At 35.5% G+C, this 72,089-nt stretch overlaps 5 protein-coding genes across 8 annotated transcripts; 2 read left to right on the forward strand and 3 right to left on the reverse strand.

The window, feature by feature from the left end:
- The first annotated feature begins 21,563 nt into the window (after positions 1-21,563).
- On the forward strand, positions 21,564-22,550 carry LOC132644376 (uncharacterized). Its single transcript, XM_060360965.1, has 2 exons — positions 21,564-21,987; positions 22,080-22,550. Exons 1-2 carry the CDS (start codon positions 21,682-21,684, stop codon positions 22,548-22,550), a joined length of 777 nt encoding a protein of 258 aa, XP_060216948.1. The 5' UTR covers positions 21,564-21,681.
- A 1,295-nt stretch (positions 22,551-23,845) lies between these two features.
- Positions 23,846-24,962, reverse strand: LOC132599966 (uncharacterized protein At4g04775-like). The gene is made up of 2 exons (XM_060313110.1): positions 24,318-24,962; positions 23,846-24,223 (listed from the first exon to the last, which is right to left on the reverse strand). Exons 1-2 carry the CDS (start codon positions 24,576-24,578, stop codon positions 23,930-23,932), a joined length of 555 nt encoding a protein of 184 aa, XP_060169093.1. The 5' UTR covers positions 24,579-24,962; the 3' UTR covers positions 23,846-23,929.
- A 15,830-nt stretch (positions 24,963-40,792) lies between these two features.
- LOC132645445 (wax ester synthase/diacylglycerol acyltransferase 11-like) lies at positions 40,793-43,879 on the reverse strand. Of its 2 annotated transcripts, none has more exons than XM_060362426.1 (7): positions 43,538-43,879; positions 42,803-43,414; positions 42,532-42,598; positions 41,994-42,079; positions 41,617-41,826; positions 41,353-41,490; positions 40,793-41,203 (listed from the first exon to the last, which is right to left on the reverse strand). In XM_060362426.1, exons 1-7 carry the CDS (start codon positions 43,862-43,864, stop codon positions 41,039-41,041), a joined length of 1,605 nt encoding a protein of 534 aa, XP_060218409.1. In that variant the 5' UTR covers positions 43,865-43,879; the 3' UTR covers positions 40,793-41,038. The 2 variants fall into 2 exon arrangements, with proteins under 2 accessions (XP_060218409.1, XP_060218408.1); XM_060362425.1 differs by having other exon boundaries at positions 41,994-42,082.
- A 7,559-nt stretch (positions 43,880-51,438) lies between these two features.
- On the reverse strand, positions 51,439-55,252 carry LOC132645446 (wax ester synthase/diacylglycerol acyltransferase 11-like). 3 transcript variants are annotated; one of them, XM_060362430.1, is made up of 7 exons: positions 54,940-55,252; positions 53,148-53,783; positions 52,918-52,984; positions 52,559-52,647; positions 52,157-52,366; positions 51,890-52,027; positions 51,439-51,724 (listed from the first exon to the last, which is right to left on the reverse strand). In XM_060362430.1, exons 1-7 carry the CDS (start codon positions 55,177-55,179, stop codon positions 51,686-51,688), a joined length of 1,419 nt encoding a protein of 472 aa, XP_060218413.1. In that variant the 5' UTR covers positions 55,180-55,252; the 3' UTR covers positions 51,439-51,685. The 3 variants fall into 3 exon arrangements, with proteins under 3 accessions (XP_060218413.1, XP_060218412.1, XP_060218410.1); XM_060362429.1 differs by having other exon boundaries at positions 51,439-51,747; positions 52,559-52,644; positions 54,940-55,250; XM_060362427.1 differs by having other exon boundaries at positions 51,439-51,747; positions 54,940-55,250.
- Positions 55,253-67,920: 12,668 nt separating this feature from the next.
- Positions 67,921-69,847, forward strand: LOC132599967 (uncharacterized). The gene is made up of 2 exons (XM_060313111.1): positions 67,921-68,959; positions 69,442-69,847. The coding sequence occupies exons 1-2, from the start codon at positions 68,582-68,584 to the stop codon at positions 69,466-69,468; spliced, it is 405 nt and encodes a 134-aa protein (XP_060169094.1). The 5' UTR covers positions 67,921-68,581; the 3' UTR covers positions 69,469-69,847.
- Positions 69,848-72,089: the final 2,242 nt, after the last annotated feature.

Raw genomic sequence — 72,089 nt, forward strand, 5'->3', positions numbered from 1 at the left:
TAGGAGTTCGGGATCAAATATTACAAGTTATACCAACAAAGGGAATGGCTAAAGATGTGGCTACGAACAAAATAGGCAAAAGGCTCAAAGGGGTTAACGAAGGATATCACATATGGATAGGTAATAGATGGTCAAAAATTATGGCTAACAAAGAAATGCCTATATCCTCTCCTAGCTTAACACACCTAGTTTCACTTTGTAGACATACCGGGCAAGTTCTAGACACCAATACGATACATGGAGTATATACAAGAACACTCACCACACATGGCACACTCATGGTTCAAGATGGATCCACATTGACCTTCTACTTAGCAAACCAGGACACGAATTCAATGCAAGCATTGTTAAGCAAAAATTTAACACAAGAGTCAAGTAGAAGAGCTTAGGTGTTCTGAAACAAGCTATTATTTTTAAGCACAATTTTACTTTCAAAAGTTCAAGAATTGCTCTTGTTGTCAATAGTGTACCTAATCCCGAGCACCTAGCATTCAATTGGTTTCAAGGGCTCTCATCTCCACCTTCTCCTAAAAAAATAAAAAATTACCCGATTCAAAGGCCCCCCCCTCGGGAAAGAACCGAGGCCATAAGAAAACCCAAGGGGGCGGATGATGAATGCCACTGATGAGGGCCTTAAGAAGTTACTAAAGAAAATCAAAGAAAAAATAATCTTTTTCGAATTTTTCATTTTTTTTTTCAACACTAAGACTCAAAACTAATAATAATAATAATAAAAAAAAAATCCTAAGGCATATTAAATCATCATCCTCAACCTTACCAGGAACGTAATTCCCACTCCACACTTAAAATCATGCAATGCCCTCAGTGCATATAGATGGAAAAAAGTAAAAACAGGTAAAGCAAGAAATACTCCCCGGGGCCCTCTAAGACCTAGCTAGCAACATGATATGATCATCCATGTTCACTGTTGTGGGAACCCATCTCATTTTCCGGCTGCCATCACTCTCATCCATAACTTGTACGTAACATATTTAAAATTTTGATTTTATGCACTAAGCCAGTAATCTTGTAGTGGTTTTAGTTTTTCACACTACAAGGCTAATTATATTTAGAAAAAGGCTTAATGCATATGCAACCCCCTAAACTTGTCCCTTTTTTTCTAATTTGGCACCTGAACTAAGTGTTGTTCCTATTGAACCCCTGAACTTGTCCCCAAGTGTGTCTATCAAACCCCTAAATCTAATTTTTAGTAGAAGCAAAAATTAAATTGGGGAAATGAAGGTGGAGTAATATTTTAGACATATGGTAAGCTATTCTTTAGGTCATGATGTATCGGTTTCTGCTGGTTCTACTCTTCCACTGCCAGCTTAATTAAGAGCTACTCTTTTTCCCCCTCTCAATTGCTGTTAATCTTAGCTAAAAGATGGCATAACTAAATTAGAATATATATTAGCATGTTGCTACATTGAAGATGGAATACTATGTAAGTCGGATTGTGTTTGATAGACAAACTTAAGGACGAGGTCAGGGGTTCAATAGGAACAACACTTAGTTGAGGTGCCCAAATGAAAAAATGGGACAAGTTTAGGGGGATGCATATGCATTAAGCCTTAGAAAAATAAATGCAAGATTAAATTACATCGATATAATTTACGTTGTTGAGTATTATATAAATTAAAGTGAATTAAGTGCCAACTTAAACTACATTAGAATAGCTAGCTGTCTAAAACAACCTAGTACGCTAGTGATCAGGTGATTTCATCATTACTTAATGATAATTTCCGGGAGAGCAAATTTTTATCATTTCAAATTAAATTATGCTTAACCAAGATAAAACAACGCACCGATCGATCGAATTTTCTACTTTGTACGTACCTCACATAATTTGTCAGTTGTGTGAATCTATTTTTCCACAAATTAGCGGATTAATAATTTGTGGACACCAAAAGTACGGTGAGATTTGGGTCAATTAATTTATGTGAAACAAAATGAAACTTCACACAACTTGCATCATCCAGTTGCTATTGAGGGATGCCCGATTCTTAAGAAAGAAAGAATAAAAAGATTAAATAAAACCTTAATTTGGAACTGTATAGTATTAATCTGCCATGCAAAACCATGCAAGATTATGCTTAGTTAGACAAATATAGTTTGATGTTTCTTTGTTAAGTACCTGCAAACTGGAAAAGCGTGGGTGTTTAAACAACTTGCGTTGTATTTCAGCTTTCACGGAGTCAACCTCAATTGGTACTTTCCAACCCATGATTGCTACAATGTGAATATTGTAGTTAGGTTCATGGAACATTCGAGAAGCTGGACTTAATAATGCTGTTTCTTCTCCATTTTCTTGCTTTGATGTTCGTATAGGTCTGAGAACCATCATGTTTCCACTGAAGGACTCCATAATGCTGTTTCTTCTTCTTCTTCTTGCTTTGATGTTCGTATAGGTCTGAGAACCATCATGTTTCCACTGAAGGACTCCATATCTTAGAACAAAAATTAATTGGTCCAGATCACTTGTATAACAACGAAGCAAATATTGGTGATAATTTAAATTAAAGGGTCCAATTATTTAAACAAGAAAGGACGCTTTATTGGGTGCACATGGTAGTTGGATTTCAACCGTAAAAGGGGAAGCTTTCATTAAATTGGCACAACTGTTTGATTCTCCCTCCTGATTAAAAAGAGTGTCCACTTAGCCATTTGCACACCCATTAAAAAAATACTACCTCCCAGAAAAAAAAAATATTGAGAGAATATAATAGTTTATTTATGGGACAATTGTAATTATGGTAATATAGTAAACGGAAAAGGGCCAAAATTACCCCTGAACTTTAAAAAATAGTTCATCCATGCCCTTCGTTATACTTTAGGGCCAATTATACCCTTACCGTTATACTTTGGGCCAAATATGCCCTTGAGTATAACGGTGTGCCACGTGTCAGTCTCTCAGTGGCCAACTTATTTCCCCTCTTATTTTTTCATCCGGATTAAACAAATAGAGACCCGACCCAATCAATTTAGTACCCGACCCGTCAATAACATATCATACCCAAATAAACCTAAACCTAACCCGTCAATAACATATCTAACGCTGCTCTCTCTCTCTCTCTCTAAAAAAAAAGCAGATCGTCTTCAACCTCCATAGCTGACTTCTCTATTAGAAACCCTAGGTTTTTCATGTTCTGAATTCAGTCCATTTAAAGGCTCAAGAAGGTAGTGATTGTACATATATGCGTTCAACTGGTGGTGTTGTTATTGTTTCCTTTTCCATTTTAAATTCGGGTCCATTTCTTGGTTTGTTTGTTGATTAATATATTCCGATTTCAACTTTTTCGTTAGATTCCTTTTTGTCTTAGTTATTTTTTTGTCTTTGATGTGTTTCCCTTTTGTTGGGTTATACGGAAAGTGCAATAGAATCTTATAAGCATAGTTCTTCTCAGTTGGGTTAGAGTCCCTATGTTTTTTTTAGCTTTACTTTTTTCTGGAAAGGTGTCCTGGCAGTTATTACAAACATAAAGTTTGGTCTGTGGTGGACTCACATAGTTACTTTATGCCTCTGTGGTGGACTCACATGTTATAATTATTGTTTTCTTTTGGGGTTTTGTTTTTAGTGGTTTTAGGGTTCTTGTCTGGTCCTGATATTAACGTGGGGTTGGTGGTATAATGAAAGGTGGTACTGTTTTAGGATTTTTATTTTTAAAAAAATATTCTTTAGGGTTTGGTCTGTAGAATTTTATATTGCTTAGTTTGGTTCTGTTGTTTATTAGTTTATGGGTTGATTTATGAAAAACAAAATGCTGTCAATGTTGGGGAATTTAGTCAATAAACAATGCCATGTCAAGTGTGTGCTTTGGGATAAACAATTTCATGTTTTTTATACTTTCTCCAGAATTTTATACTGGTTAGTGTGATAAACAATTCCATTTAATATATGTTTGGTTGTGTGGTGTCTTGTAGTCTTGTTGTCTCTTAGTATTTTTTATTGTTTAACATTTATGGAAAGTTCATTTATTTATTAACTAGCTACATGGTTCTACATTTATTGAGGGGTCCCCGAAGTAGTTGAAATCTTTTTTTCATTTTTATACTATTGTGTCTTGGTTTCAGTTTGTGGTCCCTTATTTTAACTAATTTACTATTTACTTTTCTGTTTTGCTAAATGGTATTTTTTCTACTCATTTACATTAACTTTTACTTACTAATTAATTGCAGCTTAATAAGATGATAAAAGTCAATTTATTCTTCCATCATGGTGGTGATTGGATTCGAGAACCACATGTATTGTATGAAAAGAAATGGGTTCACTATTGGAGAGAGTATGATCCTGATCTCTTATCTTATATTGACATTGTAAATGAGTACACTTTCCAGTTAGGATTTGTAGGTGTCCAACAATTAATTGATGCTGGACCATCTGGAAAGTACTTTGAATTAGAAGGTGATGAAGGTATTAGGAAATTATTATCATTTATCTCCGAAGAATACCATGTCATTCATTTCTTTGCTACTGATGAATGTGAAATAGCTATGCATGTTCCAAATATTCTACAAAGTGATGAATCATTTTTCTTAGTACCTAATTTTGTTAATGAAGTTGGGACAGATGTGCATGTTCCAAATGTTCTACAAAATGATGAATCACTTTTCTTAGTACCTAATTTTGTTACTGAAGTTGGGACAGATTGTAGTGACACTGAGGATGATAATGGTATGGCATTTGATTGTCCAGAATATGATAGTGAGGAATTAGAGAGACTTGCTACCCACAAGAGAAGGGCTATCACTGAAAATTTGAATGATTTTAGGGAGTTAGTTAAGGGTATGACCTTCAATGACATACCAGAAGCAAGGAATTTCTGTAGACTTTATGCACTGGCAAACAAGAAAGAGTTGTTGAAAAAAGTGATACGCATAGGGTGAGATATTCATGTGATGATGTAGGATGCCCATTTATATGCCACATATCTGATGATGACACTACTGTTGGGGTGACTGTTAAGACTTTAATTCCTCATAGTGATTGTGGTGTAGTGTATGATAACCCACTGATCAACTCTAGTATCATAGCTCAATATTTCAAGGGAAAGTTACAAGATGACCCAAAATACAAGGTAAAAGATACGAGGGCTGACTTACATAGAGTTTTTGATTTAAATGTAAGTGAAGGAAAATGTAAAAGAGCCAAAAGAGAGGTCCTAGAAACTCTGGAAGGTAGTTTTACAGATAATTACAAAAAACTGGAGGCCTATGCAAATGAATTGAGAGAATCAAATCCAGGAAGTGATGTTGTGATTAATTTGTCCAAGGAGGCACTAGCTCAAGGTAAAAGGAAATTTCTAAGAATGTATATTTGTTTCAAGGCATTGAAAATGGATTTTAAGGAAGGTTTAAGACCATTTATTGGGTTTCTGCGGCGTATACTGGAGGGACATATTGTGCATTAGGGGTGATAAAGTGTGCCCCGTGTATATGCTGGGTTGGATAAGTTTGGGCGATGGGAGTGTTTTGGACCGGAGGTGGTGTGTTATAATTGGTGTTTATAGGTGGTTGATTTGGTGGGTTTAGAGGAGTGGTCGTGGGTAGTGGATTAGTGTTGGTGGGTAAAGGAACATAGGGAGTGTGAACTAGCGATTGATTTGGTGGGTTGACGGGTGGTGGATTAGGAGTAGTGTAGGTAGTGTAGGTGGATGGTTGATTTTGTGGAGGAGTATAGTTAGTGTAAGTGGGTGGTTGATTTTGTGGAGGAGTATAGCTAGTGTAAGTGGATGGTTGAATTTGTGGAGGAGTATAGACGGATGTTGGATTTGGTGGATTTGCGGGGGTGATCGGAGGCAAGTTGTTGTTAGTAGGTGCATTGTTTTGGGGAGGAAAATGCTCAGGAACTGGGGATTCGAGTGATGGGAAACGAGGTGGTTCTGGTGCAGTATTGCTAGGTTCGGAAGGTGAATTTTGGAGTGTGATGGATAAATTGGTCAAGTCCCTAACCCGATTTAGTTCTCCACGTAGATTCTCAATTTCTTGAGTCAGGCGGGCGATATGTTCATCCCGTTGAATAGCAGTTCCATGTTCGGAAGTTTCAGGCGGATCGCTAGCGATCACGAGGTTTTCTACACCAGTTGGAACAGATGCGGCCGGATCAGACATAGTAATTTCATTTCCTTGGACAGCCCAACTTCGTTCAGGTAATGATGACGTCTTTGACCTCGTGATGTAAGGATGGTCGGCCATCGAGCGTCAACACGAATCAACTCTCTTTCGGGAATAAGATAAAATAGACATACAGTATAAACGATGTTAATCTCATGAACATATCTAGGTAAAGTCATGGTCACGTAAAGTCGAGTAAGGCATGTAGCGAATAATTTATCAAGTAGAGTCAAACAAGTTGTCAAACAAATGTAAACGATTATATCAAAACAACTAGCACGTCCTAATATGCATGTGACCTCTTTGCGCCAGAGGTGGGCCTAACGTTGTTTAAAGGATAAAATGTGCCATAATATGTCATCCCGTTGCTTTGATTAATTAAACAAATTCTATTTCTCAAAAGTAAAAAATAATGTAATATTTATTACATGTCAAATGAATACAACATAAAGTGTTTCCTAATCTAAATAAAGTAAATAAAATTTCTATGCCTAACTTCTAGCTCCATTTGTGATGCCCTTGATCTTCGTCATTTGTTGTACTCCGATGCAAATGCATACCTGTCATAGAAATGTTAGTCATTCCCTCCTTTCCTAAAGTTTAATTAATTAGAGCGAATAGTCAATATTTAGGCACAGTTATCCTTCAAACATGCATATAAAGTATGATTGGTATCACTCGGGGTCATGAACCCGCTTGGACGTTTGGGTAAAGTCATCTAATGGATTTAACACACCAAGGGTATTAAACCTCCTAGGTCATGAAATGTATGCTCTTAATAAAGGGTGTTGGTTTAGCTCTATCTTAGGCTGACTAAGAGTTGGCTTCCTATGACACAAGGTTTTCCCAAGCGGACAACTTGGGAGTGGAAAGTCCGTGGCCGTCGACTGCACCGCTGATCGACTAAATCCACAAGATCAATCCAACTAAAGGGGTAATTTAGTAGTGAACGGGCGCGAACCGCGAAACCGTTTCAAGTGTGTGAATATGTGTGAGTTTTCCAGAAGTAGAGGAAATATGAACGGAATGACAGTTTATCAAAGCAGTAACACATAAACAGTTTATATCAAACAAACAGTTTATATCAAGCAAACAATTAATAGCATGTAAAAACAGGTAACAAACAAATAAAGTAATTAAAATAAGCACACAAAACCTATTTAAACTAAGTCCGTTATGGTTAGAACCTAAGTAATTCCCCAGCAGAGTCGCCAAGCTGTCACACCCCATTTTTACCCGCGGAGGTTAAAATTAGAAGTACGACGTATTGGAGATTCCCAGTTTTTGTTTGTGTTTTAAGGAGTCGCCACCTAATTATTTATGGTGAATTATGACACCTAAAATTTATTAAAGTTATTTTCTAAAGTTAGCTCTGTTTAAGTCTGCGAAACTTGAGATTCTAGGTAAGAGTTCAATTAGTCTAAAGGGAAGGTATTAGGCACCCTTGAAGACCCATTAACAATGGTTAACCGACCGGACTAAAATTTAGTTAGGCTAAGTGTAAATATAGTATTATAGAAAAAAGAAAGTAGTTTTGTAAATATAGCTAAAATTACAGATAAGAATGTTGTTTAAAATAGGATTTGTAGAAGATAATAATTTGTATAAAAGAATACTTCTAATGTTATTTTAAATGTTGTCAAGATTTTAAACGAAAGTATATAATAATGTTGTTTAAAATAATACTTGTAGACGAGATTCAATAAACGTGAACTTTGGATAAAAAGTTACATTGTATGAGTACTGTAATGTAGGAAAATCTATACTTATTTTTTGTAAATAGGACGCAAAAAGAAATAAGTTTTCTTTCTCTTTTGTTAGCTCTCTTTAATTAAAATATGCATGATTCTTGAAAATGTATTCACAAAATATATTTGAATTCACATTTACATCTATCGGAAGATATGTTGCATTACAACGTGAGTCTAGAAAATTGTTTGTAATTTGAACTATAGAACAAGAACGAATATAGAACATACATTTTAATTTTTTCTTTTGAAATATTATAAAGACGTAATTTTGAAAATCGATAGCAAGAAAACAAGCGAATCTTATGGGATTGATTGATCGTCCTTAAATTAATTACCCATTATTAAACTAAGCCCCACTAATTTGCTAAATTCATGTAAGTTAGAAAAATAAAATAAGGTAAGATGTTAGTCATACAAAATAAATAAAAATACACAAAATAAAATAAGGAAGAGGGTAAAAAGGGTAAATGGGTTTGGCCCATTTATTAAGGCCCAGCTGAACTGTTCACGTTTATTGGGCTTAGGCCCAATAAATTTTCTCTATATTGCTGCTGTGGGCTGTCTTGTCTATTGGACTTTGGCCCAGATTTTGTTTTCTTGTTTGGCTGCGGATTGGGATGATAGGGAGAGAATTTCATGTTGGGCTTTTAGCCCGAAACCGAATGCGGGAGATGACGAGTCGTTTGGACTCGTATGCGAGATATCATGCAAAAAAAATGAAAGGAAAAGGATTAGTATCTACTCAACGGATAAGATTAAACATGAAAAATATTAAAAAAAAAAAAAAACAAATCAGTAGATTATGTATATAATATGTATATTCAAAGTGTATCTCATGTATACATATCTATGAAGATGTATAGGCTAAAGTATACCTGTCATGTACACACATATATAATCGATACAAGTATACTTAGCATATAAAGATGAGTAGATGCAGATATATAATATGCTCAACAAAGCACAATATGAGTTGCATGAGAGTGTAGAATGTGAAAACAGATGGTGCCGACAATGAGAAAAACAATTTTGTTCCAGTTTGGTGAAAATTCATGATCCCAGAATGTCAATGAGAATCGCATTGTGTACAGAAAGAGAAGACGTTAATATGCGTTCAAATTATATGGGGGCAGCAACATATACCAAACAGGATGGCTATTTTAAACATAGGTATAGCAGGGATTATGTTCAAGACATGTTTATTTTCACATAAACATGTTAATCAGACTAAAAATGGAACTAGGCCTGATACATGGTTGCTAATAGGATTGTTCGTAGAACAGAAACCATAGACTAAATCAAATCAGTAAACAATACCGACATATCATACAACCGTTTCATCGTATCTAAACCGAGCGGATTATATTTATACACGGGGCATATTATTTGAACAAACAGAGTAAAAGAGAGATAATACCGATCTGTCTTAACCTTATACACGGTATACCTAAGATATACACACCAAGGTGTGTATATAAGAGGTATATCGCATGTATACCCACGGTATATCCTATGTATATTCGACTCTAAATATGTTTTAAATCCTGAAACTCAGTCTAAACATCCAAGCTACAGTATATGTCTTTCAAATTTGTCTATTAGCAATTGTTATTCTATCCTAACAGCTCCCAAGCGTCAAACAAACAATGTGACGACAAAGAAACTACATAACTAGCAAAATAGCAGAATCAACTAAAATTTAACTCAAGCAGGAACCAAAGGCTAGAAGCGATAAATGTATCGAGGTTTACCTTTTGTGTGTGCAGTGAACTGAGCGTCGAAGCCTCGAATCTACCCTCTCGTATGGACAGATTCAAAGCTCGAATCGAAAGTTAAAATGTCTTTGTTGTAATTAAAGTTCTTTTGCCGAGCAGCGACGAAAGTTAATTGAATTGTGAAAACTTAATTTTTTGTCACAAATCTTATGTTTTCAACAAAAGGTGTTTTTTTTTTTTTTCTGATTTTAAACAAAATCAGGACCAGGATAAAAGAAACTTGAGGCTCGGTGACAAAATACTCCGTATACAATAATCTCCCCAATCAGTGTTCAATCCCTCCTTTCGGTTGAATTTCAAGAAATGTTTCCCAAAAAAAAAAAAATAATGAAGGCTGTTCTTTTTCTGGGGAAATTGAAGGCGATTAAAACCTGTGTTTGTAGGGGGATTTTTGGGAATTTCAGATCGTGTTCAATCTGTTTTGAGGGGGGATTTTTAGGTCTGTTTTTTCTCTTTTCTTTCGCCACTGCCCGATCTTGTTTTGTTAGGTTTTTTTCTTTTGCTCATCCCAATCCCCCCCCCCCCCCCCAAAGAAGGTAGAAACGTCCTCTTTTTATGGGGAAATTTGAGGAGAGAGAGGAGCGGGTGAGGAGCAGAAAGAGAGACGTTGGGGAGGCAAACGGTAGTGGTGGTCATGATGAAAAGGAAAAAGAGAAAGAGAGGTAGGGTAGAGGAGCATGAGTGGAATGCATAAAAATAAAAAGAAGAAGCGTGCATTAAAAAAAAGAAGCCTGCGCAGTAAAAAAAAAAAGGAAGAATGGAATTCAGACGAATATGCAAATGCAAAGTTTTTTTTTTTTTTCCTTTTTTCTTCTTTCTTTCTTTTGGGGTAGATAGCTATTATCAAGAATTTACCCCTTGTAAAATAATATTTTGATGAAATAAAAATTATAATACGTTGTTTTAAAATACGAGCTTCAAAATGAGTCCAACATTGATATACTTCCGAGCAATTGCTTATGAGGTGAAAATTGTTGATTCTTCCACCTCTATTTAATTATTCTTGGATTTCTAATTTAATAACTAGTACAATATATACTATGTGAAGATGATTAATAATTAATATGCAGAAAAATAAAGATTTCACAAAGTGGTGTCTTGTAATTAATTTAACGATTCCAAACCCGAAAATGAAACGATGACGAACATTTAAAATTTGTGATAAAGTAATGTTCATAATGTTGAAAATAAAAGTAGTGATATTAATAGTAGTGGCAATAAAATATTGTGAAAAATAAAGTGTTTAGCTTGTCATAAAATTTAGAAGTCCGGGTAAATTAAATAAAGGAGGGACAAAATTGGGTGTCAACAGATGCCCCTCTTCGACCGGAGGTGATGTAAGAATCTTCGGGCGAAGAAGTTGACGTAATAACCAATTTTGTTTGGACCGACGAATATGAGTTTGTAAGAAAGTACGGTGTAGGATAATTGATGGAAACTATTATGGGGACCGAAGGAATTATGGAAAATTATGGCCGAATCTCAGTTTCGAGTTGCCTACATATCTCGGGTTGCACGAGAATCAGGCCATGTGTAGTTCGAAAGTTTTTGAGGATTCGTAATCTTGTGGGGATTGTAGACAGGTGACGCGAACGTTCAAGAATGTAACATATGCTTGTAGCCTCCTAATTATAAATGTGGCGGGCAATACACCCTTGAGTAGGACTCTACTAAGCACGATGTGTATTCTTCAAAGATGCCCCAGTGTTGAGTTATGGAGACACTGGGGGTGTAGAAAGGAATATGAGATTGTAGAAAGAGTTGATTGAAATACAGTTTTGGTGGGGAATATGAAAGAGAAATTGACCTATGTATCACGTGTTTGTGGACATAGGCGGAATTGAGTTCGAGAGTAGATTCGTGACCTTTGCTTGTGAGTTTGGTAATCCTCTTCAGCAAATTTGCCCCAGTTCACTGCGTAAGATAAAGTTCCACGTTATGCTGTGTCCCTGCAGGTTGTATTTTCTGCCAAAACTGAAATTCATGTCAAAATTAGTAATAAAGTTGAAAGTGTAAAATCATAAAGAGTGTAAATGATCGTAAATATGATATGGGCGAATGAAAAATGAAGCCGTGTGGCCAATGTTCTCTGGTTGTCTTCAGGGACTTGAATGAATGCGTGATGCGTATGCTGAGGATGTGATAATATCTCTAGTTGCATTTGAAGATGATAGTGATAAGGTCTCCGGCTGTCTTCCAGGACTCGACGATAAATGATATCTGCGAAATTTAAGGTAAATTCGTTAAAGTAGGTAAAGTAGATGATGAAATAAAGAAATGAAGTAAGGAGTAAAGTAGGTGTGTAGCCGCTTGGCTTATGCAGGTGAGGCCGCGTAGCCATGTGATGTCTCCGATGGTTGTCGGGACTCAATGATATGATATCTCCGGTTGTCTTCGGAGATTTGATGAAAGTTCCTGTAAAGTCCGGGGCAAAGTCGTCGAGTGGATGATGTCTCCGGTTGTCTTCGGAGGCTTCAATGATAATTCCATGGGATGTCTCTGGTTGTCTTCAGAGATTTGATGATGATTCCCGTAAAGTCCAGGATAAAGTTGTAAAGTGGATGATGTCTCCGGTTGTCTTCGGAGGCTCCAATGATAATTCCTGTAAAGTTCAGGGTAAAGTCGTTAAAGTTGGTAAAGTGAATGATAAAGTAGAGAGTAAAGTCATAGTGTAGCCGTCTGGCTTATGCATATGAGGCTGTATAGCCGAATGATGCCCCCGGTTGTCTTCGGAGACTTGATGATATGACATCTCCAGTTGTCTTCGGAGATTTGATAATGATTCCCGTAAAGTCCAGGGTAAAGTTGTTAAAGTTGATGATGTCTCCGGTTGTCTTCAGAGACTCGAATGAACATCTCCGGTTGTCTTCAGAGATTTGATGATGTGTCTCCGGTTGTCTTCGGAGATTTGATGATGTGTCTCCGGTTGTCTTCGGGGACTTGACAATAATTCCTGCAAAAAAATGATTAAAGCTGGTAAATTATATGATAAAATAATTAATAAAGTACGGAGTAAAGTGATGGAATAGCCGTCTGGCTCATGATGTTGATGGTATCATGACAGGCCAAATTCAGGACCCGTAATCCTGATTTAATTCGCCTTCAACCTCGTCAACCTACAAAACAGGTGTATAAAGTTATAAAATTATTTTGATAAAAATAAATTAAAAGATAAGGTTGGAAGTAAATCCGGATGGCTCTTGAGGTGAGGCACAATGGCCCTGATTGATAGACTTGACTGTTGATCTTGTGATTTTAAGTTCCTGCACTCAAAGAAAAATTCTTAGTTTGGGAGGGGGAAGTTGATTCGTGTTGACTCGAAGCTTGACGTTGTTGGCGCTCCATTCATCCTGTTTGTTTGGATCTTGTGGCCTTTGTTTAAGCCTCGGTAGATGAACAGTAGTGAAACAATTGCAAGAAAGTATTTTATTTGAAAGGTAGGTATGTAGGTATATGAATAAGGAAACGTGACTATATGTATATAAGTTGTTAAATATAAATATATATATATATATATATATATATATATATGTAAATGTATGTATCCAAGGAAAGATATATATGTATGTAATGAAAGATATATGTGTAAATATATGTATGTAAGTTGTAAAATGTTCTGTCAACTTCGGACTGTGACATTTCTAAAGCAATTGGTTTATAATATTTCCTGTCTGGTAGCCTTAATCTTGTCAATGTCCCCGTTCTTTTGTCTATATTTTTTTTTTTTCCAAAAAAATATGCCCCAGTTTTGGTTCTGAAGGGTGTACTAAATTTATGTTGCAGTGTGACCGAACCTTATATGGGTTGCCTACGTATCCGCTGAGGAATCAGGTCAGAACGTAGTTCGTAAGGGTGAATGGTCTGAAGTTGTTTTTCTAATAAAGGGACCGAACCCGATGTGGATTGCCTACGTATCCCACCAAGGGAATCAGGTCGGCGTAGTTCTACTATATCTATGGTAAAGGGTTTGTTGGATTTTATCTAGGTGTGACGGATCTGTATGTTGATAGCCTATGAATTCCTCCGGGGGAATCAGGCCCTATGTGGTTTTCTTTGTGTAAGGATTTTTTGGATTTTCTGTTATAGCGCAACCGAACCCTATGTGGGCTGCCTACGTATCTTACCATGAGAATCAGGTCAGAACGTAGTTTGTACGTATGCGAATGGCAAAAATTCTAACCTAGTATGACCGAGTCCCTGTGTGGGCTGCCTACGTATCCTTCCACGGGAATCAGGTCAAGCGTAGTTCGTACGTATGCGAATGGCAAAAATTCTAACCTAGTATGACCGAGTCCCTGTGTTGGCTGCCTACGTATCCTTCCACGGGAATCAGGTCAAGCGTAGTTCGTAGGGTTGTTTAAAGGAACGGTTGCGAGCTAGGTTGTCTTACCTAATGTCGTCCTTTGATCTCTTCTTGAATTGTTAGCTTTCAGGCTTATATTATCATCTATCGGCTACCTCATTTCTTTTGAGTGGACTCTTGTCTTGTCCCCCTAGTTTCTTTGTTACTCTCTCGGAATGTGTGTTGTCTATTCGTACATTTCATGTCACAATCGTAGAGTTGACAGTTTTGATAAATAAAGTAGAAAATAGATGATTAAGAAAAATCAGAAATGCATTCATAGTTTTGCAATTCAAGCTTCCACAAGGTGAAGCAAAACAAACAAAATTTTGAGTACGGTTCAAGCATCAATAAAAGAAAACAAGTTCACTACATGTCCATGCTAACAAGGCTCCCGACGGATCGAGGACGGAGTACAAGTCCAATTCTTCAGAGTCTTTCCTGGTTCGGCGCCCCATATTGTCAGTGCCTTGGTGTTGCGAGTAGTTGTATTGAATTGTTCCCACGAGAGCGACAAAGTTGTTGATCTGACTCTTTCCGCACTGGACTCCTCTAAATCTTGGCATTTCCGTGAGCAGGCAAAGGATTGTTGACCACATTGGGCTTAGCTTCAGCGAGCTGAATTACTCCTTCCTTAATCAGGGCTTCGATTTTGTTTTTAAGCCCATAGCAATCTTCAGTGGCATGCCCAACAACTCCAGAGTGGTATGCGCAGCTTTTGGAACCATCAAACCATTTTGGGATAGGCTCGGGAATTTTTCCTTCAATCGGTTGTATTATGCCTGCTGCTTTCATTCTTTCGAACAATTGAGCCAAGGGTTCAGCGATCTGAGTGTAATTACGGGTGTTTTTGGTGTCAGGGTTTGGACGGGCTCTAGGTATAGTATGTGGTCGATTTTGGTAAGTTGGAGCTTGGTTGGGTTGATACGGGCGTGGGTTTTGATGCGGAGGCGCTCGGGGTTGGTAGTAGTTTGCTTGGGTGTTGTAAACGGGGTAAGGAGGTAGTGGAGCTTGGTAGGGTTCAGGGTAGTGGTAAGGGTGGAAAGTTTGTTGTGGGTGGTTAAAGTATGGAATGGCTTGGCTCGGCTCATGTCCTTGAGCGTTCATGACTGCAGCGACATCTTCCTTCTTCTTTTTAATCCCGTTGATAGAACCAGATTGTATAGCTTTGTTCATTGCTTGTAAAGCAATAAGATCCTGAATTTTCCCCGATTTGATTCCTTCTTCCAGTGCTTCTCCCATTCGAACAACTTCTGTGAATTTTTGTCCCATCATACCTATCATTTTCTCGTAAAATATGCCAGCCTGACATTCAATGAAGGTAGCAGTCATTTCCCTATCATTCATCGGAGGTTGAACCCTGGCCGCTTCTGACCTCCAACGTAACGCATATTCGCGGAACGTCTCAGTTGACTTCCTGGTCAACTTAGTCATGTAAACTCTATCTGGCATGATATCGGTGTTAAAACTGAACCTGTCCATAAAGTCTTGTGCCATGTCACTCCAACCACGCCATTTACGGACATCCTGTTGTGTATACCAAGTAAGTGCTTCGCCAGATAAGCTTCTTATGAAGAGCTTCATCCTTATGCTCTGGTCTCTGCCCACTCCAACCAGTTTGTCACAATAAGCCCTTAAGTGTGTATGAGGGTCGCCTGTTCCATTAAACGTATCAAATTTTGGCGGTTTGTAGCCTATGGGTAAATCGACGTCAGGTTGAACACAAAGATCTTCGTATTCTACACTTTTGGTTCCCCTAGCAACTTGAAGGTTTCTCATTGCTTCTTTGAGACTGTGGATCTCTTTTAGCAACATGTTATCTTCCCCTGCCTTTGCATCCTTTTCCATTTCTTCGTACTGATCTACTTCGGGTTGGAACCTGACCGTTACTGGATTGGTAAAGGCTTGTGTTTCTGCGGCGTATACTGGAGGGACATATTGTGCATTAGGGGTGATAAAGTGTGCCCCGTGTATATGCTGGGTTGGATAAGTTTGGGCGATGGGAGTGTTTTGGACCGGAGGTGGTGTGTTATAATTGGTGTTTATAGGTGGTTGATTTGGTGGGTTTAGAGGAGTGGTCGTGGGTAGTGGATTAGTGTTAGTGGGTAAAGGAACTTAGGGAGTGTGAACTAGCGATTGATTTGGTGGGTTGACGGGTGGTGGATTAGGAGTAGTGTAGGTAGTGTAGGTGGATGGTTGATTTTGTGGAGGAGTATAGTTAGTGTAAGTGGGTGGTTGATTTTGTGGAGGAGTATAGCTAGTGTAAGTGGATGGTTGAATTTGTGGAGGAGTATAGACGGATGTTGGATTTGGTGGATTTGCGGGGGTGATCGGAGGCAAGTTGTTGTTAGTAGGTGCATTGTTTTGGGGAGGAAAATGCTCAGGAACTGGGGATTCGAGTGATGGGAAACGAGGTGGTTCTGGTGCAGTATTGCTAGGTTCGGAAGGTGAATTTTGGAGTGTGATGGATAAATTGGTCAAGTCCCTAACCCGATTTAGTTCTCCACGTAGATTCTCAATTTCTTGAGTCAGGCGGGCGATATGTTCATCCCGTTGAATAGCAGTTCCATGTTCGGAAGTTTCAGGCGGATCGCTAGCGATCACGAGGTTTTCTACACCAGTTGGAACAGATGCGGCCGGATCAGACATAGTAATTTCATTTCCTTGGACAGCCCAACTTCGTTCAGGTAATGATGACGTCTTTGACCTCGTGATGTAAGGATGGTCGGCCATCGAGCGTCAACACGAATCAACTCTCTTTCGGGAATAAGATAAAATAGACATACAGTATAAACGATGTTAATCTCATGAACATATCTAGGTAAAGTCATGGTCACGTAAAGTCGAGTAAGGCATGTAGCGAATAATTTATCAAGTAGAGTCAAACAAGTTGTCAAACAAATGTAAACGATTATATCAAAACAACTAGCACGTCCTAATATGCATGTGACCTCTTTGCGCCAGAGGTGGGCCTAACGTTGTTTAAAGGATAAAATGTGCCATAATATGTCATCCCGTTGCTTTGATTAATTAAACAAATTCTATTTCTCAAAAGTAAAAAATAATGTAATATTTATTACATGTCAAATGAATACAACATAAAGTGTTTCCTAATCTAAATAAAGTAAATAAAATTTCTATGCCTAACTTCTAGCTCCATTTGTGATGCCCTTGATCTTCGTCATTTGTTGTACTCCGATGCAAATGCATACCTGTCATAGAAATGTTAGTCATTCCCTCCTTTCCTAAAGTTTAATTAATTAGAGCGAATAGTCAATATTTAGGCACAGTTATCCTTCAAACATGCATATAAAGTATGATTGGTATCACTCGGGGTCATGAACCCGCTTGGACGTTTGGGTAAAGTCATCTAATGGATTTAACACACCAAGGGTATTAAACCTCCTAGGTCATGAAATGTATGCTCTTAATAAATGGTGTTGGTTTAGCTCTATCTTAGGCTGACTAAGAGTTGGCTTCCTATGACACAAGGTTTTCCCAAGCGGACAACTTGGGAGTGGAAAGTCCGTGGCCGTCGACTGCACCGCTGATCGACTAAATCCACAAGATCAATCCAACTAAAGGGGTAATTTAGTAGTGAACGGGCGCGAACCGCGAAACCGTTTCAAGTGTGTGAATATGTGTGAGTTTTCCAGAAGTGGAGGAAATATGAACGGAATGACAGTTTATCAAAGCAGTAACACATAAACAGTTTATATCAAACAAACAGTTTATATCAAGCAAACAATTAATAGCATGTAAAAACAGGTAACAAACAAATAAAGTAATTAAAATAAGCACACAAAACCTATTTAAACTAAGTCCGTTATGGTTAGAACCTAAGTAATTCCCCAGCAGAGTCGTCAAGCTGTCACACCCCATTTTTACCCGCGGAGGTTAAAATTAGAAGTACGACGTATTGGAGATTCCCAGTTTTTGTTTGTGTTTTAAGGAGTCGCCACCTAATTATTTATGGTGAATTAGGACACCTAAAATTTATTAAAGTTATTTTCTAAAGTTAGCTCTGTTTAAGTCTGCGAAAATAGGATTTGTAGAAGATAATAATTTGTATAAAAGAATACTTCTAATGTTATTTTAAATGTTGTCAAGATTTTAAACGAAAGTATATAATAATGTTGTTTAAAATAATACTTGTAGACGAGATTCAATAAACGTGAACTTTGGATAAAAAGTTACATTGTATGAGTACTGTAATGTAGGAAAATCTATACTTATTTTTTGTAAATAGGACGCAAAAAGAAATAAGTTTTCTTTCTCTTTTGTTAGCTCTTTTTAATTAAAATATGCATGATTCTTGAAAATGTATTCACAAAATATATTTGAATTCACATTTACATCTATCGGAAGATATGTTGCATTACAACGTGAGTCTAGAAAATTGTTTGTAATTTGAACTATAGAACAAGAACGAATATAGAACATACATTTTAATTTTTTCTTTTGAAATATTATAAAGACGTAATTTTGAAAATCGATAGCAAGAAAACAAGCGAATCTTATGGGATTGATTGATCGTCCTTAAATTAATTACCCATTATTAAACTAAGCCCCACTAATTTGCTAAATTCATGTAAGTTAGAAAAATAAAATAAGGTAAGATGTTAGTCATACAAAATAAATAAAAATACACAAAATAAAATAAGGAAGAGGGTAAAAAGGGTAAATGGGTTTGGCCCATTTATTAAGGCCCAGCTGAACTGTTCACGTTTATTGGGCTTAGGCCCAATAAATTTTCTCTATATTGCTGCTGTGGGCTGTCTTGTCTATTGGACTTTGGCCCAGATTTTGTTTTCTTGTTTGGCTGCGGATTGGGATGATAGGGAGAGAATTTCATGTTGGGCTTTTAGCCCGAAACCGAATGCGGGAGATGACGAGTCGTTTGGACTCGTATGCGAGATATCATGCAAAAAAAATGAAAGGAAAAGGATTAGTATCTACTCAACGGATAAGATTAAACATGAAAAATATTAAAAAAAAAAAAAAAACAAATCAGTAGATTATGTATATAATATGTATATTCAAAGTGTATCTCATGTATACATATCTATGAAGATGTATAGGCTAAAGTATACCTGTCATATACACACATATATAATCGATACAAGTATACTTAGCATATAAAGATGAGTAGATGCAGATATATAATATGCTCAACAAAGCACAATATGAGTTGCATGAGAGTGTAGAATGTGAAAACAGATGGTGCCGACAATGAGAAAAACAATTTTGTTCCAGTTTGGTGAAAATTCATGATCCCAGAATGTCAATGAGAATCGCATTGTGTACAGAAAGAGAAGACGTTAATATGCGTTCAAATTATATGGGGGCAGCAACATATACCAAACAGGATGGCTATTTTAAACATAGGTATAGCAGGGATTATGTTCAAGACATGTTTATTTTCACATAAACATGTTAATCAGACTAAAAATGGAACTAGGCCTGATACATGGTTGCTAATAGGATTGTTCGTAGAACAGAAACCATAGACTAAATCAAATCAGTAAACAATACCGACATATCATACAACCGTTTCATCGTATCTAAACCGAGCGGATTATATTTATACACGGGGCATATTATTTGAACAAACAGAGTAAAAGAGAGATAATACCGATCTGTCTTAACCTTATACACGGTATACCTAAGATATACACACCAAGGTGTGTATATAAGAGGTATATCGCATGTATACCCACGGTATATCCTATGTATATTCGACTCTAAATATGTTTTAAATCCTGAAACTCAGTCTAAACATCCAAGCTACAGTATATGTCTTTCAAATTTGTCTATTAGCAATTGTTATTCTATCCTAACAGCTCCCAAGCGTCAAACAAACAATGTGACGACAAAGAAACTACATAACTAGCAAAATAGCAGAATCAACTAAAATTTAACTCAAGCAGGAACCAAAGGCTAGAAGCGATAAATGTATCGAGGTTTACCTTTTGTGTGTGCAGTGAACTGAGCGTCGAAGCCTCGAATCTACCCTCTCGTATGGACAGATTCAAAGCTCGAATCGAAAGTTAAAATGTCTTTGTTGTAATTAAAGTTCTTTTGCCGAGCAGCGACGAAAGTTAATTGAATTGTGAAAACTTAATTTTTTGTCACAAATCTTATGTTTTCAACAAAAGGTGTTTTTTTTTTTTTTTCTGATTTTAAACAAAATCAGGACCAGGATAAAAGAAACTTGAGGCTCGGTGACAAAATACTCCGTATACAATAATCTCCCCAATCAGTGTTCAATCCCTCCTTTCGGTTGAATTTCAAGAAATGTTTCCCAAAAAAAAAAAAATAATGAAGGCTGTTCTTTTTCTGGGGAAATTGAAGGCGATTAAAACCTGTGTTTGTAGGGGGATTTTTGGGAATTTCAGATCGTGTTCAATCTGTTTTGAGGGGGGATTTTTAGGTCTGTTTTTTCTCTTTTCTTTCGCCACTGCCCGATCTTGTTTTGTTAGGTTTTTTTCTTTTGCTCATCCCAATCCCCCCCCCCCCCCCAAAGAAGGTAGAAACGTCCTCTTTTTATGGGGAAATTTGAGGAGAGAGAGGAGCGGGTGAGGAGCAGAAAGAGAGACGTTGGGGAGGCAAACGGTAGTGGTGGTCATGATGAAAAGGAAAAAGAGAAAGAGAGGTAGGGTAGAGGAGCATGAGTGGAATGCATAAAAATAAAAAGAAGAAGCGTGCATTAAAAAAAAGAAGCCTGCGCAGTAAAAAAAAAAAGGAAGAATGGAATTCAGACGAATATGCAAATGCAAAGTTTTTTTTTTTTTTTCCTTTTTTCTTCTTTCTTTCTTTTGGGGTAGATAGCTATTATCAAGAATTTACCCCTTGTAAAATAATATTTTGATGAAATAAAAATTATAATACGTTGTTTTAAAATACGAGCTTCAAAATGAGTCCAACATTGATATACTTCCGAGCAATTGCTTATGAGGTGAAAATTGTTGATTCTTCCACCTCTATTTAATTATTCTTGGATTTCTAATTTAATAACTAGTACAATATATACTATGTGAAGATGATTAATAATTAATATGCAGAAAAATAAAGATTTCACAAAGTGGTGTCTTGTAATTAATTTAACGATTCCAAACCCGAAAATGAAACGATGACGAACATTTAAAATTTGTGATAAAGTAATGCTCATAATGTTGAAAATAAAAGTAGTGATATTAATAGTAGTGGCAATAAAATATTGTGAAAAATAAAGTGTTTAGCTTGTCATAAAATTTAGAAGTCCGGGTAAATTAAATAAAGGAGGGACAAAATTGGGTGTCAACAGGTATCCTCCAGAAACATGGTATAGAGCTTATCTTGATACAGTCTGTAAGAATGAAGGAGTGGACAACAATTTTACTGAGTCATTCAACTCTTGGATACTTGAAGCAAGGTATAAGCCCATCATTGGGATGTTGGATGACATAAGGATTAAGGTGATGAATAGGTTGAGAGAAAATGATGAGTTTGTGAATAAGTGGTACGGTTTGGTCAGCATACAATGAAGTTGTATAATGAGTATTTGAAAATACCCCAAGTGTGTAAGTTCAATGGCAATGGAGACAGTGGATATGAGGTAAAAGAAGGACATGATAGACATGTGGTGAATTTTAGGCAAAAGCGGTGTACTTGTAGGACATAGGACCTTACTGGAATCCCATGTCCACATGCAATCAAGGCCATGATTCACAAGAAAATTGACCCTATTTCTGAGATACATTGGTATCATAGCAAGGAGGCATTCAAGCTAGCATACAAACACAAGTTGCAGCCGGTTAGAGGCGTACAGTTTTGGACTGTTGACCTTTCTCAGGCCATGGAACCACTAGCTTTGGTCAAACTTGCCGGCAGACCCAGGATTAAGAGGGATAAAGGGAAAGATGAGGCTCTTAAGAGGCAAGATGAATGGAAGCTTTCAAGGAAAGGTAGAGTGATGACTTGCAGCAACTGTGGAGAGCCAAATCATAATGTTAGGCGCTGTGGCAAGGTAAATTAACATATCTATTAATTGTTGTGTATCTAATATTAGTATAATTAACTGTTTTCTAATGATTTTTTTTTTTTTTTGCCTTTTTGTAGCCAAAGAAAGGCAAGCAACCAGCTAAGAAAAGGCAACCTGCTAGGGGCAAAAAGAGGCAGACTCGGGGCTTAGTTGATGAAGATGAAAATTCCCAAGTTGAAGAAGAAATCAACTTAACAACCCCCCAACCAACCCAAGACAGTCAGCCCATGCCTAGTAGCAGCACCCTATTTCCTAACTTTGAATATCCTTCAGTTGAGGAAGATGATGAAGACCCTTTTCTAAGGCCCATAGTGATTTCTAAATTTTCCACAAGACTTCAAATGAGGCAGAAAGCACAAGAACCAATAGGTAGAAGGGCAATAAGCTTTAGAGGTGATCACAATGGTGTTAGTGAGGCAACCAATCTTCCAGTCTCATTAACAAGCTTAACTTGGCAAGGGAATGATGCAGTTACTACCAGCCAGTTGGAGGCTAAAGCTCACGAGAGGATTGGGAAGTTGAATCCAAGAAAGGGACCTAACAATTGATTTAGCTTTGTGAAATGTTATTATTTTTTGTGAATTATGGTGATGTATTTACTGCTTAAGACAGTACTCTTAATTTGCTATTTATGTAATGGTTAAACTAAATGGATGCCATATTATGACTTGGGGTGTATTAGTTTTTGGGGTTATAGTGTGGCATCCATACAACTATTGACTTATTTGTGTTGTGGTTGACAGTTTCTTTAGCATATTTATGGTGTTTGAAATGTCCAGTTGTTTTGTCGAATTGAATTATGTTTAGTTTGACTGAAATGTGTATGAAGTGTAGTGAATTGAGATGTGCAGAAAGTGTGCAAAACTGTGTTGAAATGTGCAAAACTGTGTTGAAATGTGCAGAAACTGTGTTGGTTATGTGCAGAAACTGTGTTGAAATGTGCAGAAACTGTGTTGGTTATGTGCAGAAACTGTCATTGTTAGCAGCCAATGATCACTCAAAATTTCCCAATTTCAAACCATCTATAGCAAAATAAGTTCAATGAGGCAATGATGATTTTTCATTCTTTACTCATCAGATGGTTGAGAATCAGTATGACTTACATAAACATAAATACAGAAGGAATTTACATCATATAAGTTTGCAGCTAAATACAACCTTCATTTCCCCATTTATAGAAATATATATACGTTGACAAGAGCATAAAACTATATAGTTGACAAGAAGCGTAGGACTTAGTGTTCACTAAAAACTGAATTGTCTTGATATTTTCTAAGTAGGTGATTTTCTTTTCCAGTTTGGGACATTCGAGTCAAGGAAACATGGTAGTATCAGTACTTCTCAAAAGATCAAATGCTCTTTGAGACTGCTGCAGGCAATGATGAATTTCAAACCAATCATTTTAGCATGGACTTTACTAATCCTCCTTGATCAGCAAATATGTTCTAAGTAGTTGCAAACATTTTTAGAATCTAATATAAATGAAAAAATGGACTAACTATGACTAAGAATCCAATCACTCAAAGATTAAGCGTCATTAGTTTTGTATTAGATTCACTACACATTAGCAAAACCACCAACAACTCTCAGGTTGTTTACGCCCTTCCTATGATTCACATGCCAATAAATCCCTATACCTTTGTTACACAGAAAGATTAATAGCCCCATGAGTCCAACAGAGAGAAAAAATGGGTTTCTTATTAGCAACACTAAATTAGCCACTCTGTACTCTTAGCTCCCAAAAAGCAAATTTACACATAATATTAGCAACACTAAATTAGCAAGTTTACACATACAATAACAACAATAAACTAGCTTACATACCAAGACTTCAACTCCTAAACAAAAACTTCTACTCCTAAACATCGTCATCTACCAAAACAAGTCTTTCACTTCTATTACTAGAGCAAGCATAATTCATCCCAAATTAGCGACAAAAAACTCCAACTAATACGGCCAATGAAATCATAAACAACATCTTCAACTTCAACATCTTCTCTTCCAATTCCCTTGATTTGTTCACTTGAGAGTTATTTATAGCCTCCAAGTTATGCACCTTTTTCTTCAAGTTGTCTCTTTCGAGCTTAACCGCATTCAACGACTCTCTTAAATTATCCATCTTCACCGTAGCCACATCCAATTTACCCTTCAAATCACTTATTTCCAATAAAGCATTGTCTAGAAAATTATCTTGCCACTCCCAAAAACCACAATTTTCAGCCTGTCAAAACCAATAAAATACGAAAAAATGATCAACACTTTAATGAAACAACAAAAATAAGACTCTGGACAAATAATTCAATAATAACACTTACCTTAAGTTTAGGACACTTATAGAATATCCTACCAGGATTTGAAGGTGTTTTCGAAGTGAAACAACGAGCAATTTCACCACAGTGACACTTCTTCGTTGAATTACAACTAATTTCGAACATTGTAAGACTTAAATTCACTGAAAATCGCAAAAAGGTTGAAGGTGGGGTTAGAGTAACTAAGATAACTACACAAAATTCAACATACATTAACGTTGGGCAAAATCCCAAATTTAAAAAAAATAAAAAAAAATCAACATACATTAATGTTCAGACCTAACAATCCGCAACAAGCCTTTAAAAAACTGAAAATACAACAGTAGTAGTAGCAGATAAACGAAGATTATGGGAAACACATGGAAACACATCAGAGATTCTATTGCACTTTCCGTATAACCCAACAAAAGGGAAACACATGGAAATTGCATGAACCTGACTTTGTAAATTCCAAATATTATGAAAACTTTTTTTTTTTTTTTAAATCTGCACCAGTGGTGGTGTATGCCTTCTCCGGCAGGTTGGGACGGCGGGTCAAACAGAAAAGTAGTTAGTATTGTAGCTTCCATTTCCAGGTAAGTCACGAGCCAATGATACAAAAATCCAAAAAGACAGAGCATAAGCATTACTATTACTATTACTATAATAATAATAATAATAATAATAATAATAATAATAATAATAATAATAATAATAATAATAGTAATAATGTGTAGTGACCACCCCTCTATCACTATCATAAAGACAAAAAAATAACTAAGACAAAAAGGAATCTAACGAAAAAGTTGAAATCGGAATATATTAATCAACAAACAAACCAAGAAATGGACCCGAATTTAAAATGGAAAAGGAAACAATAACAACAGCACCAGTTGAACGCATATATGTACAATCACTACCTTCTTGAGCCTTTAAATGGACTGAATTCGGAACATGAAAAACCTAGGGTTTCTAATAGAGAAGTCAGCTATGGAGGTTGAAGACGATCTGCATTTTTTTAGAGAGAGAGAGAGAGAGAGAGAGCAGCGTTAGATATGTTATTGACGGGTTAGGTTTAGGTTTATTTGGGTATGATATGTTATTGACGGGTCGGGTACTAAATTGATTGGGTTGGGTCTCTATTTGTTTAATCCGGATGAAAAAATAAGAGGGGAAATAAGTTGGCCACTGAGAGACTGACACGTGGCACGCCGTTATACTCAAGGGCATATTTGGCCCAAAGTATAACGGTAAGGGTATAATTGGCCCTAAAGTATAACGAAGGGCATGGATGAACTATTTTTCAAAGTTCAGGGGTAATTTTGGCCCTTTTCCGTATAGTAAATATAGTTCTACTAGAATAAGGTTAACTTGTTAGACTAGGAGAAGGAAGACCTTACTTCTATATAAGAAGGTGATTATGATGAATACATAGTAGAAATAATTCTCCCATTATTCTTGTCTCTCTAAATTCTATGAAAATCGTTGCAAACTATGAGTGTGTTTGGTAATGAAGGAAAATGTTTTTCATGGAAAATATTTTTCAGGAAAATAAATGGTTACTTATTTTCTTGGTTTCTAAGCAAAATATATTATACTAAAAGAATTTGTATATAATCTAGATAAATATTATGGAAGGTGGGGTGGGGAAGGGGTGTTAAGTGGTTGGGATGAGGTCTATGGGAGAGGGGTGAAGATGGGGTGTGCTGGAGGGTGTGGAGGAAACAATTAATGTGGAATGACACCAGGGGCGGAGCCAGGTATAGCCAAGGGGTTCATCCGAACCCCCTTTGGCAAAAAATTACACTGTTTATACATAGTTAAAATAATTTTTTATGTATATTTAGCAGGTGTTGAATCTCCTTTGATATCTTCGTGTGTTCACTTATACATATTTTGAACCCTCTAGTAAAAATCCTGGCTCCACCACTGATGACACTTGTGGAACGCACTTTCCCTACTTCCACTAGAGAAGTCATTTTTCTCATTTAAAAAAAAGAAAAATCTTGTTTTCTTATAAAAAATAAAATTTTGACCAATCAACCATAATCTATGTACGGACACACCTTAAGTGAAGCGATAAGGGGCATTAAATTTAAGACGTCAGATCATAGTGTTCGTTTTCCTTTTCTCTTCTAGTTAAACCTTTATATTTATTGCATAATTCCAAAGTTAGCTAGGGAGTCGCGATTCAACTAAATAAACTAATAGACCTCCCAACTAAACATGTCACATCTGAAATAATGTAGATTAGCTCCCAAAATTTTGACTGACTACTTTCGAAAAACATTAATTCGATGCTAATTAAAAGTTACATCAAACGTTTAAATTTTGCAAGTTAGTGATGAAAGGCATCCAATTGTTTATAAGGGGAGGGTTGTTACAGTCTCTGAAACGCTTCAAATAGAATTGTGTTACTGCTAAGTGCTAAAGATAAAATAGAGGGAAATTGAGTGTGAGGGGGAGAGAGAGAATTAGAAATAGAATTACGTAGTATTACTTGAAGCTAATGTTGCATGATTATACTTTTTTTGACAAAAGAATTCTTCCTTTAGGTATGTCATTAGATAGCATGTTCAGTAAGTTTTTGTGAAATTAAGAATGTTTATTTTGTTGATAAAATATTTTGGAGAATTAAAGTATTTAATGAATTTGGTCGGTCCTAAAAAGGAAGGCATTTATGGTCCTCATGTGGCTTACCTTGAACCTAGTTCTTGTGGGTAACGTCATGTAAGTATTATTTACTGATATGAGTTTGACTTCACTCAATTAGTCTTTGTTCAAGTAATTATCAATGTTATTTTGGGTGGCTGACATGTGGACTTATAAACATGAAAGGTTGGGATTTCTTTCTTACTTATTTTGTCACAAGCTTCATATTCTTCCGAAACTAATTGGGAACCCCAAAAATATTTTGTTACTTATCTCTTGTCACAAGCTTCATATTCTTTCAAGAAAACAGACATAGCAAGTTGTGTCCAATATCATATTTGTTTTCTTATTTTACATTTAATACATGTTTATTATTTATTTATAGAATTAAACTTGGTGAATTTCTTACATGAAGAAACTCATTAATTAATGTTACAAATTGATAAAATAAAAAATTAATGAAGTCTATGCGTATGTTGTCTTGCTCAAAGTGATATTCTATAGGTGGTTAGAGAATTCACAGTTGTTACTAATTTCAGTTAAAGAATTGGCTTCCTATCTTTGAACATTACCGTTAATAAAGAATACAACATAAAATAAGCTAAAAAGTAATTTCAACCTTTCATGCTTATAAGTCCACTTGTCAGTCATCTCAAGGTGTATTGAAAATTACTTGAGCAAAGTTTAATAGATCCAGTTATGTTCTCTCCATTTTTGTTCAGTGGATACTTCAATTTTTGACACCTGTCTAATTAAAATTTTAATGACCCAGATTTGTTTGGTCTTAACCATGGTTAAGTTATTTCTCTTTCATCCTTCCTCCCCATTTCAAGAACCCAGAGTCTCACCCACATGCATAATCGTCTTCTCATCCTCTGATTCTCCTTAGTACTTGAAACATTAAGAATTTGACATCTATATAAGAGCTTTTAATTCATGTTGATTTCTCGATTGAATTTTAATGAATTTGAAGTCATCCGACTTATTTCGAAATGAATTTTTATTTAATATTTGGTGGGTGAATAAAACAAGTGAACCAAGATTATGAAAGCTCCGCCCGTTTTCTATGTTCTACAACCTTAATTTTCTCGCAAAATAATGATACTCCCTCCGTCTCAAAATATTTGTCGTCCTTAAAAAAATACTTGTCTTAAAATAATTATTGTTTTATTTAATCAAGATAAACTTAAGCAGCTTTTTCTCATTCTAACCTTGTATCAATTAGCAATATTAAAGATGTTCTCACCATTGATGGAGTAAATATTTATCGAGGGGAGATTACATGAAATATGATAAGAGGGTAAAACAGTAAATGCTATCCTTATAAATGCTCTCTTAAGGGACGTGTAAATGAAAAATGCGACAAATATTTTGAGACGGAGGGAGTAGAAGAATAGAATAATACTAGAATCGGGGAGAAACAATAACTGGGTGCAATTAATGATGGGAAAAGGGTCAAAAATGCCCCTCTACTTTGGGAAAAGGGCTAAAAATATCCTTCGTTACAAATTTGGGTCAAAAATACCCCTTCCGTCATTAAAGTTTTCAAATATACTCCTATCTTAATGGAAATCCCTAAATCCCCAAAATAACCTGATTACATTTTTAAACCCGCTCCACTTAAACCCCACCCAACTACATACAAAATCAATATGCAACCAACTTGTTCTCGAGTCCTACATCTGGAGCCACTAGGCACAGGAGCGGGTAACCCATATGCATTTTTTATTTAGTTGAGTTGGTTTAAATAGAGCGAGTTTAAAAATGAAATCGGTTTATATTGGGAATTTCCGTTAAGACAGGGGTATATTTGAAAACTTTAATGATAGGAGGGTATTTTAACCCAAATTTATAATGAAGGATATTTTAACCATTTTCCAAAGTAAATGGGCATTTTTGACCCTTTTCCCATTAATATTTACGGTCCAAGATCATGTAGCTCTTTTTACTTCGTAAAAACTTCATTTGTTGAGTATACCAAGTTTCCTACTATTGATCTTAGAGTTAAATCAAGAAGAAGAAATATTGTTTTCACATAGTACATCATCCTTTCACTTTTATTTGTCGATTATATTAAAAATAAATTTTAACTTTTACTTGCTCACTTGACATATCAAGAGAAAAGCAATTTTTTATTCTTGTTTTATGCGTAACATTAATTACTCATTTCAAGTTCATTAAAACTCTACACCAATTAATGAGTATCATAGTAAGTTATGCACTTCATTTAATATTTCTTAAGAAGTGTGCAAAGTTCATAGTTAACAAGTAAAGTGAACGGAAAGAATAGTATGGAATACTATTTTCTTCTCTACTCCTCTGTTCTATTTCTGATTTTATCCTTTTTAACTTCATTTAAGCAGAGCTTGGATATGTCACCAACTTCAATTTTGTTATGGAAATTATTTTGTTATGGAAATTAAGGCAAGGTAGAAGAGATCTAAAACAAATAAGCGAAGAAGGAAAATGTTGGCGAGAATTTTGGATTTTGAAAGGTGAAGAAGAAATTAAGAAAGATAGTAAGATACCAAAGTAATCAGGGTTAAGACCAAACAGATTTGGGTCATTACAATTTTAATGAGACATGTATCAAGAATCTAAGTATCCACTGGACGAAAATGAAGTGAAAGTAACCGGAGAAGAGCCAACTCCCAAATATAAGATTTTGATCAATAATTGTTTCGTAAGGTGTATAGGAATAATATTGAACAGAAAGTATAAATGTTGGGTTAGTAATGCTGGGATAGTTATGCTGGCATTATTTTGATCGACTGTCTGATTTGTAAGATAGTAAGATTCCAAAGTAATCAATAAGGGAAATACTATAGATAGAAATTATGCATCATTACAGATATGGTAGTGTCACGCCCCAAAACCCACCCTAGACGTGACCGGCATCCGACGTCATGAACAACATCGGAAGAACCTAAACAACACAATAATAATAATAATAATACTTGAACCCGCTAGGTTCAACATTCGCCTCCAGCAATTTATAAATTAAATGTAATAAATCATGAATACATGATCTAATTCAGCGGAAGTCCTTATTATCATAAAAGTTAATCAAAACGTGACAACGCCCAAGAGTTAACAAAACTCCACAACTACCCACAAGAATGTATACTATGGAGCTTCTAGGATAAAGAGGTAATAGTTTGACTCATCGGGACGCAACCCGGAAATCTAGAATAATAAGCGAAACAGGAAGTGTCCCACCAACAAGGATGTGGTCTCACCAAATCAACAACAGCAGCAAGTCCTCCTAAGCGTCGAGAGTATCACGAGCCTGCTCTTCTCCGTTACCTAACATACCATCAAAAACAACAATGGTATGCCTGAGTACTTCGTACTCAGTGAGTGCCTCGGGGACAACAAGTACTATGAAAATAGAATACGTAATGCATAAGGAAATTAGTCTTGCCAGTCAGGTAAGAGCGATATAAGAACAGTTATCCAGTTTATGTATCCCAATAATGAACATCAAAACCCATTTATAAAGCCTCTTGTCAAGATACAATCTCAAATATGCCTTTTTAACCAATTAAGATAAAATATCTCACATGCCAATACAGACCCAAGAACCAATCACATCGAAGGGATAACCGTAGAGGTTCCCTAAACACTGCGCAATACACCGAAATATGGATTCACGGTGGCTACTCTTCCTCCCGAATAGCAAGGCCATTAATACACCCCAGGTAACGAACCCGAAAGTGGCCATTCTTCCTCCCGAATGGCAAGGCAATTAATACACTAGGATCCATAGTGGATACTCTTCCTCCCGAATAGCAAGGCAAACACAATAACAAAGTCCATGGCATAGAAGCCGATTCACAATTTGTCTCAAAGTAGTCACACCATCAATAACATTAAAGTTCATTATGCCATATCGAAAGAATAAGTCATTTCAATCAAAGTTTTGAAACGTATAACTTCTTTACAAAAGATTTCCATGTCCCAATTCGTCAATGAGAACGTCATCACCAACTCTTTACCATCATTATCAAGCATCTCTCATAGAGAAAAACATTCATAATATCTTATACATATATAGGGTTTGTTACAATCTAGGTTTAATGTGGTTTTGTTCCCTCACACACATTAAACACCATTTAGACATGAATTAGAGTTCAAGAAACATAAAAAGATTGCTTTTCCTTTCATTCATTAAGGAAATCTTGAATAAAATTTATACTTCCAACAATAGTTTCAAATAGTGATTTTAAAAGGGAGACATACCTTAATTGCTCCAAAACTTGAATTAAAGACTTAAATTTTGGAGAAGATTTCCTAAATCTTGATTCTTGAATCTTGAGATGGGTTTTCTTGAAAACCCTAGATTAGGAATGATGATTTCTTGTTTAGATTACAAGGATATATGTTAGAATGGAGTTGGAATAATTAGAATGGACTTACCTTGGTGTTCTTGATGTTGGAGGAGAGTAGGAGGTTGTTCTAGGGCTTGAGGGAATGAAAAATAATGACTTGAACTGATATGGACGAATATATAATGTTCTGGAAAATACAGTTTACGTCCAGCACTGTGCTGGCCGTATTTTCAGTTTACGGGTGGTAAACTGACTTTACGGGTCGTATTTTGTAGGGGTGGGCGTTCGGTATTCGGTTCGGTATTTTTGAAGTTTGGGATCGGTAATTCAGTAATCGGTAATTGAAAATAGATACCAAATACCGAACTTTCAAACTTCGGTTCGGTAATTCGGTAATCGGTAAATCAAACTTCGGTTCGGTACGGTATTCGGTAATACCATATTGAAGTCGAAGTCCACTGTATTACATCACAGGAACTTCACTGCTTAAGGTGTCAAACAAAAAATTGATTAGGTTGAAGCCTTCATATACACACAATTTCATTAGGATATCAGAGGCAATTACATTAACTGTCTTCTTTAGAAATGCCATAAACAGCTGAAAGAACAGAAATACAACTATCCTTGTGGTGAAAGTACGTTTCATTGTACAGCTTCCATTACATTTGTTCTTTAGGAAGTATAGGGGGAGTGAGTAGAAAATCTAGGATTGTCAATTATGCAAACTAGCCCTATCTGTAGTAAACCGAAGCTTGCTTAGCCACGCATACCAAAGGAAGATATAAGATCAGAAATGCATGCACCTCAGGGTCCTGCTTTTGACTACATCAGTTTAATGTCGGGGACTACTTACAAGAAGCTAATTCTCATCGCCTGCTTGAAGAATTCAACCTAATGCCTCTGCATTGTCCTTGTGACATCTGGGACATACCGACCTCCTCTGTAGCTCATCACCAAGGGAAGCACATTTGTTTTCCAATTCAGAAGTTTGCTTGCGTCCAGTCAAGGACACAATAATTGTTATGAATCTAAAGCATGGGTGCTAATTCCTTAAGTATTTTTATTTTTGAGGTGTGAAAGAAATTCTTCGTAATATAATAAGACATAATGAGCTGTTGCGGAAAATGTGGAATGTCTCATGAAATTTTGAGATCCATTGCCGATTCATTTCTCATCCACCAATGAGCTAATCTAATAAATAATTAACTTTCAGTAGAAGGAGCCCAAACAATAAGCATTCAAGGATATCTGGCTAACTCCTGCATTTTCATATTTTCTTTTGTGATTTCCTCTATCAGTGATGCTTTCCTTTCCAAAATACTCAACTCCTCTTGAACCTGAAAATCACCACACATATCAATGTATTAAGTTTTCCTAATACTAATAACCAGACAATACAGCAATAGAAGAAAGGATATGAGAACAGACAGGTCTAAGAAAAAGATAATAACTTGCCTGCCTATGAATATTTTGTTCAACTTGATAATAATTTGCATGAAGACGACAACTGTCCAAGTTATTTACTCGGTTAGGTTTTGGATGAATAGAAAGGGAAATGCTGAAATGAGATGAAGGTGGTGAACAGGTGAAGTACTGAAGTGTTAGGGTTAAGAATCTTAGGGATTACACTTCATTTTTACGAATTTGGGCTGGACTTAAAATATTTTTACAATGGGCCTTTAGCCCTTTACTCTTTTAGGCCCTACAGACGTATAGTATTGGTAATTTAATTTCGGTATTCGGTATTTCCCGAATACCGAATGGTATAATTGTAAATACCGAATACCGAAACCCAAATACCGAATTTTATATTTTAGTACCGAATACCGAACCGAATTACCGAATACCGAAATACCGAAATAGCCGGTTCGGTTCGGTAATTCGGTTTTCGGTATTTTATGCCCAGCCCTAGTATTTTGCACACGGACTGCACTGTGTCTCTTCAGTAAAATGGCCATAACTCTTTGCACAGATGTCCGTTTGACCCCCGTAAGATACCGTTGGAAAGGTATTTCAAAGATATACAACTTTCATCAAGGAAGTTTTCCCAAATTCCAAATACAGTTTGAAATACGGGCCGTAAAGTGAAATACGGTCCGTATTTAACCTTATGACCTCAAAAATGTCAAATTCCAGAATGTTCAGAAATTCTTGGTTTCAGTTCACGACTTGGTTTATGGCCAGTAAACTGAAATACGACCACTGTTCATGGGCGTAAACCACCATATCACAACTGAACGGAAAAATTTCAATTCCCACATTCTTTATCTGATTTTCTAAGTCTAGGATCGTGGTCAAAACTTTCGTTAAAGGTACGGGGTGTTACATTATCCCCCCTTAATATCATTCGTCCTCGAATGAGGATAGTAAACATGAATTTTAACCACACAATCACCTTGCGAACGAATAGCTCAAAACTTAAATCATACCTGAAATAGGGAACAAGTGAGGATATCTCTTCTTCATGTCCTCTTCCACTTCCCACGTAGCGTCCTCAGTATTATGATTTCGCCACAACACTTTGACCGACGCAACATCCTTTGTTCTCAACCTCCTAACTTGGCGATCCAAGATCTGAACTGGTTCTTCTTCATAAGACAAGGATTCGTCAATCTCTACCTCTTCATAGCTCAACACATGAGAGGGGTCAGGTTTATACAACCTCAACATCGAAATGTGAAACACCGGATGAACCATGGACATCTCAGCCGGTAATCTCAACTCATAAGCTACCTTCCCAACTCTTCTAGTAATCTCATAAGGACCAATGTAGCGAGGACTAAGCTTGCCCTTTCTGCCAAAACGCATTACCCCCTTCATAGGTGACACTTTCAAGAAAACCTTGTCACCAACAGCAAATTCCAACTCCCTACGCCTTATGTCTGTATAAGACTTTTGTCTACTCTGAGCAGTCTTTAGTCGTTGCACAATAAGATTTACCTTTTCGATCGCCTCATGAATTGAATCAGGACCCAATAACTCTACTTCCGTTGGTTCGAACCAACCAATTGGAGACCGACAACGCCTCCCGTAAAGAGCCTCATAAGGAGCCATCTGAATACTAGCTTGATAGCTATTATTGTAAGTGAATTCCACCAAAGGTAGGTGTTCATCCCAACTTCCTCCAAAATCAATTGCACAAGCACGTAACATATCCTCCAAAGTTTGAATAGTTCTCTCTGCTTGCCCGTCCGTTTGAGGATGAAAGGCAGTGCTCAGTTTCACTCTAGTCCCCAAACCTTCTTGAAACGTCTGCCAGAAATGAGCAGTAAATTGCGTACCTCTGTCAGATATGATAGATGTCGGAACACCATGCAACCTAAAAATCTCCTTCAAATATAACTTGGCATACTCTGACGCGGCATATGACGTCTTTACAGGAAGAAAATGGGCAGACTTCGTGAGTCTATCTACGATCACCCAAATTGAATCATACTTGGCCCTTGTGCGAGGTAAACCTGTAACAAAGTCCATATTTATCATCTTCCATTTCCATTGAGGAATCTCATTGTTCTGAGCCAAACCACCAGGCCTTTGACGTTCAGCTTTCACCTGTTGACAGTTCAAACACTTAGCCACAAAGTTAGAAATATCAACCTTCATGCTCTTCCACCAATAGCGTTGTTTCAAATCTTTATACATCTTGGTTGATCCCGGATGAACCGAATACTTGGAACTATGAGCTTCCATCATTAGTTCTTGTCGAAGACCATCAACATCGGGAACAGACAATCGTCCTTGCAATCGCAGAACACTATCGCCAGTCCCAACAGTAAATGAAGTGTACTCACCCCTTTCCACTCCATCTCTCAACTTTGCCAAAAGTTCATCATCATATTGCTTGAATTTGATCCTTTCTACAATATCAGACCGTGATGGAGTGATTCCCACTAATTCTCCATCTTCGGTTTCATCAAGCCTAACTCCAAGGCTGGCGAGTCTTCGAATCTCTTTCCTCATCGGCATGTCATGAGCACGCAAATAAGCCAATGTGCCCGTGGATTTTCTACTCAAAGCATCAGCAACCACTTTAGCCTTGCCAGGATGATACAAAATATCCAAGTCGTAGTCTTTTAACAACTCCAACCACCTCCTCTGCCTGAGGTTCAACTCTCGCTGCTTGAAGATATATTGTAGACTCTTGTGATCAGTAAAAACATCACAATGCTCACCATACAGGTAATGACGCCAAATTTTCAAAGCAAATACCACATCAGCCAACTCCAAGTCATGAGTCGGATAGTTCTTCTCATGCTTCTTCAACTGACGCGAAGCATAAGCAATCACCTTACCGTTCTGCATCAACACACATCCCAAACCAATTCTGGAAGCATCACAATATACCACATATCCACCAGACCCCGAAGGTAACGTCAAAATAGGAGCCGAAGTCAACCTTGCCTTAAGCTCTTGGAAACTCCTTTCACAAGATTCAGACCACTGAAACTTAGCAGTCTTCTGTGTCAATTTAGTTAGTGGAGAGGCTATTGACGAAAAACCTTCCACAAACTTTCGGTAATAACCTGCCAAACCCAAAAAACTACGAATTTCAGTCGCACTAGTGGGTCTAGGCCAATCCTTCACTGCTGCAATTTTCTGAGGGTCTACTTTAATGTCGTCCCCGGTCACCACATGGCCCAAGAAAGCCACAGAATCAAGCCAGAATTCACACTTAGAGAATTTTGCATACAACTCGTTCTCCTCAAGTTTTGTCAAAGTTATCCTCAAATGATTAGCATGATCCTCACGATTCTTAGAGTACACCAAAATGTCATCAATAAACACAATAATGAAGCGGTCTAGATACGGCTTAAACACACGGTTCATTAAATCCATGAATGCGGCAGGCGCATTAGTCAACCCAAAGGACATGACTAGAAACTCAAAGTGCCCATAACGAGTACGAAAAGCAGTTTTCGGGATATCCTCCTCCTTTATCTTCAATTGATGATATCCAGACCTCAGGTCAATCTTCGAAAAAAATTTAGCACCCTGAAGTTGGTCAAACAAATCATCTATCCTAGGCAAAGGATACTTATTCTTAATGGTCACTTTATTAAGCTGACGGTAGTCAACACACATTCTCAGGGAACCATCCTTCTTCCTAACAAACAAGACTGGAGCACCCCAAGGTGAGGAACTTGGTCGGATAAAACCCTTATCCAACAAGTCCTTCAATTGATCTTTTAATTCCCTTAGCTCCGCTGGAGCCATACGATAAGGTGGAATAGAAATAGGTTGAGTGTCAGGAATAACATCAATTCCAAAATCAATAACTCTATTAGGAGGAATACCAGGAAGGTCTTCAGGAAATACTTTTGGATAATCACTCACTATGGGAACAGATGTGAATTCGGGTACTACGGCTTTTGTATCATTAACAACAACCAAATGGTAAATACACCCCTTAGTAATCATCTTATGAGCCTTAAGATAGGAAATAAATCTACCCTTTGGCTTGGCAATTTCACCCTCCCACACAATAACGGGCTCATTGGGAAAAGCGAAACGAATTAACTTATGGCAACAATCCACATTATCATAACACGCAGACAACCAGTCCATCCCCATAATTACATCAAAATCCACCATCTCAAGTTCATACAAATCGGCCACGGACTCACGGCCTTTAATCACAACAACACAATTTCTATACACTCTAGAAGCAATAACAGGAACACCTGTAGGCGTATCAACAGCAAAGGATTCCAACAAAGATTCGGGTTTCATACCCATATCAAGAGCAAAATAAGGAGTCACATAGGATAAATTTGAACCCGGATCAATCAATGAGTAAGCATCATGAGTACAGATGGTAAGAATACCTGTAACCACTGCGTCAGAAGACTCAGCTGCCTCCCTACGAGTCAGCCCATAAAGTCGAGCTGTCCCTCCACCAGAAGTATTAGCAACTTCCTTTCCCTTGCCATTATTACGAGCATTCTGATAATTATTGGTAGCATTACCAGCAGACGGATTTTTAGCAGATGCAGAAACAGGTGAATCATTCTTTTGATTATTCATAGCAACCATCTCACGTAGCCACTTTCTGCAGTCCCTCTTAATATGCCCCGGAATACCACAGTGATGACAGATACGACTCTCCCACACTGGCGGACAACTACTTCCCTGCAATAACCTACCAGTATTGTTATTATTTTTCTGTCCTTGTCTACCAGAAGGCACACTAGCATGGGAATAAGTGCCAGAATGAGCAGGTGCAGAATACCCTTTACTCTGCCCTCCCTTATAATTATTACCACTAAAACCACCCGCTGATCGGGCCTTCTTGTGCTGATCTCGATCCACCCTCTCTTCATTTTTCCAACTTTCTTGTTGTTCAGCAAACCCAACCAGAGATGAGAAAGTGCAAGTAGGAGACATAGCAACAGCAACCCATGCAGACTTGATACGTGGTACCAAGCCTTTCACAAAACGAGTCAACTTATGATTTTCAGTCGGAAGCATGTATAAAGCATACTTTGACAGACGTGTGAACTCCAAACTATACTCGCGAACTGACTTGTTACCCTGCTCCAGCTTTTCAAATTTCGTAGCCATAGCAATTCTTTCCTCATCAGACAAGAACCTTTCCATGAACGCCTCCTCAAATTCAGCCCACGTCGGAGATAAAGCAGCGTCACCTCTCTCAGATTCCCACATCTCAAACCATACGTGAGCAACATCCTTCAACTGACACGAAGCAAGCCTCACAGCTTCTGAATCCTGGGCATCCATTGCCCTCAATGCCTTAAAGGTCTCATCTAAGAAGTGTTGGGGGTCGTCCAACTCTCGTGACCCAAAGAACTCTGGTGGCTTTAAGTCAAGGAACTGCTTAAATCTGCCTCCACCATGAGGTCCCACACCTCCACGCTGTTGCTGAGCAGCAACCAATACAGTCAACATTTGAATAGCCATTTGCATAGTACCAATATCGGGTACACCCGCAACAGGGACAGCAGGAGCAGGCGGTGCTGGAGGTGGTGCTTGATTTCTAGCATCATTTCCATTACCAGCATTCGCGCCCCCCAGATTCCGCTTAACTTTCGCGGGACGTCCTCGTTTACCATTTTTAGATCGCGTCAACGTCATTTCTGCAAGGCACGAATTAACGAGCGAATTAGAACGATCCTAAAAAGGACTTTAAGCTCTACAGCACAATCTAGAATCAAGAAGAATAGGAAACACCTATAAATGTCCTGGGAGTTTCTCAATCATGCAGGTGATCAGGCTGCACAAGGAAAACTCCACTAGACACAGCTCCACAGACACCAACAAAAATCCTAGGACGTATTTAAACCTAGGCTTTGATACCAAGCTTGTCACGCCCCAAAACCCACCCTAGACGTGACCGGCATCCGACGTCATGAACAACATCGGAAGAACCTAAACAACACAATAATAATAATAATAATAATAATAATAATAATAATAATAATAATAATAATAATAATAATAATAATAATAATAATAATAATAATAATAATAATAATAATAATACTTGAACCCGCTAGGTTCAACATTCGCCTCCAGCAATTTATAAATTAAATGTAATAAATCATGAATACATGATCTAATTCAGCGGAAGTCCTTATTATCATAAAAGTTAATCAAAACGTGACAACGCCTAAGAGTTAACAAAACTCCACAACTACCCACAAGAATGTATACTATGGAGCTTCTAGGATAAAGAGGTAATAGGTTGACTCATCGGGACGCAGCCCGGAAATCTAGAATAATAAGCGAAACAGGAAGTGTCCCACCAACAAGGATGTGGGCTCACCAAATCAACAACAGCAGCAAGTCCTCCTAAGCGTCGAGAGTATCACGAGCCTGCTCTTCTCCGTTACCTAACATACCATCAAAAACAACAATGGTATGCATGAGTACTTCGTACTCAGTGAGTGCCTCGGGGACAACAAGTACTATGAAAATAGAATACGTAATGCATAAGGAAATTAGTCTTGCCAGTCAAGTAAGAGCGATATAAGAACAGTTATCCAGTTTATGTATCTCAATAATGAACATCAAAACCCATTTATAAAGCCTCTTGTCAAGATACAATCTCAAATATGCCTTTTTAACCAATTAAGATAAAATATCTCACATGCCAATACAGACCCAAGAACCAATCACATCGAAGGGATAACCGTAGAGGTTCCCTAAACACTGCGCAATACACCAAAATATGGATTCACGGTGGCTACTCTTCCTCCCGAATAGCAAGGCCATTAATACACCCCAGGTAGCGAACCCGAAAGTGGCCATTCTTTCTCCCGAATGGCAAGGCAATTAATACACTAGGATCCATAGTGGCTACTCTTCCTCCCGAATAGCAAAGCAAACACAATAACAAAGTCCATGGCATAGAAGCCGATTCACAATTTGTCTCAAAGTAGTCACACCATCAATAACATTAAAGTTCATTATGCCATATCGAAAGAATAAGTCATTTCAATCAAAGTTTTGAAACGTATAACTTCTTTACAAAAGATTTCCATGTCCCAATTCGTCAATGAGAATGTCATCACCAACTCTTTACCATCATTATCAAGCATCTCTCATAGAGAAAAACATTCATAATATCTTATACATATATAGGGTTTGTTACAATCTAGGTTTAATGTGGTTTTGTTCCCTCACACACATTAAACACCATTTAGACATGAATTAGAGTTCAAGAAACATAAAAAGATTGCTTTTCCTTTCATTCATTAAGGAAATCTTGAATAAAATTTATACTTCCAACAATAGTTTCAAATAGTGATTTTAAAAGGGAGACATATCTTAATTGCTCCAAAACTTGAATTAAAGACTTAAATTTTGGAGAAGATTTCCTAAATCTTGATTCTTGAATCTTGAGATGGGTTTTCTTGAAAACCCTAGATTAGGAATGATGATTTCTTGTTTAGATTACAAGGATATATGTTAGAATGGAGTTGGAATAATTAGAATGGACTTACCTTGGTGTTCTTGATGTTGGAGGAGAGTAGGAGGTTGTTCTAGGGTTTGAGGGAATGAAAAATAATGACTTGAACTGATATGGACGAATATATAATGTTCTGGAAAATACAGTTTACGTCCAGCACTGTGCTGGCCGTATTTTCAGTTTACGGGTCGTAAACTGACTTTACGGGTCGTATTTTGCACACGGACTGCACTGTGTCTCTTCAGTAAAATGGCCATAACTCTTTGCACAGATGTCCGTTTGACCCCCGTAAGATACCGTTGGAAAGGTATTTCAAAGATCTACAACTGTCATCAACGAAGTTTTCCCAAATTCCAAATACGGTTTGAAATACGGGCCGTAAAGTGAAATACGGTCCGTATTTAACCTTATGACCTCAAAAATGTCAAATTCCAGAATGTTCAGAAATTCTTGGTTTCAGTTCACGACTTGGTTTACGGCCAGTAAACTGAAATACGACCACTGTTCATGGGCGTAAACCACCATATCACAACTGAACGGAAAAATTTCAATTCCCACATTCTTTATCTGATTTTCTAAGTCTAGAATCGTGGTCAAAACTTTCGTTAAAGGTACGGGGTGTTACAGGTAGCTAGCAGTATCACTAGCATTATTCAGATGGTGTTATAAAAGATAGCACTAATAATTCTACATCATGACGATGTACTACTATAATATTACATAATCAAATACTTAATACTTTGAGCAATAAGTGAACATATCATAACATAATCGTTAATCATCACATAAGGACGATGTTTCAAATACCGTTGAGGAGCTTTCAAATGTGTGATGAGCTAGTCAGCCTTGGTTCTCAATTTTGAGAGAGCAGCCTCTTTGATGAGCATGAATGAATCAACAAAATCATCGCCTAGCTGGTTCAGATCTGGAATTATTCCTTCATCAGCGGCTATAGCAAATGTCAACTTCTTGGCATAGCTACACACATGAACCATTATCCCCTACAATATGCATTTAGCGAATTTGGCATAATTAGTAGTTTACTTTTTTTTTTCTTCTTAAAGTGTAACGGTATTTTGAAGATTCATATAACTAATCTAAACATGTCTATAATTGAAATATAGTTGTTTGATTGATGGAAGAAACGTACAGTGGGATAGCCAGAGCATGTTGGGGCAACGAATACCAATGGATGGCCTGCGCAAGAAATTTCTTCAAGCTGACCTATTACGTTTGACATGGCTAGTGTTGTTTGGAAAGGAACTCTTTTAGCAAGTTTTGCAGCACCCTAAGTTCCACATCAAGCAAAACAAACTGCGTTTAGATTCCAACGACAATTAAAAGGAAAGGGACAAAATTAATTATCTGAACATTTCTTGATAATTTTAAGGTGTAAAGAGAAGAATTTGAGTACCTTAAAGCCAAAGAACTTGAGAAAAAGCTTTGAAACATAAAAAGTGCATAGAGACCCAAGGGAATGCTTCTTTCGATCCATTGATGTCTTAGATTTGCGAACATAATCCAGAGGATTAGAGAATTGGGCTATAGTTAAGGGAAATATGACAAAGCCAATGCAATTTCCTTGTATCACTTTGACATTCTTCTCAATTGTTTCAGCTAATGTCTGCATCCATATGATCATGTAAATTTTATTGATTAGGCACATATAATCTAATATTTTTAAATAGCAGTAACACAATTCTACATCAATTTTTAAGCTATTATTTCTAAGTGAACCCTATAAAGAATATTGGAATATTTGCATTGTTATATATATAAAGAAATACTTACTTGGACCCCTAAAGCTGGTCTCAGATTCACTATAACATTGGCTCTGCATCTCATTCCTTCTGGCAAAAACTTCCTCTTGCCTTCAACTTCTTATTAAGAAGATACAAATTATAGAAAACTTGATTAGCATGGTGGAAAGCATTTTAAGCCCCTCCCCCTTCCAAAACAAACCCGTCCAAATGGGTTATATCTTGATTATATTTCATCCTTAATTTCCTTATATGAGTATGTATATCACACAAAAAAAGATAAAAAAAATCTTTACGCTGTTAGGAGCAACCAGAAATTAAATTCACTTTCAATTTGAATTACTTAACCAATAATGTAGCAAAAGTAACGGTATGACACTCAACTACCATAATTTATTGCTCTTGAGACAAGAATCATTTTTCTATTCTATTTATTTACTTATTTTCTCGGTTAATGCCTATCATGTCTTTTATAAAAATGTTATATATTTTGTTGGCTGATCTCCCGAAAATTCTTGTAAATTTGTTACAAGTATATATACAGTAGCTGATTGAGAAGATTAACTTACCGTATCTTCGATGGATATAACGAGACATAGCTGCTTGTGTTATCCCCAGTACAACGTCATTAACCGACTAAATTTACAAGAAAGGACAAAAAAAAAAAAAGGAAACATGAGCTTAGGTCATAGACAAATTAAGAGTTCAAAACCGTGAAAAGATTATATTGTTTGGCCAAATTTCTGGAAAGTCAAAAGTATTTTTTTTTTGTAGCTTGGTCAAACGGACTATAAATTTGACGATCAACCTTGGATATATAAGGTTTATATATATGCTTACACAGTCTGTCACATTCTTTATAAATTTAATGTCATCCAAGCTAATCGTCCGGTAGGTATATTTTTGACGAGTGGACCACTTATATCCTCTTGTAGCTGTGAAAGGTGATTGAGAGTCCTTCAAGAAGAGTGCAGTCGCTATAAACAGAAAAACATCAACAACTGTATTGAACCAAAATTTTATGAGCAACCAAAACTTTATGAGGTACTGCCACATCAGTGACCAAATTGTTTTTTTGTTATTGCTTAGTGATAAACTCGATTTATCCTTAGAAGAAGAAACTGGGAGTGTGGGCAGAGAAGTAGGATCCGAAGTTGTCCGAAAACAAGAGAGTAAGAGGGACATGAGGGAAGTTCCATCCCCAATAGAATGATGAATGCGGAAAATAGAAGTTGCCTCAGCATGAGAGGTTTTCATGTTAAGGACGTGAAATTCCCATTGAGGTTTCGACATGTCAACATTTGTTGTGCTTAGGCTTGATATGTCCTCTTCGACCAATTTGTCGGTATCCATATTATCATGGGCGATCTGGGGCACTATGATATGATCATCCATGTTCACTGTTGTGGGAACCCATCTCATTTTTCCGCTGCCATTAATCTCATCCATAACCTGTTGACGTTTCAACACAAATTCTTGAGTAGAAACATTAAAGAAAACCTTGTGAACCTTAATTATCTATTATGCAGGATTATGATAAATATATTAGGAGTAATAGTTTCTTTGCTAGCTTACCTGCAAACTGGAAAAGCGTGGGTGTTTAAGCATCGTGCGTTGTATCTCAGCTTTCATAGCGTCAACCTCGATTGGTACTTTCCAACCCATAATGGCTAAGACGTAAACATTGTAGTCAGGCTCATGAAACATTTGAGAAGTTGGACTCAGTAACACTGCTTCTTCTTCTCCATTTTTATTTAAATTCTTTGATATTAGGATAGGTTTCAGAATCATTTTTTTTCTACCACGCTCCATATCCAAGCTAGAACCAATATTTAGAAGTGATGATATCTGATTAACCCAACTACTAGGCGAATATTGCTGATTAGAAGGCTCCAATGCCATTATTTATAGAAGAAGTTAGTAAGATTTATTTGATGCACATAGAGATAGATTCTTTTTTTTTCTTTGAGTAGACAGATTTAAAACGTGCTTCTTTTTTTTCTTTGAGTAGACAGATTTAAAACGTGAAAGGGAGCTCTCATTAAAAGTACAGTTGTCTTGATAATCGTAGGCATCTAGTAGCTCCGTTGGTTGACTACCTGAATTCTCACCTTGTTGGTGAGGGTTCGAATACCCGTAGTGTAATCGTCTTCCCTATTTCCCCTCCCCTACCCCCTGTAATTAAATTTTTTTTTTTTTTTAAAACAACTGTCTTGATAGTCTAGTTCCGGGGAAGTTATGGTTTAGAAACATTTGCTCTTATTAGAATGTAGTTATTACCAAAATATTAGTCGCTATCTATATGCTCTGCCTGGCTTCTTTTTCCTGGTGGAAAATGAAACTTATAGTAGGAGTATTAATATAAGTCAGTATGTGTCATTGTGTCGCTTGGGCGCCCTCTTAGTTGACCGCCCTACCCACTAATGGACTATAATAAGATACAGTGTCTTTGTGGATTGTTAGTTCACGTGAATCGAAATTCAAATATTATTTTTCTGCAAAATATTTTCAAATAGGATCTATATAAGTTGTTTAAATAAATTTAGTAAAAAAAAAAAAAATTGTTGTGATGCTTCTAGCACCTCCTGTTGCAGGGGTATCATGCGTTTTTTTTTTTTTTTTTTTACTGATTCGGGGTTGTAGAATTCCAGCAGAGTAAAAAAAATGCCTTGCAAAATTTCGCAAGGCAAACTTTTGCTTAAGGCAAGTTTTGCCTTATAAGATAGAATTTGCCTTAAGGCATATTCTGCCTCATAAGACTATTTTCGCGAAGCCTTGCCTTGCGAAATTATTTTTATTTTTAATTGAGCGGGGGTTCGAACCTAGAATCTCGATGTATTTTCGGCTACTTTTTTAGGCGAAGGGAAAAATAAAGAACCAGCGCCTTTGAATGACAATCCGTACAAAAAAAATGGGGCAATTTGCAAGATTGTCCTTCGCTGGGGGTGGTCTTTAATCTTTGGCCCTTAAAGTAGTGGTCTTTAATTTTTGTCCTCTTCCTTTGCAAATTCTGTCTTGCAAAATTCTACCTTAGGCAGAGAACAAAAATTAAAGACCACCAATTTGAGGGCCAAAACTTAAAGACAGCCAATTTCAAGGGGAAAAAAAAATTAAAGGCCACCCCAAATAAAGGTCAATGCGCGCAAAAAAAAAAAAGGCTTAATTAGCCCAACTTTTTTATATGGGCTTATTGGGCAGATCAAAATGTGTTAAGTTAATAAATAGGCGAATTATTGTGGGGAATTTTCATAAATACAAGATATATAGGAGTTAATGATATAATCTACAACTAATTTAGATATTACAAATTGTGCAACTTAAAGCTAAAAACAAGGAGATTATTGCTATAAATGAAAATTTAAAAATAAGGAGATTCCCTATATTAGTGATAACATAATTAAATACATATAAAAACACAATAAATGCTTACCTAAAAAAGCTCCAGCACAATCTACTAGCAAGCTAATTCATGAATTTTAACCCAAAAAAATAAAGTTAATTCATGAACAAGTATATTATTGTAGTATCTGTTGTATATATTATTCTATCTATATATCGTATATTGTTACCATATATGTTATTATAGAGTACAATTAGTTGGCACGTAGAGTAATGTATACATATATTAGTTATATAATATACATACTTAGATATACTAATTTCTACTGTTATATGCACAAATATTTTGTTATCATATTTTCAGTTAAATTTGCCAATTTGAATATACCATATACTTTTTAGGTATATTTTCATGTACCTTTGTTATACAATATACCATACTTCGTGTAGTTTTCTTAATATTAATACAAATATTAATATTAATATTAATATATTCAATAATTTCTTTTAGTCACAAAAAAATAATTGCATCAGTCATTTAGTGAAAATAAAAAAAGAAGAATAAAGAGGAGAAAACGAAAGAAAAAAAATCTTTTTAAAACGGTAGATGAAATATGGAAAATTACATTATCTCTCATGCTTTTTTCATAGATTTTTTTTTTCGGGGTGGGGGGGGAGGGGGTGGGGGAGGGCATGGTTTGAAAGAAAGAGAAGGTAAAAAGTGGATATGTATTAATGGTAATAACTCCTAAAATTAAGTATTATTGATATATTAGGAATATAAGAAGTTATATTTTTGTAATTAAGAAGTTCAAATTTTGAATAAGTTGTATTCATGTAATTTTTTGAAAATAGTTGTAATCATTTTAATTAGCATTTGAAAAAGTTGTATTTATGTGACTTTCTCAATTATATCACATTCATATTTAAATGGATTGGACTACTTATATTTTTATGGGCTGATAGGAGGCAAGTCAATCTTGGTGCACTGGTGTGAGGCACAAGCAGGGGCGGATCTACTTGGGAGCCAGGGTATTCACCCGAACACTCTCAGCAAAAAATTACAGTGTATATATAGGGTAATATTTTTGTGTTTATGTGCATATATTAACTTTTGAACACCCTCGGTAAAAAATTACAGTATATATTTAGTTTTTTTTTTTTTTTTTTCGAACACCCTGAATGAAAATCCTGAATCCGCCACTGGGCATAAGAGTTATTTCTCGTGGTCAGCTAGAAGGGCTGAACTAATTAAGTAGTTAAAAACTGAAGAAAGAAAATATTTTACTTTTAAAGAATGAGAAGATCATATACACAACTGAGCTAATAAGATGCATATATCAACAGTTAGAGCATATGCACTAGTTATTTTTATCTCAGATCTTAAATATAGAGTAGTTGAAAACAGACATCACGTGTCATGTGAACAAAGGAATAATGAATGCAGTGATAATATAAACGTTTAAATCCTCAAACATAAATAAAATAAAATAAAATAAGAACCTTAAATCTGCATTTAAAAGTCGTCAGTTAGTGCAATTAAATTAAAACCTTTATTTTTATCTATTGATTATCCTTGTGCCATTTTCTCTCTGAAAATTGGAGAAATTTGTACTCCCTCGGGCCCATGGCCCACCATCTCAAGAATCTAAAGGAGAAAAAAAAAAGTGAATAATTTCTGAAACAGCAATCGGCATTAGGAGCCATTTTGACATGATTTGAAATCATGGTTTGAAACCAATTGAAATCATGTTTGGACATGTAATTTAAATATCTTAAATTGTATTTTCTCTTATAGACATAAACACCACAAGTTGTGAAAATTATCAAAACATTCCCAATTTTTATACAATCTTACCAAATGAGCAAATCATAGTTCATAACAAAATTAATACGCTACTAGAAGGTCTTTCTAAAAAATACAATATCAATTTAGCAAACTTTAGTTCAATAAAAATGAAAATTTAACATGAATAGTAATGTAACTACTCTTTAATATAATCCTCCCACATGGTAGACATAAATAAAGGTTGGTGAAAGTTAATGAGGTTGGTAAATGGTTGGTGGGAGTAATTGTTAAAAATATTTACAAACTAATGGGTCTTTTTTTCTTTTTTTATAAAATATAAACTTATGGGTCAAGTTTTATATTTAAAATTTTTGAAACAGTGGTTTGAAACCTCCAATCATGCCTTTTAGATGATTTGGGGTTTCAAACCATGATTTGAAACCATGAGATGGAATGCATGTCCAAACGATGGTTTCATCTCATGGTTTCAAACCGCATATCCAAACGCCTACTAAATTTAAGATGTGAGATCATAGTCTTTGTTGTGCCATTTCTCTCTAGCAGTTGGAGAAATTACTACTTCCTCCGACCCAATCCCCACCATCTCAAGGCGGCTTTTGAAAATAGAAAAAGAAAAACGTGAATTAATAAGTGAATCGAAATCTTTACAAATTTAGTGAAACAACAATGGGCATTAAATTTAAAACGTGAGATCATAGTCTTTGTGAGCTTAGCTTTATATTGCATAATTCGGAAGGTAAGCTAGGAGCCACGATTGAATTGATATGAGCCACGATTGAATTGAATAGACTTCCCAACTAATAGTTACGTCTGGAGTAATGTTGATTAGCTCCTAAATTTTGAATGGTCAATTTCGGACTACTTTAATGCGATACTAAAAGTTGCAAACACACATTTAATTTGTGCAAGTTTGTGATGCGAGATATCCAATTTTCTTATTCGCTTGTGTGCTAGACGTTTGATTGATTATAAGGAGGAGGGTCTTTACACCCTCTAACAGCCTCTTATGTTTGGACTTTGAATCAAAATCGTCCCTATTCTTTAACCAAGACCACTAATAGCATCATTTAACTATGCAAAAGCAGTGCATTTTGTTTCAAACTATTTGCGTCAAAAACTAACTATTTGCGTCAAAAAAACCATCCAGTTCAACCTGTCATTCTTTCGGATCTGTGGAGATACTATAAATAACTTTAGTATTATGTTGTTTGATGATTAAAGTGGAAATTTTGAAGAATATTTGGAATTGGAATTATGGGTCCGAAAATCAAGTTCGTTGAGGATTTGTTGGTAAAATTGGTTGGAGTGAAAATCAAGAATGCAAAACTGATTTGAAGAAATTAGAGGCAAAATTATTAACTTCTTACTGCTGGCTCATGGTTGCTCGAGACGGTGGTTTTAATAATTAAAGGTGCATTTGGTTATTGATTAAAAATCCTTGGGGAGTGACTGTTTGAAGTACATATAAGCAAAGTTGAAGAGCATTTCAAGACTCATTTGCAGTTTGGCCGTGAATCTTCGAATTTCAACAGTGTTTGAGCGCGAAAATCTGGGGTATTATTGAATTCCTGAATTTCGTTACTACTATCCAAGTTAGTGAAGAGAGGGGGAAAAAAAAAACTGAAATCTCAATTGAGTTCAAGACCTTGAAAATCAGATTTATTTGACTGAGTTCCAAAAGAACTTGGGTTCACGCTAACAGTTTAGTTAGTTTTTGATGAAAACCATTAGTTTGAACCAAAAATGCACTTATTTACATAGTTAAAGCACATCTACAGGGAGGCGAACTTGGTGGCACACCAGTTGGCTGAAATCGGAGCAAATGAAGAAACTGATGAACTGATTGGAGAATCTATTTTTTGGGATACTCCCCTCCCCCTGTATATGTTATTTCCATGTTAAACAAAGACAATTTAGAAATAGTATCATTTAGATCTATCTCAGTTATGCACCTTAGAAATACCATGTTTAGATCTATCTCAAATTTGTATTCCGCAAGCACTTTAATTTCAGTTATAAAATCTTTGTTTCAGCAAAAAAAAGAAAAAAAAAGGACAATTAGTGTTCTAGACTGTTTTGGGCCTTTTCTCGTGCTAAATTCATGCGCTATGAAGTGACCCAAAATCTTGACAAGTTAAGTGAAAGAAGAAATTGCACGTTTTCCCCTTTAAATGGGTTGGTTTTGAAATTTGCCCTTTGATAATCGAACTTATACCCCGCGTAGGGATCTAGTAGCTCAGTTGGTTGGCTACCTGAATTTTTCACCTTGTTGGTGAGGGTTTGAATCCTCATGTTGTAATCCCCTCCCCCATTTTTCCTTCCCCTACCTTTCTTTAAAGAAAAAAATCACGCGGTACATAACTTGTGAGTTATTATGACGCGAAAATATAATTTTGTGTCCCGCGAAAAAATTATTTATTAAGAGGGACAAAAATTAAAGACCAACACAAAATAGAGGCATAAGTGCCATTGACCATAAGTAATATGATAATGAGCATTAAATTTAAGATGTGAGATCATAGTCATTTTTTTTTTCTCTTCCAATTTTATCTTTATATTTATTGCATAATCCAAAAGTTAACTAGGGAGTCGCGATTTAACTAAATAGACTTCCCACTAAACATGTCACGTCTGGAATAATGTAGATTAGCTCCTAAATTTTTGAATGGTACCTACGCATTCAATTAGCTTATTTGCTTGTGTGCCAGGTGTTTGATTAATTATAAGGGGCGGGTCATTACATGCTCTGAAAGACTTCAAAATAGAATTGTATTACTGTTAAGGATAAAATTGAGGGGAACTGAGAACCAGAAATAGAACAAGGTAGTGTTACATGATGCGTCAAAAGATTATACTTTTTATGACAAAAAAAATTCTCCCACTAGATATATCATTAAATAGCACGTTTGCCAAGTATTTGCGAAATTTAAAATATTTTTTTAATGAAATACTTATTTTAGAGCGTTAAAGTATTTACCCCATTTATCAGTCCTAAAGAGATTTTTTTTTTCTTAAACGGAAGGATTTTATTTATATATTAAGGTTCGTCCGTAGACATACATAAAAGAACTGATCTATATGAAACGGTTCCACAAGCATCTCTATCAAGAGTTGTAGTTACAAAAGAAGGAGATGCTTCAAAAATATAAGGATTGTTTCTTTCCATATAAGGTCCCATAGACTTCCTTCCGTATTCCGCTAGCAGATCTGCAACCATATTAGGTTCCGGGGGGGGGGGGGGGGGGGGGGGTGCAACGGCGGGTTCCGCAGTTGAAGTAGAAGTGACCTGCAATCAGTGAAGATATTTGAGTGTAATAAAGTATTACCATTCATAGAGTTTAATAATACCTGCAAATCAGTCTCTACCAATAATGGCAAGAGATTTTTTGATCGAGCTAATTTTAGCCCAAGTAGCAATGCTAGCAATTCTGCATGAAGAGCAGATCCAACTTTTATTTTGCAATGTATAACCCATGATCCACGTTCCTAGATGATCACAGAAGACTCCTCTTGTGCCTCCATTTCCAGAAGTGGACTCAAATGATCCATCAATATTTAACTTTATGAAACCTTCAGGAGGGAATTTCCATGAAACAGGGACTACCTTCTTTGGAGCAATGTTTGGCTTTGCTAATGCTAGATGGAGGTATTCTAATGCACCCAGTTCTTGTGGGTGACGTCATATAAGTAGTAATTATTTAGTTTAAATATCTACTGATACTAGTTTCAAGTTTGCTTTCCTTTTTCTTTATTGTCGGTTTTATCTTCCATAAGCATAGCGTCTGGGTTAGTTTCTACTTGCAAAATTTCACAAATTTGGTTAACGAAAACCAATGACTATTATTTGATATGACGCACAAGCCAAATTTTAGAATAAGTACGGAATTCATGGCCTACAAGCCAAAAAAACCTGTTTCTCTGTATGTTCTTTTATAATCTATAAATTAGTGAAGCCTGTTTTTTTGTGTGTTCTTTTATAATCTATAAATTAGTGATTTTGTTTAGATATTTACATATCATACCCCTAATTTAAATTTGAAATTTGAGGCATTGATGATCAACTTCCAAAAAACTAGTATATAAATAAGATGAGTATTCTATCAATAGATGAAATCATGATACCCCATCTAAAGCTTATAATCAAGGATATTGTGGTAGAAAGAGGCCTTTGCCAGGAATAGAAAATGTTTGACAGCATACAAGGTATGTTTGGTTTGCTCTTTTAGTTTAAAAATTATGGCTCAATAGTTGCACTTTTTTTCTTATTAGGAAGTACTTATTTTATTGTTGACAATAATAACATATAAACAAGGATATACAATAATGCTACTTGATAATGATACAACAATATTATTTAATCAAATATAATTTTTGCAATACGCTGTACATATCATAAATGTACTCGTTAATCATCACATAAGGACCAAGTTTCAAGTTCTATTGAGGAGATTTCAAATGTGTAGTTAATGAGCTAGTCAACTTTGGTTCTCAATTTTGCGAGTGCAGCCTCTTTGATAAGCATGAATGAATCCACAAAATCATCGCCAAGGTGGTCTGGATCTGGAATTATTCCTTCACGAACTGCTATAGCAAATGTTAACTTCTTGGCATAACTACATGCATGAACCATTAGCCCCTACAATATGCATTATTGTGATCTAAGTAGTTTGTTTTTCTATTCAAACACAAAATTATATATATAGAAGATTCATATAATTGATTTCAACAAATTTGCAACACATGGATAGTTAATTGATCGGTTGATTAAAGAAACTTACTGTGGGATGTCCATAACATGTTGGGGCAAGGAATGCCAATGGATGGCCTGCGCAAGAAACTTCTTCAAGCGGACCGGCTACGTTTGAAAAGGCTAGTGTTGTTTGGGATGGAACTTTTTGAGCAAGTTTTGTCGCAACCTAAGCGCCATGCCAATGCAAATCAAAAATTAGGTTTTGGTTCCAACGACAACTAAAAGGAAAGAAAAAGAATCAAAATTCAGAATGTTTCTTGATAATTTTAAGGTGTAAAAATAAAAAATGGAGTACCTTAAAGCCAAAGAATTTGAGGAAAAGCTGTAAAAAGTAAAAGGTGCATTGAGACTCAAGAGAACGCTTCTTTCGGTCCATTGATATCTTAGCTTTGTGAATATAACTGAGAGGATTCTCTAATTGGGCAATAGTTAATGGAATTATGATAAAGCCAAAGCAATTTCCTTGTATCACAGTGGCATTCTTCTCAATCATTTCAGCTACAGCCTGTCATATATAGTCGTGTGAATTTAATCAATTACGCATATGTGACCTGATAATTTTAGATTGCAATAACATAAATTATATATGAATCTTTAAGCAAAATATATATTTCTACATCAATCTTATAAACTTAATAAATAAGCAATCTTGGATGCTTGATTTTCATTTCTAACGTGTAAATGAAGAAACACTTACTTGGACTCCTAATGCTGGTCTCAGATTTATTAGAACAGCAGCTCTGCATCTCATTCGTTCTGGCAAAAACTTTCTCTTCCCTCCAACTTCTTGTTAAGAAGAAACAAATTATTAAAAAATAGATTAGCATGGTTGAGAGCATTTTAACCCCCTTCACTCTTTACGTTGTAACATACAACCACGAATTAAATATATCAATTTCAACCTAAATTCCTTTTTTGTTTATAGGAGTACTTATTTTCAATGTTTTCTTTATACGTAGTTATTTTCACGGTTAATGTTTGTGATGAAATACCTATTGCTTGAAGAGATTAAATCCTAACAATTACTATACATTGAAATTGAGGGGATTAAATTACCGTGTCCTCTTTGGATATAACGAGACAAGGCTGCTTGAGTTATCCCCAATATAACGTCGTTAACCGTCTAAAATTTACGAGAGAAAGAAGTGAAAAAAGGGAAAGATGGGTCAGAGACAAATAATTAAAGCCAAAACATTGAAACAAAGTTCAAATTAATTAATTAGCAAAAACCACTAGACTAAAGATTACTGTTCAATCTTGGATTTAAGGTTTATACATATACTTACAGCGTTTGTCACATTCTTTATAAATTTAAGGTCGTCCAAACTAATAGTCCGATAGATAAATATCTGACGAGTTGACGACTTATCAAAACCTCGTGCAACTGTAAATGGTGATTGAGAATCCTTCAAGAATAGAGCAGTCGCTATAAACAACAAAACATCAACAACTGTATTGAACAAAAGCCTGATGAACAACCAAAACTTCTCAAGATACTGCCATATCAAATACCAATTACTTTTTTTATTGCTTATTGATAAATTCGATTTGTCCTTCGAAGTCGAGGAAAAAGAAGAAGAAGAAGAAGAAACTGGGAGTGTGGGCAAGGAAGTAGGATCTGAACTTTTATTAAAACAAGAGAGTAAAAGGGATATGAGGGCAATTCCATCCCCAAGAGAATGGTGAAAACGGCAAATAGAAGTTGCCTTCGCATGTGAGGTTTTCACGTTAAGGATGTGAATATCCCATAAAGGCTTCGACATGTCAATAGTGGTCGTGCTTAGGTTCGATATATAATCTTCAACCAACTTGTCGGTATCCATATTATCATCGGCGATTTGGGGCACTATGGTATGATCATCTATGTTTACTGTTGTGGGAACCCATCTCATTTTCCGGCTGCCATCACTCTCATCCATAACCTGTACGTAACATATTTAAAATTTAGATTTTATGCACTAAGCTAGTAATCTTGTAGTGGTTTTAGTTTTTCACACTATAGGGCTAATTATATTTAGAAAAAGGCTTAATGCATATGCAACCCCCTAAACTTGTCCCTTTTTTCTAATTTGGCACCTCAACTAAGTGTTGTTCTTATTGAACCCCTGAACTTGTCCTCAAGTGTGTATCAAACCCCTAAATCTAATTTTTAGTAGAAGCAAATATTAAATTGGGGAAATGAAGGTGGAGTAATATTTTAGACATGTGGTAAGCTATTCTTTAGGTCATGATGTATCGGTTTCTGCTGGTTCTACTCTTCCACTGCCAGCTTAATTAAGAGCTACTCTTTTTCCCCCTCTCAATTGCTGTTAATCTTAGCTAAAAGATGGCATAACTAAATTAGAATATATATTAGCATGTTGCTACATTGAAGATGGAATACTATGTAAGTCGGATTGTGTTTGATAAACAAACTTGAGGATGAGGTCAGGGGTTCAATAGGAACAACACTTAGTTGAGGTGCCCAAATGGAAAAATGGGACAAGTTTAGGGGGCTGCATATGCATTAAAGCCTTAGAAAAATAAATGCAAGATTAAAATTACATCGATATAATTTACGTTGTTGAGTAATATATAAATTAAAGTGAATTAAGTGCCAACTTAAACTACATTAGAATAGCTAGCTGTCTAGAACAACCTAGTACGCTAGTGATCAGGTGATTTCATCATTACTTAATGATAATTTCCGGGAGAGCAAATTTTTATCATTTCAAATTAAATTATGCTTAACCAAGATAAAACAACGCACCGATCGATCGAATTTTTTACTTTGTACGTACCTCACATAATTTGTCAGTTGTGTGAATCTATTTTTCGACAAATTAGCGGATTAATAATTTGTGGACACCAAAAGTACGGTAAGATTTGGGTCAACTAATTTATGTGAAACAAAAAGAAACTTCACACAACTTGCATCATCCAGTTGCTATTGAGGCATGCCCGATTCTTAAGAAAGAAAGAATAAAAAGATTAAACAAAACCTTAATTTGGAACTGTATAGTATTAATCTGCTATGCAAAACCATGCAAGATTATGCTTAGTTAGACAAATATAGTTTGATGTTTCTTTGTTAAGTACCTGCAAACTGGAAAAGCGTGGGTGTTTAAGCAACTTGCGTTGTATTTCAGCTTTCACGGAGTCAACCTCAATTGGTACTTTCCAACCCATGATTGCTACAATGTGAATATTGTAGTTAGGTTCATGGAACATTCGAGAAGCTGGACTTAATAATGCTGTTTCTTCTTCTTCTTCTCCATTTTCTTGCTTTGATGTTCGTATAGGTCTGAGAACCGTCATGTTTCCACTGCAGGACTCCATATCTTAAACAAAAATTAATTGGTCCAGATCACTTGTATAACAACGAAGCAAATATTGGTGATAATTTAAATTAAAGGGTCCAACTATTTAAAGAAGAAAGGACGCTTTATTGGGTGCACATGGTAGTTAGATTTCAACCGTAAAAGGGGAAGCTTTCATTAAATTGGCACAACTGTTTGATTCTCCCTCCTGATTAAAAAAGAGTGTCCCCTTAGTCATTTGCACACCCCTTAAAAAAATATTACCTTCCAAAAAAAAAAATATTGAGAGAATATAATAGTTTATTTATGGGTACAATTGTAATTGTGGTAATATAGTAAATATAGTTCTACTAGAATAGGGTTAACTTGTTAGACTAGGAGAAGGAAGACCTTACTTCTATAGAAAAAGGTCATTATGATGAATACATAGTAGAAATAATTCTCCCATTATTCTTGTCTCTCTAAATTCTACCAAAATCTTTGCAAACTATGAGTGTGTTTGGTAATGAAGGAAAATGTTTTTCATGGAAAATATTTTTCAGGAAAATAAATGGGTTACTTATTTTCTTGGTTTCTAAGCAAAATATATTATACTAAAAGAATTTGTATATAATCTAGATAAATATTATGGAAGGTGGGTGGGGAAGGGGTGTTAAGTGGTTGGGATGAGGTCTATGGGGGAGGGGTGAAGATGGGGTGTGGAGGAAACAATTAATGTGGAATGACACCAGGGGCGGAGCCAGGTATAGCCAAGGGGTTCATCCGAACCCCCTTTGGCAAAAAATTACACTGTTTATACATGGTTAAAATAATTTTTTATGTATATTTAGTAGATGTTGAATCTCCTTTGATATTGTTCACTTATACATATTTTGAACCCTCTAGTAAAAATCTTGGCTCCACCACTGATGACACTTGTGGAACTTATTTTCCTTACTTTCACTAGAGAAGTCATTTTTCTCATTTAAAAAAAGAAAAATCTTGTTTTCCTATAAAAAAAAAAAATCACCAATCAACCACAATCTATGTACGGACACACCCTAAGTGAAGCGATAAGGGGCATTAAATTTAAGACGTCCGATCATAGTCTTCATTTTCCTTTCTCTTCCAGTTAAACCTTTATATTTATTGCATAATTCCAAAGTTAGCTAGGGAGTCGCGATTCAACTAAATAAACTAATAGACCTCCCAACTAAACATGTCACATCTGAAATAATGTAGATTAGCTCTCAAAACTTTGACTGACTACTTTCGAAAAACATTAATTCGATGCTAAAAGTTACATCAAACGTTTAAATTTTGCAAGTTAGTGATGAAAGGCATCCAATTGTTTATAAGGGGAGGGTTGTTACAGTCTCTGAAACGCTTCAAATAGAATTGTGTTACTGCTAAGTGCTAAAGATAAAATAGAGGGAAATTGAGTGTGAGGGGGAGAGAGAGAATTAGAAATAGAATTACGTAGTATTACGTGAAGCTAATGTTGCATGATTATACTTTTTTTGACAAAAGAATTCCTCCTTTAGGTATATCATTAAATAGCATGTTCAGTAAGTTTTTGTGAAATTAAGAATGTTTATTTTGTTGATAAAATATTTTGGATAATTAAAGTATTTAACGAATTTGGTTGGTCCTAAAAAGGAAGGCATTTATGGCCCTCATGTGGCTTACCTTGAACCTAGTTCTTGTGGATAACGTCATGTAAGTATTATTTACTGATATGGGTTTGACTTCGCTCAATTAGTCTTTGTTCAAGTAATTATCAATGTAATTTCGGGTGGCTGATACGTGGACTTATAAACATGAAAGGTTGGGATTTCTAACTTATTTTCTATTTTTGGTTGTATTCTTTATTAATGGTAAAGTTAAAAGATATGTCCAACTTGTGGTCACTTGTTTTTTTTTTTTTGTTTTTTTTGGGGGTGCGGGGGCCGGGGAGGAGGGGGGTAGCGTTGCAGTTACATCATAACCTATTCACCGGGAAGGAACCCCAGAAATATTTTGTTACTTATCTCTTGCCACAAGCTTCATATTCTTCCGAGAAAGCAGACACAGCAAGTTGTGCCCAATATCATATTTGTTTTCTTATGTTACATTTAATACATGTTTATTAATTATTTATAGAATTAAACTTGGTCAATTTATTACATGAAGAAAATCATTAATTAATGTTATAAATTGATAAAATAAAAAAATAAAAAAATTAATGAAGTCTATGCATATGTTGTCTTACTCAAAGTGATATTCTATAGTTGGTGAGGGAATTCACAGTTGATACTAATTTCAGTTAAAGAATTGGCTCCCTATCTTTGAACATCACCGTTAATAAAGAATGCAACATAAAATAAGCTAAAAAATAATTTCAACCTTTCATGCTTATAAGTCCACGTGTCATCTCAAGGTTACTGATAATTATGTTCTCTCCATTTTTGTTCAGTGGATACTTCAATTTTTGACACCTGTCTAATTAAAATTTTAATGACCCAGATTTGTTTGGTCTTAACCATGGTTAAGTTATTTCTCTTTCATCCTTCCTCCCCATTTCAAGAACCCAGAGTCTCACCCACATGCATAATCGTCTTCTCATCCTCTGATTCTCCTTAGTACTTGAAACATTAAGAATTTGACATCTATATAAGAGCTTTTAATTCATGTTGATTTCTCGATTGAATTTTAATGAATTTGAAGTCATCCGACTTATTTCGAAATGAATTTTTATTTAATATTTGGTGGGTGAATAAAACATCTATATAATGAAAGCTCCGCCCGTTTTCTATGTTCTACAACCTTAATTTTCTCGCAAAATAATGATTCTCCCTCCGTCTCAAAATATTTGTCGTCCTTAAAAAAATACTTGTCTCAAAATAATTATTGTTTTATTTAATCAAGATAAAGTTAACTTAACTTTTTTCTCATTCTACCCTTGTATCAATTAGCAATATTAAAGATGTTCTCACCATTGATGGAGTAAATATTTATCGAGGAGAAATTACATGAAATATGATAAGAGGGTAAAACAATTAATGCTATCCTTATAAATGCTTTCTTAAGGGACGTGTAAATGAAAAATGCGATAAATATTTTGAGACGGAGGGAGTAGAAGAATAGAATAATACTAGAATCGGGGAGAAACAATAATTGGATGCAATTAATGTTGGGAAAAGGGTTAAAAATGCCCCTCTACTTTGGGAAAAGGGCTAAAAATATCCTCCGTCACAAATTTGGGTCAAAAATACCCCTCCCGTCATTAAAGGTTTTCAAATATACTCCTATCTTAACGGAAATCCCCAAATCCCCAAAATAACCCGATTACATTTTTAAACCCGCTCCACTTAAACCCCACCCAACGACATACAAAACCAATATGCGACCAACTTGTTCTCGAGTCCTACATCTGGAGTCACTAGGCACAGGAGCGGGTAACCCATATGCATTTTTTATTTAGTTGAGTTGGATTTAAATGGAGCGAGTTTAAAAATGAACTCCGTTTATATTGGGAATTTCCGTTAAGACAAGGTATATTTGAAAACTTTAATGACAGGAGGGTATTTTTAATCCAAATTTATAATGGAGGTTATTTTAGCCCTTTTTCCAAAGTAAAGGGGCATTTTTGACCCTTTCCCCATTAATATTTGCGGTCCAAGATCCTGTAGCTCTTTTTCACTTCGTAAAAACTTCATTTATTGAGTATACCAAGTTTCCTGGGGCATTTAATTATTGGTGACTCTTTAGTTTTTTATTTTAGGAGAGGTGACTCAAGTTTTAATTATTAGGTGGAGGTGATAATTTTCTATTAGTGATTAAGGGGTTTTGAAGTTGTCCAAAAATTTCTATTTTGACACTTTGACCCTGAACTTTATTTTTAACACTTTACACTCAAGTTTTATTTTTAACACTTCGACCCACCCCAGCCCAAACCTCGCCCCCGACCCCATGCCCCTCCCCTACCCCCCCACCCCACGCCCGCCAATTTTTTTTTTTCACCCCCTCCTCCTCCTCCTAACCCCCTACCCCCACACTCCCCCCCCCCCCCCCAAAAAAAAAGTTTTTTTTATTTTCTTTATTTGTTTTTTCACCCTGCCCCCCCTCCTCCTCGCAACCCTCCCCCCACACTCCAAAAAAAAATTAAAAAATTTTGATTTTCTTTATTTGTTTTTTCACCCCCCCCCCCCCCTTCTCCTCCTCCTTGCAACCCTCCCCCACACCCACCACCCCCCAAAAAAAATTTAAAAAACAAGTTTTGATTTTTTCTTACCAGCCTCCACTCCTCCTCCCCCCTCCCCCCTCCCCCCGCCCCCCCTAAAAAAAATTTAAAAAGTTTGGATTTTTTTTTTGTTTTTTCACCAGCCCCCGCTCCTCCTCCCACCCCTCACTACCCTGACCCCCAAAAAAAATTTGATTTTTTTTATTTATTTTTTCACACCCTCGTCCTCCTACTCCTTGCAACCCTCCCCCCACCCCTCACCAACCCCCCCCCCCCCCCAAAAAAAACATTTAAAAAAAAGTTTTGATTTTTTCTTACTAGCCTCCACTCCTCTTCCCATCCCTCCCCCCACCCCCAAAAAAAATTTTGATTTTTTTTAAATTTTTTCACCCCCCCCCCCCCCGCCTCCTCCCACCCTTCACTACCCCCCCCCCCCCCCCCAATTGCTTTTTTTAAAAAAGTTTTGAAAAAAAATTCTTTTTGTTTTTTTGCATCCACCACCCCCCACCCTTCCAAAAAAATGTTTGTTTAAAAAACAAAGTTTTTTTTTGCACCACCCCCCTCTCCCACTCAAAAAAAATATTGAAAAGAAGTTTTGATTTTTTTTTTGGGGGGGGGGGGGGGGTTAGGAAAATTTTGGATAAAATTCAGGTTGTTATTGTAGTGTGTTTGTAGTGAAATAGATGGTTTTTCTGTTGTTGTCCTGGTATGGTTCAGGGTTCAGGAAAAGATATCCAATAGATGGTTTTTTTGTTCTTGTCCTGGTATTTATCTGGTTCTGTTTATAGAAGATATCCAACGGATTTATAGTTGTTGCAACAAGTTCTATACTTGTGGCAACAAGTAGACAATCTGTTCCAACAACTACAAATCTGTTGGACATAGTTTCAGTTATTTGGTTCTGTTTGTAGAAAATATACAACAGATTTGTAGTTGTTGTCCAAGCTGAAATGCTCCATAGTTGTTAATTGCATTGTGTTGTAATAATAGTTATTTTTTGGAACTTTATGACATTTTAATGTTGTTCTTTTTTAGAATGGTAATTTCTATTCTTGGTGCTTGTGAACTTGGTTTATATGATATGTTGATCGTGTTCAAATCACAAATGTGTGTATTATTGTTAATAAATTGCTAAACAGTTTTCAACAAGTAATGAATCTGTAGCAACAACTCTGTAATTTGTTGGGTTTTATCCAACAAGTAACATGACTTGTTGCAACAACTAGTAACTTGTGTTTTATCCAACTGCTAAAAGATTTCCAGCAAATAAGCAATATGTTGCAACAACTGACAGGCCTTGTTGCAGCAACTAAGTTATGTGTTGGGGTTTTTCCAATAAGTGGAGTGACTTGTTGCAGAAAGTGGGTAACTTGTTGTGTTTTATCCAACAAGAGTAAGGACTTGTTCAACAACTATGTCATTTGCTGCAACAGATACTACAGTTGTTGCAACAGATGCTACACTTGTTGCAACAAATATTACAGTTGTTGCAATGGATGCTACTTGATTCACCCATATTTAGTGATCAACAAAGAGAATCAATGATATTTACTAATAAACAAAGGAAATCAATAATAAGTAGTGATTAATATATAATACTTAATCAATTTGATGGTAATTTGAGTCAGGAATATGCACTAAATCCAATGATCATTAGAGTGAATTGATGTAAACTACTTGATTCACCCATATTTAGTGATAAGCAAATGAAATCAACGATATTTAGTAATCAATATATAATACTTAATTAATTTGATAGTATTTTGAGTCAGGAAAGATGATCTACTAAGTGAATATGCACTAAATCGAGTGATTATTATAGTGAATTGATGTGAACTTCGTGATTCACTCATATTTAGTGATAAACAAAGGAAATCAACTATATTTAGTGATCAATGTATAATACTTAATCAATTTGATGTATTTTGAGTCAGGAAAGATGATCTACTAAGTCAGTATGCACTAAATCGAGTGATCATTAGAGTGAATTGATGTGAACTACTTGATTCACCCATATTTAGTGATAAACAAATGAAATCAACGATATTTAGTGATCAATATATAATACTTAATCAATTTGATAGTATTTTGAGTCAGGAAAGATAATCTACTAAGTCATTATGCACTAAATCGAGTGATTATTAGAGTGAATTGATGTGAACTACTTGATTCACCCATATTTAGTGATAAACAAATGAAATCAACGATATTTAGTGATGAATATATATATATATATATATATATATATTGGATTAGATGGGCAATTCTAAGTGTATTCTTAGAACAAATACTACAGTTGCTGCAACAGATACCACAGTTGCTGCAACAGATACTACAATTGTTGCAACAGATACTACACTTGCTACAATAAATACTACAGTTATTACAAAGGATACTATAGTTTTTCCAACAGATACGTACTACAGTTGGTCCAATAGATACTACACTTGCTGCAACAGATATTGCACTTGCTGCAACAAATACTATTTGGTTCACCCATATTTAGTGATCAATAAAGGAAATCAGCCATATTTAGTGATAAACAATGGAAATCAACCATATTTATTGATCAATATATATACTTAAGCAATTTGATGGTGTTTTGGGTCAGGATAGATGATCAACTAAGTCCAATACGCACTAAACGGAGTGATCATTGGAGTGAATTGATGTGAACTACTTGATTCACCCATCTTTAGTGATAAACAATGGAAATCAACCATATTTATTGATCAATATATATACTTAAGCAATTTGATGGTGTTTTGGGTCAGGATAGATGATCAACTAAGTCTAATACTCACTAAACGGAGTGATCATTGGAGTGAATTGATGTGAACTACTTGATTCACCCATCTTTAGTGATAAACAATGGAAATCAACCATATTTATTAATCAATATATATACTTAAGCAATTTGATGGTATTTTGGGTCAGGATAGATGATCAACTAAGTCTAATACGCACTAAACGGAGTGATCATTGGAGTGAATTGATGTGAACTACTTAATTCACCCATATTTAGTGATAAACAATGGAAATAAACCATATTTATTGATCAATATATATACTTAAGCAATTTGATGGTGTTTTGGGTCAGGATAGATGATCAACTAAGTCTGATATGCACTAAACGGAGTGATCATTGGAGTGAATTGATGTGAACTACTTGATTCACCCATATTTAGTGATAAACAATGGAAATCAACCATATTTATTGATCAATATATATACTTAAGCAATTTGATGGTGTTTTGGGTTAGGATAGATGATCAACTAAGTCCAATACGCACTAAATGGAGTGATCATTGGAGTGAATTGGTGCGAACTACTTGATTCACCCATATTTAGTGATAAACAGTGGAAATCAACCATATTTAGTGATCAATATATATATCTACTAAAATCACTAGTAATTTGTTGCAACTTCTTCCACAACTGTATGATCAGTTGCAACAGATTAGTAACTTGTTTAAACAGATCAATTATTTGTTGGAAAGGATTAGTAACTTGTTAAAACAGATTAGTAATTTGTTGCAACTTCTTCCACAACTGTACTATCTGTTGCAACATATTAGTAACTTGTTTAAACAAATTAGTTACTTATTGGAACAGATTAGTAACTTGTTGAAACAGATTAGTAATTTGTTGCAACTTCTTCAACAACTGTATGATCTGTTGCAATCATTTAGGCAACTTGTCTAAACAGATTAGTAACTTGTTTAAACAGATTAGTTACTTGTTGGAACGGATTAGTAACTTGTTGCAACTTCGTCAACAACTATATGATCTGTTGCAGTCATTTAGGCAACTTGTCTAAACAGATTAGTGACTTGTTTGAACTGATCCATCTATTGAAACAGATTAGTAACTTGTTGCAACTTCTTCAACGAGTGTATGATCTGTTCCAACAATTAACTCATCCGTTACTACATATTTTTTAGTTTTTACAATAATTTAAGCAATTGTTTGATTTTTTCCAACAAGGTGAGTAATTTGTTGTAACAACTAAGCAACTAAGCAATTCTACTGTATGCATCTATTGCAACAATTAGTAAGCAAAATAAATAAGTTCATAAATAGAAATTGTTTAACAACCACCTTGGCTCCAAATACCACAACTAATCAAAATCAATAAGTTCATAAACATCATTCACAAATAACATAAAGGACAAAAAAAAAATAGAAATTGTTCAACAGCCTCCAAATACCACAACTTAAGTAATAATTTGTTCAGCAATTACCTTTTGGGCTGTAGCAGATTTCCTTGATCTACTTCATCTCCTTCATTTCCATCATCAGTTTCTTCATCTTCTAGTTCTTCTTCACTTTCTTCATTTGTATATACTGCTTCTTGGCTCTGTTCTTCATCTCTTTCTGAGGATTGATTGTCAGTTTGGCTGCCAATTTGACTATATCTTTCCTCAACATTTGCTGATTCATAAATAAATTGTCTACTTGTTACAACAAGTGTAGAACTTGCTGCAACAATTACAAATCTATCGGATATCCTCTGCAAACAGAACCAAATAACTGAAGCTATGTACAATAGATTTGTAGTTGTTGCAACAGATTGTCTACTTGTTACAACAAGTGTAGAACTTGTTGCAACAACTAAAAATATGTTGGATATCTTCTACAAACAGAACCAAATAACTGAAGGTATGTCCAACAGAGTTGTAGTGGTTGCAACAAATTGTCTACTTGTTACAACAAGTGTAGAACTTGTTGCAACAACTAAAATATGTTGGATATCTTCTACAAACAGAAGCAAATAACTGAAGTTATGTCCAACAGATTTTTAATTGTTGCAACAAATTGTCTACTTGTTACAACAAGTGTAGAACTTGTTGCAACAACTAAAATATGTTGGATATCTTCTACAAACAGAAGCAAATAACTGAAGTTATGTCCAACAGATTTGTAATTGTTGCAACAAATTGTCTACTTGTTACAACAAGTGTAGAACTTGTTGCAACAACTAAAAATCTGCTGGATATCTTCTACAAACAGAAGCAAATAACTGAAGCTATGTCCAACAGATTAGTGAGTCGTTGCAACAAATTGTCTACTTGTTGCAAAAAGTGTAGAATTTGTTGCAACAACTACAAATCTGTTGGTTATCTTCTACAAATAGAACCAGATAAATACCAGGACAAGAACAAAAGAACTATATCTTGGATATTAATTTTCCTAAACCCTGAACCATACCAAGACAACAGCAGAAAAACCATCTATTTCACTACAAACATATAACAACAACAACCTGAATTTTATCCAAACTTTTCCTAAACCCAAAAAAAAATAATTCAAAACTTCCTTTCAAGATTTTGTTTTTGGAGTGGGGGGGGGGGGGGGGGGGGTTGCAGAAAACCAAAAATAAAAACTTTTCAAAACTTTTTTTTTAAAACAAAATTAATTTTTTTTGGGTGGGTGGGGGGGAGTAAGAAACCAAAAAAAAAAATTCAAAACTTCTTTTCAAGAAAAATCATTTTGTGTGTGTGTGTGTGTTGGGGGGGGGGGGGGGAGGGGGGGAGGGGCGGAGGGGGTGGTGCAAAAAAATAAAAATTTCAAAACTTTTTTTCCGGAAGGGTGGGGGGTGCAAAAAGAAAAACTTTTCAAAAAAATTAAAAAAACAATTGGAGAGGGGGGGGGGGGGGGGGTTGGGGGAGGAGGAGGATGGGGGTGAAAAAACAAATAAAGAAAATAAAAATTTAAACAAAAAAAAAATTGGGGGCAAGGAAGAGGAGTGGGGGCTAGTAAAAAAATCAAAATTTAAAAAAAAAATGGGGGGGGGGGGGGGGGGAGGGGGGGTGAAAAAACAAATAAAAAAATCAAAATTAAAAACAATGAGGGGGGGGTGGGAAGGGGTGGGAAGAGGGGGAGTGGGGGCTAGTAAAAAATGAATTTTTTTTGGGGGGGGGGGGGGGGGGGGGGGCGGGAGGGTTGGGAGGAGGAGGAGGGGATGAAAAAACAAATAAAGAAAATCAAAACTTTTTTTTTAAAAAAAATAAAAATTGGGGGGGGGGGGGGGGAGGAGGAGGAGGGGGCAGCTGGTGAAAAGGAAAAAAAAATCAATTTTTTTTTTGGTTTGTAGGGGGGGGGAGGGGGGGAGGGGGGGGAGGAGGAGGGGGATGGCTGGTGAAAAAGCAAATAAAAAATTCAAAACTTTTTTTTAAAAAAAAAATTGGGGGGAGGGGTGGGAGGAGGAGAAGGGGGCGGCTGATGAAAAAGAAAATAAAATAAATTAAAAAAAAAATTGGTGGGCGGGGAGGGGTGGGAGGAGGAGGGGGGTGGCTGATGAAAAACAAATAAAAAATTCAAAACTTTTTTTTTAAAAAAAAATTAGGCGGGGGTGTGGGGGCAGGGGAGGGGTGGGAGGAGGAGAAGGGGGTTGGTGAGTTTTTTGGATTAAGTTGGGGTCTTTTTATATTTTGTAAATGATCAAAAAGTTTGAAAAAATACATTTTGGACCCCAATTTTCTTAATCCCAAATTTAATTGGGTGTTGCTTTCAAGTGGTCCCATGAGACACCTATACTAATTTCACAACTAAAAGGTCACCTATAGCTAATTCTTCTAAGTTTCCTACTATAGGTCTTAGAGTTAAATCAAGAGGAAGAAATATTCTTTTCACACAGTACACCATCCTTTCACTTTTATTTGTTGACTATATTAAAAATAAATTTTAACTTTTACTTGTACACTTAACATATCAAGAGAAAAGCAATTTCTTATTCCTGTTTTACGCGTAACATTAATTACTCATTTCAAGTCCATTAAAACTCTACACCAATTAATATGAGTATCATAGTAAGTTATGCACTTCATTTAATATTTCTTAAGAAGTGTGCAAAGTTCATAGTTAACAAGTAAAGTGAACGGAGAGAATAGTATGGAATACTATTTTCTTCTCTATTCCTCTGCTCTATTTCTGATTATATCCTTTTTAACTTCATTTAAGCAGAGCTTGGATATGTCACCAACTTCAATTTTGTTATGGAAATTAAGGCAAGGTAGAAGAGATCTAAAACAAATAAGCGGAGAAGGAAAATGTTGGCGAGAATTTTGGATTTTGAAAGGTGAAGAAGAAATTAAGAGAGATAGTAAGATACCAAAGTAATCAAGGTTAAGACCAAACAGATCTGGGTCATTACAATTTAATGAGACAGGTGTCAAGAATCTAAGTATCCACTGGACGAAAATGAAGAGAAAGTAACCGGAGAAGAGCCAACTCTCAAATATAAGATTTTGATCAATGATCGTTTGGTAAGGTGTATAAGAATAGTATTGAAAAGAACGTATAAATGCTGCTAGGATAGTTATGCTGGCATTATTTTTATGGACTGTCCGATTTGTAAGATAGTAAGATACCAAAGTAATCAATAAGGGAAATACTATAGCTAGCAGTATCACTAGCGTAATTCAGATGGTGGTATAAAAGATAGCACTAATAATTCTACATCATGACGATGCACTACTATAATATTACATAATCAAATACTATATTTGTCTCATGCATTAATATAACACCGCTGTACTAGTCAATCCTTAAAGCAAAAAAGAAACCCCACAAGAACAATTATGGCCGAAGCATTCAAGAATTTTATTCACAATATTTAATTTAATGTATTGAAGGATTACTTTACTATAGTAGCGATCTTGTTGAAAGACAAACATGGAAACTCAAAATTTTGATTAACGCTAATAAGGGACATATTTGATTTATGCCAGAAAAGGAAATAACAAATTTGATTAGAGTACAACTAGGACTCTTATTATTTTAAAAATATCTTTTTCTAAATCTTAATTGTAAAAATTATCATGATTGCCCTTTAATTTAGCTGATGGTGTAAAGTACTTTGTACAACAGTGCATAAAACTTAAACTTGTATATAAAAAGTTCTTACTCTCTTTTATTCTCGATTGAATAAATAGATTATTTAAATTTGATTGCTATTAATAAAAAAAATTGTATTAGCAAATTGTTTTAATAGTTTGCATTCTGCTCATTCTTTATTATTTAAATTCTTAACTTAGAAATTTTACACAATAGAACAAATATCATGCTATTAAAAGAAAAAGTTAAAAGAGACAAACTTTTATAATCAATAGGATAAAATATGTATTTGAAAAATTAGAGTGAGGTCGGAGGTCGGGAGAGAATATTTGTTGTTCAAAATTGGTGGGAGAAATTGATTTTTAAAGTAAAGTCAGGAGAAAAGAAACTTTTTACTCATTTTTTTTAATGCACAGTTAGAGGGAGCTCCTCTGTCTCCCCCCTAATATGCCACAACCCGTTCTTGTCTTGCAACAAACTGATGGTATTTGAAAAGGCAAAAGTTGTCATCAGTAATACAAAACAAAAGATAATTACAAATATTTAAACGAAATGAAAAAAGAAAAAAAATAGAATAGAAGTCATTCATCTCAAATAAATTCTCAATTTGTTAAATTAGGGAATTTCTACGTTTGAATTCCTCCTTCATTCTAATCCATTTTTCTTCTTTTTTGTTTCATTTGAATGTCGTCTCCAGTTGTCTTTTGTTTTAAAAAATATGGATAGGCAAAATTTAAATATTGTGAATTTTTAATTTTTAATTTTCTAATACGGAATTTATAAAGTGGCAAAGCACTTACATGGCCAGTGGCAAGTCATAACTCATAACCTATTGCTGAAAATTTCGCATTCTAATTATTTCTATTTTCTAAGCAATTCGCACGTAGTTCAATAACTTTAACGCAACAAGAAATATTTCAATAAGTTTACTGTTTTAAGTGGGCCAAGATTAGTAAGTTTTTGAAACTTTACTGTTACAAAGAATAAGTGGGTAAAGTTCTCCTATATGTCGTGAAAATAACCCATTTTAGAGCCACAAATCCTGACATTCTTGTCAGTAATTTCATGAATTAAAAAATTAAGCTAGTTCTAATTCCCACCCTTTTAGCTAACTAATTAGTTTTTCACTTCCTGTTACATTGGTGTAAGATGATATGTGGTTCATTTTTCCGTTTGTACTTGAAGCTATATTGAATTTTCATTCTTTTTAAAAAATGCAAGGCCTTCAACGTTTGCAGGTTTCTTGTCCCAATCTGGAAGAGCTAACGCTCATCAGTGACGCTGAAAGCATACTACTCTATGCTCTCACCAACTTCCAACTGGCTACTTCAGTAAACTTAAAAAATTACACATACGGGGTTGTGACAAATTGAGAAACTTGATGTCTCCATCAGTGGCCAGAGGTGCTCTAAATTTCCAAATACTTAGAATAAACGAATGTCCATTAATGGAAGAAGGGATCACAGAAGAGGAACAACAAGGAGAAGAAATGAGTAATGAGCCCTTATTTCCCCGGTTGGAAAAGCTGAAGCTTGGATATCTACCGAAGCTGGGGCATTTCTTTCTGACAAAGTGTGCTCTTGAATTTCCATTTCTCAGAAGAGTGGACATTAGAAACTGCCCTGAAATGAAGACGTTTATCCAGCTGGGATCTGTGAGTACACCAAATTTGAAATATTTGTCAGTAGAAGAATGGATCGAAGATGCTGAGATGAAAAGTGATCTCAATATTGCGATACAACAGAGGTTCAATTCTAAGGTTTGTCTTGTGCCGCTGTATAACTAACTAAATCTTGTCACATGCACTAATACACCCCTGTTCTTTCCGTTTTAACTACTAAATAGTACTCTCTCTGTCCCAATTTACATGATTAACTTTTCTTTTTAGTCCGTCTCAAAAAGAATGTTACATTTCTTTATTTGACAACAATTTAACTTTAAACTTTACCTTTTACGCTTAACGAGATGATTTATAGCCACACAAATATCTTTGGCTTGTTTTAGGTCAAAAGATCCAAAAGTCTTCCTTTATTTTTTAAACTCCGCGCCCAGTCAAACTATATCACATAAATTGAGACGGGGGAGTAAGTTGTAGTAATATTTAGATAGTTGTTTCTGTTTGTCACTTGAAGCAACTTTCTTTTACTTGCCCAAATATTTTCAAATAGAAATCTAAAACATAAGCACATACTAGTTATGTTTTCTCATGTACTTGCTACGCTCATCTATGTTCTTTTGCAGTCTCTACTCCCAGGAACAAGAAACTAGCAAGTGATCATGGCAGAAACTAGTGTTGTCTATGAATCCGAAGCTAGGGAGGTAATAAGTACTCGATGAAATAGTTGAAGTGTGTGCAAGTTAGCTAGAAAGATCACCTGATATTTGTGCTTATGGGGGTAACAAGCAGCGGCGGATCTACAATAGTGTAACCTATGGAACTCAATAGCTTTTACCTAGAGACTTTGTATTGTATTAGTTAAATTCTAGTAAATAATTGACTGTAAACGCAGTTATTATTGTATATTAACCTGAGGTCGTTCTAGGTTCTATAAGCTTCAAATTCTAAATCAACCTCTGGTTCTAAATTCTTCTTTCATTATATTTAGCTTCTAATATGTAGATTTATTTGTCATGCATATCATATTGCACTCTATCGTTTTGACAGATTTTAAAGAACGTCTTTTGGAGAAGCTTTTAGAAATACATTTTCTGGAGTAATTTGGATTTAGATGATCTGTTTCATTTGAAAAATAAGTCGTGTTTGGATGGGATGTTTACCAAAAAATGAAAAATTAGAACTATAACAATCGAACCCAATGTTTCCACAAAACAAATCGGAGTGCCTTTATAGGAGAAAAAAAAAAGATACTTTCTCATAATTGACCAAATGCCTCAATTGTTTTGTCTTCATATAATTCAGCTATTTGTGAGAAAGAAAACTGCATGGGACAAATGGTGAAACATGCTTATCCACAATTGTGCACCTATGCAAATAATAAAGTGAAAGTAGTCGAAAAAGAATATAAGTTATATATATCTAAATAATGTAAAAAATACATGCTAAGTTTGATTTAACACTTTCTATAAAATAACATACTCAATGTAATTCACAAGTGGATTCTAAGAAGAATGGTGTGTATGACACATTATATTCAATTTTTTATATGATATCTTATCGCAAGAAGAAATTACATGTTATTATATTGTAATTAGTGTACTTCCCCGCACTTCGTGCTATCATAATTTTTCCTCTTTGTTTCGCCTAGCTAGTGAACTGCTTTTAATTCTAAAATAGTAAATGTTCAAAACTTTCTTGTTTCGAACAAATTATTTTGGAGAAACTGAATGAGACAATAAAACTAAAATGATTTTCGTACATCGGCATTTAAAAGTCGGTGGTTGGTGTAATTAATTAACCTTTATTATAATTTAATGGTTATCCCTCTGCCATTTGTTACTATCTAACAGGTACAAGACACTTGCTGATGCCAGTTGGAGAATTTGTTGTCACTTTTCTGAGGAGACAGAAGTCCCAAAACGGCTGAATTCAGATGTACTAGCATGGACCAAATTATTGCAAATTAAGTGACTCATTGTAGCCCGTGCCAGTACGGGTCAAACATATATTTATAATTTTATTTTTATATAATTATAAAAAGAATTAATATATTTTATAATATGTTTTGGAAATCATGTATGTAAATATAGAAATTTTAAGAGCACGAGTTCAATAATTTATGTCATGATATTATTTCTTTTTTCAGTTTACATGACTTTATTTAAGAAAAAGACTAATAGACACTTTTTAAACTACGCGTTAATCAAATTAGAACCAGAATTTCAAAACTTATTGAATTTTTAACTACTTCTAAATATGGAAACGTCATTTGAACTACCATTCCTTTAGGCTAAAACGTGATACTTTTTATACATATGGTGAGTATGTATATTGTGTCATATAACATGGGCATAGATGCCGTATAAGATTTCTATCTTTTTTTTTTTTACTTAACCTATCATAAGTATATACTAATAAATTATTTTGGCTATTATAGTGCTCCGTATATAATTAGAAACTTAAGACATTGGAAAATGCCTTTTGAGAATGTAATACCCATCTTAGTTTCTTTTTTAGGATAGTAAACAGTACTGCAATAAACATCCGAGTAATTTATTTTATCAGTTGTAACAATATTCAATTAATTTGATTATAGAATTACAGTTGGTGAGGTAAGATATCACCCATGGAACTACAAAATGTAATCAATTGTAATAGTCACTTTTAAAAAATGAAACTTAATAATAATATATTCAGAACTACTTTTGAAAAATTAATCCTTACCTGTTCAAAAAAAAGCTATGGAGATTGGAGGGAGAGATAAGTAAGAGACTGCTACATTAAAGTTTAATGGGGGCCACTTTTTTTGGACAATCATTCAAAAATGTTGCAAATGCAGCGCGTGGTATAGAAATCCAACTGAATGAATTCACCATTAGTGACTTAATGGGGGATACTTTGAGAATTACATGGATATTGCTTGATTTTTTAATATGGGGTTCACGTTTTTTTTATTTTTTTTATATATTGCTTACTTTATTTTGTTTTTTTGTTTTTCTCGACCACATGAGCCGACCTTAGGCGGGCACCCGTCCAAAGTGCAATAGAGATCACCAACCTAGGCCATAGGTCTTATTGATCGCCCATTGACCCCGTCCAGGTAAGTGCTATTTTATAATATGGGGCTAACCTTTTTTTTTTTTTTTTTGGTATTGCTTATTTTTTAACATGGGGTTCACTTTTTTTTTTGACATGAGTTGGATGTGGACGACGGAACCACCTCCAAACTCATACTTCTAATATAGTATAATATATAAGGGAAAATACCCAT

This window comes from Lycium barbarum, chromosome 6, assembly GCF_019175385.1.
Source record: "Lycium barbarum isolate Lr01 chromosome 6, ASM1917538v2, whole genome shotgun sequence".
Classification (NCBI taxonomy): domain Eukaryota; kingdom Viridiplantae; phylum Streptophyta; class Magnoliopsida; order Solanales; family Solanaceae; genus Lycium; species Lycium barbarum.

Excerpts from the sequence above, each read along its gene's own strand:
- LOC132645445 (XM_060362425.1), bottom strand. The coding sequence starts at position 43,864 with ATGGCATTGGAGCCTTCTAATCAGCAATATTCGCCTAGTAGTTGGGTT. Across the intron at positions 42,083-42,531 it reads TTATATCCATCGAAGATACG|AAGTTGAAGGCAAGAGGAAG; the intron begins GTAAGTTAATCT and ends CTTCTTAATAAG. Across the intron at positions 41,827-41,993 it reads GACCAGCTTTAGGGGTCCAA|ACATTAGCTGAAACAATTGA; the intron begins GTAAGTATTTCT and ends ATATGGATGCAG.
- LOC132599966 (XM_060313110.1), bottom strand. The coding sequence starts at position 24,578 with ATGTATGTTGATTTTTTTTTATTTTTTTTAAATTTGGGATTTTGCCCA. Across the intron at positions 24,224-24,317 it reads ATAAGTGTCCTAAACTTAAG|GCTGAAAATTGTGGTTTTTG; the intron begins GTAAGTGTTATT and ends TGGTTTTGACAG.
- LOC132599967 (XM_060313111.1), top strand. The coding sequence starts at position 68,582 with ATGTCTCCATCAGTGGCCAGAGGTGCTCTAAATTTCCAAATACTTAGA. Across the intron at positions 68,960-69,441 it reads AACAGAGGTTCAATTCTAAG|TCTCTACTCCCAGGAACAAG; the intron begins GTTTGTCTTGTG and ends GTTCTTTTGCAG.
- LOC132645446 (XM_060362427.1), bottom strand. The coding sequence starts at position 55,179 with ATGGAGTCCTGCAGTGGAAACATGACGGTTCTCAGACCTATACGAACA. Across the intron at positions 52,648-52,917 it reads TTATATCCAAAGAGGACACG|AAGTTGGAGGGAAGAGAAAG; the intron begins GTAATTTAATCC and ends CTTCTTAACAAG. Across the intron at positions 52,367-52,558 it reads GACCAGCATTAGGAGTCCAA|GCTGTAGCTGAAATGATTGA; the intron begins GTAAGTGTTTCT and ends TATATATGACAG.
- LOC132644376 (XM_060360965.1), top strand. The coding sequence starts at position 21,682 with ATGATTCACAAGAAAATTGACCCTATTTCTGAGATACATTGGTATCAT. Across the intron at positions 21,988-22,079 it reads ATGTTAGGCGCTGTGGCAAG|CCAAAGAAAGGCAAGCAACC; the intron begins GTAAATTAACAT and ends GCCTTTTTGTAG.